This window comes from Numida meleagris, chromosome 1 (assembly GCF_002078875.1).
Source record: "Numida meleagris isolate 19003 breed g44 Domestic line chromosome 1, NumMel1.0, whole genome shotgun sequence".
Lineage (NCBI taxonomy): Eukaryota > Metazoa > Chordata > Aves > Galliformes > Numididae > Numida > Numida meleagris.
Genome location: NC_034409.1, coordinates 83584438 through 83656526, shown reverse-complemented (window position 1 = coordinate 83656526; position 72089 = coordinate 83584438). Strand labels below are relative to the sequence as shown.

The 72089-nt window shown below is 42.0% G+C and overlaps 2 long non-coding RNA genes across 4 annotated transcripts; both read right to left on the bottom strand.

Annotated features, from left to right (window-relative positions):
- LOC110392502 lies at positions 19165 to 28027 on the bottom strand. The gene is made up of 3 exons (XR_002434432.1): positions 27847 to 28027; positions 24000 to 24225; positions 19165 to 20512 (listed from the first exon to the last, which is right to left on the bottom strand). It is a non-coding gene; the product is annotated as an uncharacterized LOC110392502 (long non-coding RNA).
- On the bottom strand, positions 29149 to 47186 carry LOC110400534. 3 transcript variants are annotated; one of them, XR_002439924.1, is made up of 8 exons: positions 45537 to 47186; positions 45156 to 45275; positions 42138 to 42197; positions 33868 to 34020; positions 31768 to 31956; positions 30946 to 31208; positions 30038 to 30149; positions 29149 to 29632 (listed from the first exon to the last, which is right to left on the bottom strand). It is a non-coding gene; the product is annotated as an uncharacterized LOC110400534 (long non-coding RNA). The 3 variants fall into 3 exon arrangements; XR_002439922.1 differs by having other exon boundaries at positions 45156 to 47186; XR_002439926.1 differs by having other exon boundaries at positions 31768 to 31953; positions 45156 to 47186.

The following is a 72089-nucleotide window of genomic DNA, read 5'->3' as shown; positions in this document are numbered from 1 at the left end:
GACAGAAACGCTGTGAAATTGTTTCACTTCCAGATACGACTCAAGAAAACCCAGACATCATCTCTGCACAGCAAATCTGTACGAGGCTTCAAGAATTACAAGAATCCCAGACAAGTCCCGTGTTAAAAGGTAATGTTTCCTCCTGGGCAGAAGGATGGCATCAGGTCAATAAATCACTTAAATTTTCAAAACACAGCCTACAAAGACTTAAGTGCCGAGGAAACTTACTTCTGTCTTCCTGCATAGGGGCAATAGCTGCTCTAAGAACTTGCACAACACACCTCACATGCTGCTGGGCGGGCCCTCCGTATTGGCATTTTTGCTTGGTTTCAGACAGAAGTCAGCACAAAGCTCACAGCTGTCCACTGAAATTATCTGAGGTGTTTCTGAAACCTCCTTCTGGCCTGATAGAAGATCCAAAGTATAAACTCACCTGAATTTATAGCTCGTGATTAAATTTTAATCCACAGCTGATTAAAGTCCAAATATTTATTATTTATTTATTGCTACTGAGACAACAAAACAAGCACATCTCAACAGGCCAGTGGCAGGACTCTGTATTTAAGGGAGTTTTAATGCTATAGCACTTGTCGACAACATGTTTCCTTTAAATACTATCATAAAAAAAAAAAAGAAATGCAAATTAAGTCATAAAGCAATCACTCTCCAGTGTGTTACAGACAACGCGCAAGGAAGGGAAACCTTTTATTTAAAGGGCTGAAGTGGGAATGTGGATATCTTAGAATGCCTATAAGAGAAGGGACTACTCCTGGCCTTACTAATCAGAAGAGAGAGAGACCTTCAGTCTCTAAACCAGAGCAATTAGTATCATGGCAGGCCTGCCCTTTAACAGCCCTGGGTTGTAAATTATCTCTATTTTGAAGATAATAGTTAGGAATTCTATCTGTTATTATTCTGTTTGAGGGTACTCAGTACTGGGCAACCAGTCTTAAAGCAAGTCTTTAATTGTTTATGGCACTTCAAATGTTCACTTGTGCCTCAGTACTAAAACTTATACCTAATCCTCAGGACTGATACTGCCTACAAGTGTTCAAAAAATCAGCATTTCTGAGAAATTCCTCAGCTCTGATCTTAACTTGGATCCTGATTTCCCATGTAACCTTGACAAAATCAAGTAAGCTCTTCAAAGTCTCCAAAAATCCTCTCCAACACAACAGAACACAAAAAAACCTTTGAAATCCAGAACTCAGACCAAAATAATCCAACTCAGTTCAGAACATTACTATCTGTCCATAATTCACTTTAGTGTCCTTCTGTAAAGCTCTGCCACTGACAAAGCCATAAAAAGATGTGTAAATGAAGTGTGGCATAATGGACTTTGAGAAATTAAACCATTTAAAATAAAAGAAACCCCAGACAAGTACTTCTATATTATGCATTTGTGACTTAGCTTGCTAATTAAAACAGATAATAAATATGTTCACATGAAAGGCATCCCATATGATTTTCTGTTTCAACTCAGTGACTTCTATTTGTTCAGTGCTCTAAAGCAAAATCATATTTATCATAACTAATTATCCAGATAGTTTCTTGAAATGGTCCTTTCGTTTAATTATCCTCTAACTTGGGGTCTTCCGTAACTAATAAGAAGCAGCTAGCTTGAGAAACAGATAATAACTTGCAATCCATACATATCAAAGACGATCAGTTATAAGGCTTTGGTAAGGGAACATTTTATTTTGAACTGAGTGCCTCAAAAAGAGGCCCACTGTGCAATCATTTCAAAACTGTCATTTCCAGTAGTCTACAAGTGTTTGTTTCAATACTTCTTAATCACCGATTTTATACTGGCAGTTGCTTTCTTTCATTTGATGCTGCACTCTCTACTAGTACTGACCCACAAATTTTCCATGCAGACAGGACAGATTCACAGACCTTACACTCCCTGTAGGATGCAGAACATTACACAAACAGCATTTTAGCCTGATTAATGGATCTGTGCATCACATTAAAACATCTTGCTTGGCTCTTGCTTCTATTACCTTAGTCAGTTCCTTTACATAAGTTAATCTTGCCCATCATACCACATTTGTCTCAGGGTGAGTGTTTTCTTCATTCATCCTCTTTTTCCTGCTTCAATTCTCTCAAAACATACCAGCAGGTCTGCACTGCAGGTGGCCTAATCTGCCACACTCTCACCACTGCCAGATGTCCATGCAGATACAAATACAACCTGCTCAGAGCACAGAGAGAAGACATGTCTCCAGCCAAAGCTCTGGACACAGATGTGAAGTTGCACTTATTAGCAGCAGGAACCTCATGGGGCTCCTCAGCTGCACCCCAGCTCAGGGCAGAGCAGAGTAGGCAGGATGGAGATCACAGTGGATAATGTGGGCCACACAGTGCAAGCATAGAGACACAAAAACACTCAAGGCACTGCTAGAGCAGGGCTAGCTAGGTCACTGCCAAACTGCTACGGGCTGATCACACGGCATGTAGAACTTGGAACAAGCAAGTCCCAGATCTCACAGTACCTTATAAAAAAAAAATAATCATTTGTTTGGGAATATTATATGAGTCTATTATATGATTCTATTATTCTATGATTCTATGAATATCTTTAGACACTGATTCTGTCGCTTTGTACTCCTCTCAGTACTCCAAAAATAGCTTTTTTTTTTTTCCCTATTCTTCTATTTCTTCCCTAAATTCAATATGCTCATATTGACTTTCAATCTGAACTGTAACACAAAGGTAAACCCATCACAGCCACAGGAGATATTCCAGATTATGTGAGGTCAAGTAGAAACTTTTACCTTTATTACTGAAATTTTGTGTCAAGTGATTTTATCAGCTAAAACTTCTTAACTGGAAAGCAAAACCTGTATATTTATTGGAAAGTCTCCTGGTATTCTACTGCCTCAAATACTTTAAAGTCCTCCAACAAGTATTTTAGATATCCCTTCCCATGCTCATCCATGGCCTCATGATGCCTTTGCCCTTTGGCTGCAAGAGATCAAGAACAACCAGTGTGTAAATTAACACTGTCAATGCTGTTCCAATATCACACATGATGAGTCAGCATTCTACACTTAAAATCAATGGCACAAAAGGCTGCCATCAGGAGCAGAGCTGATGTGCCCCAAGCGCTCTTCCATGAAAATCTAGCACCAGTCAATTAAACTGTTAGTTCACTGCTTAGGTTTGCAGCAGGAGTGCTGCTGATACAAAAACAAAAGCAGCCACATTGTTTTGTGTTCTGCAATACAGGACAGCAATGGCATGGGGTTAGGGCTGATACCCTGATGGAAAGAGGACGAAGTTGTACAGAACAGAAAAGCTACAATCAAGCTCATACGAGAAGGGACAGTGTTACAGGACTTTTTGCCCTCTTTCCAGAATGAGTGCTTTGATTGCTCTCTTCTTCTTAAAAGTTCTTTTAATTTTCCTCAGGGTGCTATGGAATAGAAATATTTGCATAGGAAGCAAGCATGATACTTCAGTCAGAGAGCACAGTGACTTATTAGGGCTATTTTTTTTTTCCCTGTTGAATCAGTCTGCTAGTGAATGTTTTCAGTTACAGAGTTATTGTGCCAAGTACAATACTGTCGTGCTGTTAGGTTATGCTCCTGCTCAACTCAAGATCATTTGTGGGCCATCCCCTCCCTCCTTCCTGCAAGGACTTCTGCTGGTTTCTGGAAAGGGGAGTAAAACCTGTGGTGAGATGCGTTGTCCTTCCTGGAAGGATGACCATTTTGTCCAACTATGCCCTCCAGTAAATATTCTTAGACTGTTTTTCACTTTTTCAGTATAGAATCATTAAGGCTGGAAATTACTTCAAAGATTATCTAGTCCAACCACCAGCCCATCCCCACCATGCCCACTAACCCCGTCCCTCAGTGCCATATCCACACGGCACCTGAACACCTCCAGAGACGGTGACTCAATCAGCTCCCTGGTCAGCCTGTGCCAGTGCCTCATCACTGTTTCTGAGAAGACATTTTTCCTATTATACAACCTGAACCTCTCCTGGTGCAACTTAAGGCCATTACCTCTTGTCCTATCACTAGTTACCTTTTCTTAATGGAGAAAAAAAGAAGGCCCACAATCAGCTTAATAAAAGATCTCGATCAACACCATGCCAGGCTCTTGCTAGCTCCAAGATGGACAGAGACCACCTGTATCTTAGGCTAACAAAGACAGCTGGGTCTCCATCCTTTCCCACATACATTCAAGAACATCAGAGGAGTGCTAACAACTGTCAGTGCTGAACTGCTATCCTCTTCTCTTTACAACCACAAAAGTAAGAGAAGTAGGTTGTTAACAAGACAGCCCATGTAAAGCAAAGGTCCTACAGAGCCAAGAACTACAAGATTGTACAGAGCCAAGAACATGGACTACAACAGTGTTTCAAGGGACAGTACCGTGCTTCACAGGCAGCTCTAAAAAGGTAATTCATGACCTATAGCATGTTACAGTAACTCCTTGCTCCAAGAAACTCTTCATCTAGAATCAAGAAAACGTATCTACAGTTGTTCCATAATACAAGTGGTTGTTGCTTTCCTGTGCTTAAAACACATTTGCTCCTAAAACTGACTACATATTAGTCTCTAACTGACCTGAGTAGCAAATCCTAAATTTTTTTGTGCAAGGCTTGATTACACATGTAAAACAACCCAGTGAAGTCATCGCTTTGTCCCGTCATAAAACTTAACAACAAATACAGCCATAAGGTGCATCCATATGTTTCTGCGGTCATCGGTATTACTCATTCTCATCAGGGAATATTTTTTTCCTCCCTAAATGAAGAAAGCACAAACTAACTGCAAGAATCTTCTAGATAAAGCAAGATCACTTTTACTGTTTAGAAACAGCTAGTATTTCACCAAGGTTCTGCAAAGAGGAACAGGGAAACTGCAAAAAAGAAATCTTGTATCAAGGCCATACATTGCCCACTTGCATCATCACACTTCCTCAGCTTAGCATTAGCATGGCAGGCCAGAGGAGACCTTTTTATGTTTAGTGGAGCTTGCACACCAGTGGGTAGTTACTCATGCAATCACCACCAGGAGCTGTGCTGTCATACAGCTCACGTTCAGCAGCGCTTACAGACAGCCCCAGGGTTCAGGCAGTTGCTGCACACGTTTCCCTCCTGGAAGGAAGAAGCTGTGCAGAACACACTACATTGGTCCTCCAGAAACTCCATTAGCTCTCTATTCATCTCAGGAGTCGTCTCAGGATGTAGACACTGCTCTGTAAAGCTCTCAACCATTTGCTTATGAGCTCTCCATCAGACATGAGAGCCTGGAAGTTGCCTTTGGGGGCTTACTTGAAAAGCTCAGCTTGGAGCTTTCTCTGACAAAACTTTCAGCGGTTGAGCAGGTTCTCTGGGTCAGGAGGCATACTGAGAACCCTATCATGCATTCTTTGTCTAGAAGAATGAACCTCTCAGCGATGCTGGATGACCAGCCGCTTTGCAAGCTGCTGACGTGTTTTTCTCTATCATCTGCAGGCATTCTATAAACCCAAATATAAATACACAAAAATACAGCATGTATAAAGGAAAAACATCATGCTCGTTTTAATTTTTCTTTGCACAAGGAAGATTACTTCATCAAAATGAATTAATTTGCTAATATGTTTTTCCTTAGGGCCTGCACATCTCCTTGATTGAATTAGTTATTGAAATTGATTATATTTTAAGCCACACTCCCCAACATGTGCAAGGCCTTGATTCATTATTATACGGTTTGGTACATCTCTGAATTTTGAGCATTTGTAAAATGGACATAGTGTGGATTTAACTTAGATATTTTGTTAGCTCACTGGCAATGAAGCTCTGGATGTCACATATAGTTTACATAATTTTGGTTGATGCAACACTTGCTGTGCCTATAAAACTAATGAATACAGAAACTACCCATTTCAGCGTGAATACAGTTGAGGAACTTTTCCTACTAGATTGTGAAGACAAAAGATGTTTTCCACTTGAAAAGTGAAAAGGAAAGAGGGAAGATGCATGGAGCTCTGCACACGGTAGAAAGGAAAAAATGCTGTTAATTCTGTGCTTATTTCCTTTTTTTTTCCTGTAGGCGTGGTTCTGGGCTAGTCCTTTTCTCTCCATTTAATTTGATTTCTGACTTTGTGAAATGGTAAATCTAGTGCTGAATCATAAATTTAAAAAAGTCTTCCCTCCTTACCACAGAGGGCTGAGGGGCAGATGACCCCAATAATGCGTATTCAGAACAGCACACAGAGTACCAAGCTGTGAGCAAATGAGTTCAGGTAACAAGAAGAGAAAAATTGCTTTAGTGCAGTCTGGTCCAGATGCATGCTGGCTTAATCCAGCTGACCTAGCAAGACACACTTTCTGGTACAGTAAGAAAAGCGAGAGGAACCCTCAGCTTTGGTGGGAATAAAGAGAAAAATCGGCATTAAACACTTACAAAATTGCACCGCTCTGCAGTTATTTGCTATTCTAAGCATAGCAAGGTGCTTAGCCACACATTATAGATACAAATGGAAGCAGAGCTAGAAAACACTCGTGCTCACTTACAAAGTTCACATTTCTATCAACAGACAATTATGTAAGAAGTCAAGAAACAGTCACTTTCCATTAGGGAGCATCTTCAGATCAAGTATCTCCTGACAAGGCCCTCCACTACCATCATCTCACTATGCATTGTGCACACACCTCAGCACATGCAGCAGCTGAGAGATAGCACACCAAGGCTGATTCTGGTTCTCAGAGCAGCAAAAACACACAGCAGATTGAGTCTGACCTGCTAAAATTCAGCACATCTGCAGACCTCAGCAGGAAGCAGAGGAGAACTTGGAACTCTGTAGCTCTCCTTCATAGCAGTTTTGAAACAAATAGTTTCTTCCTACCATTCAGTGAGTGTCTTTTGAAATTTTGGAACAAAGAGGTGTCCTACCATGGACAATTTTACACCTGTAAACTCCGCAGCTTGCAGTGTACTGCTGCACAATGGATAAAATGCCCATTCCAAACCATGTTCCAGCAGTGTGTTTGGATACAAGTTCAAACGCAAAGTCACTTTTTATTCCCCTGCCATGCTAACTGCACATTCTTCCATGATTTGTAGGGCACTAAATTTTATCAGAAAACCAAACACTGACTTTCTCACGTTGCATTCAAAATAAATTCATTACTTTTCACAGCAGAAACAGCATGCATCTCCTTTTCCAGATTGCTTAAGCTACATTCCCCTAATTTCTGCGGATGTAAAAAGCTTTGGGAAAATAACTTAAGATTAAAAATTCAGAATTAGCCCCAATACAGTAAATCCATACTGGTTTCACAAAACATTACCACTTACCTATAATGGAAGCAATTTAACCACAAACTCTTCAAGCAACTGCTGCAGTTCCCAAGGTATTTATCTTTCTACACCCCACCTGTGCTTCATTACTACCTCAAATACTTCAGGTGTACCTGTTTTCTGCATGCCAAATGTTCAACTTTGTTGACAATTTGCTTTCCATGAATATGCCATCTGTAAACTACAACCTCACATTAAAAAAAATAATCTTATGTCCTGCGAGTTTATCTGTGAGAATGATTAAATAAAAACATCCCTTCTTATAACTACTGAGCAAAACCATAAAGAAAAGCTTCACCATCTTCTGATTCATCCCCTATGTCTTAAAAGTTTAAGGTAATTAGTTTCAAGTGTTTCTTGATGTTTCTTCTACTTCCTATTGGACTTTTATTCTAGCTGTAGTTTGACCTAATGTACTCAATTTTTCTCCCAGCTCCTTGCAATCTCAAGCAGAAGTGTTCTGACATATTGTCCATTATAGTCAATCAGACATGAACTGTGTCCAAGACTTGCTTATTGTTTTGCTGTTAAATCCAGCAAATCCTGGACCTCCTGCTGTCGTGAAAGCTGACAAGCTATCTTCCACCATCTGGAAGATGTGAAATGCACTTAAAACTAATAATAATAATAATCTTTAATGAATCCAGATTCATTTTATTTACTCCTCCTCCAGCTCCAGTTGTCTTTGAGATCACCTCCCTCAGAAAAGCTTTAACATAACCTAGCTAAAAGGCTGAGTTGTCATTCCTGGAGCTGCTGCCCCCTCTCAAGGTGTATCTGCAGCTGCTCTGTCTGCACTGCTGATGCAGGAGCCCAGGAATGCTCCCAAAGCCAGCACTAAAGGCTGCATCTCACTGATGGAGCCATCAGCAGCAAGGGACAATGGCAGTAGTCCTGCCAGACTTCATGAGCTCCACAATCACACACACAAAACACAACTGTCTCTGTTGGAAGAAAGGCAATTCTCAGTATTTGTATTCTTTTGGAATGATTTCAAAACTCTTTTAGGAGACATTTCATTGTTGCCCAGAGCAGCTGTGGATGCCCAATCCCTAGAGGTGTCAAGGCCAGGTTGGATGGGGCTCTGGGCAGCCTGATCTGGTGAGTGGCAGCCCTGCCCACGGCAGGTGGGTTGGAACTAGGTGGGCTTTGAGGACCCTTCCAACCCAAGCCATTCAATGATTCTATGAGAGGCAAATTCAAGGGGGCTTGCAGTGATTTTTTTTTCTTTTTATTACTGTTTACTGTCAGAGATATCAGGTCACATTTTTATCATGGGTCTCTTATTTGTTTTCTTTGCTTGATTAAGAGACAAAAACCTGCTTCTGTCAATTTAACAACAAAACAAAACACAACACAGTTTTGGACCACAATGTTATAAGGAAAAGGTGGAAAACTGGTGCTCAGGTGCACTGTAAGCACCCAGAAAAACAGAAGGCAGTTTATCTAGTAGGCACTGTGAGTGGCCAAATTAAAAAAGCTCGGTTCATTATCATAGAAGCTCCAGTTGAAGTTTTTCCCACAGCTGTGACATTTGCAGTCTTTCTCCCTGCTTCCTCCCCTGGTCCATACACTCTCTGGAGCCTAATTAGGGTTGAGCTGAGACTGAGCCTTTCCAACCACTTATTCCCTTGCAAGTTGCAGGAAGTTAAATACGCCAATATCACTGTAAAACCTCAACAGTAGCTTATTATGAAGGAAGGGACATACAGCCGCACAAATTCCTACTGTAGTAGCATGGCCATACTACCTTCATCTCCTTTGAAAAGCAAGCTTAAAAAGGGAGCTGCTCCATTTGTTTCAAGCTGTACGATTGTCTGCACCTAACTTATGTTTCCAGAGTGGATGAAGTCAGCATTCAAATGTGGCATTTTGAAAAAGGCAAGGAAATATTCAAAGGCTGTCCCATTATCTCCCAGTAAGAAAGGATATTGGGGGCAAGGGGATGCACGCCTGTTCAGCTGGGTAAGTGAAACAATTAACTCTAGTCTTCAGCTATCTTTTTAATTGCTCATTAGACAGCTCATCTGTGTATACTTGCAATGGAAAAAAAAACACCCAAAGTATGTCACAAGCAGATGTGCGTGCTCTGCGGTGGTAACTCCTCATGGAGCTTTAAGAAATGATCTCAGGAGCAAGGCAGGGGAGGGAGGGGGGTGTATTGACTTACCAGGGAGGCCAATATACTGAAACAGATCCTTTTATGTTTTCCATAGCTATAGATGAGCCATTTAGATTACAAAAACCAAGTAAGAGTAAACAGTGCTAGTAACTCCTTTGCATGCACGGCAGCAGTTCTGAAATGGCTACTGCCTTTGGACGCTGAGAAATACAAAAGGACAAATGCATTCACAAGCTAAGGTGCACAAATTTCACAGCTGCACGCACAACCTCCTGGCTCACCCCCTTCCCCAGAGCTGTACATCTCCTTCTGAGCACACCTGAAAAGATAATGTCATGCCATAATGCATTCATGATAAGCAGCTGTTGGGTGAGCTCGTCTCTGCCACTCTCCTGCTAGCTCCTTGCCCTAAGCACAAACACACGTGTTACTTCGCCTTCCACTCCAGGAGCTATTTTATAAATTCTTCACTGTGCATTAGCCTATTGGTTTATTTATTAGGAGTCAAGAATGCATTTACAACATCCCTCTGTATGAACCATTCTTTTAAGAGAGCTTCCATACTAATTAAGTTAAATGTGATAATGACACCCTGTTGATGGAACTGAAGCTAATGATAATGATGCCATATATTTAGTTGCAAGCACCTACTCAGTTAAATGAATGGGTCTATTGTTTGAACAGCACCGTGTCCCCCTGCCTGGGAGAGAGAAGAGAGGAAAAAAAAAAACAGTTATAATGCAGTTGCTTCACAGGCCAATAAATAGGTTTGAAATGAAGTACTCTGGCTTAGATGAGCATGTGTCCGATCAATTATACTGTCCTGGCATACAGAGATACTTACTAGTGGAAATATGGTGATTTCCAAAGGTGGAATAATGAAAAATGAATGTCTTTTTAATCAAATGAACACACGCTTGCTCTGTCCAGAACATTCTTATTTGAACTACTGCTGGTATTTGGAAAAAGGTATTTCTTCTGAAAATGTTTGAAAATCAATATTACTCCCCAGCCTTTGTTGATCAGATGTCAGACCTTTTTCCACACCGGAACCATGCGCTTAGGACTGAGTGCACAACAATCTGAGCAAAATCACATTTCTTCATTGGTTTTAAACTTTGAGGTTTGCCTGTCTATCTCCCCAAACATGCTCCCGCCAACAGAGCTTTTTCATTGCTGTTATATACCAAAATTCAGCTTTCAGCAAGCATAATTATCTCCAGTTTAAAACAAGGGGGGGTGGGGGGGGATAAAGAATAGTTTTCTTCGATATTGTTGGCATGATTAAAGAAATATTTAAAAAATATTAGCCTGCTCTTCTGGTCACACACCTGATCCACAAGTCTGCCTAACTAAGAGCAGTTAGCAAGCAACTCATGGTTGCTCATGCATATTTGCCTCTCATTTCTGCCCCCAAAGTAAACTATTCCTTATCATGCAGTCCTGCAAATTCTTGTGTACATCCTTAGCATGACATCCATGAACACCTCCATTAAAATCAACTACGCTATTCAGATGCATACATTTAAAGTGCATCCATATGTGCCTGCAAGATTTTGGCCTGTTTATGCTGCCATTTCATCTCTATTGAGCCCCTATGACTTGGCATATTTAGAAAACATCTGCTGTAGTTAACAGAGTCCATACTCCTATTTTTTCCCTTTCTTTTTTATGTTCTCCCTCAAAGACATGACAGCATCGAGTGTAAATGGAAGCAATATGCTGTGTATATGCAGAGCCTAATAGATTCCGTCTCAGACTTATATGTGAAACTGAACCAATACATCTTCAAACCCATAAGATCTGCAGATGTCATTTATAGCCTTGTAAATTACAAACTTTTACTGTCTTATTTTTACAGTTGATGATTGTAAAATATAAAATTGTGCATTATCACTGTGTAATAGCACAAGCTTTAGAAACACTGTGCTAAAGAAGGGAGGGTATACTGAAAGCCAGAGCATACAAGTGAGCCTTATAATGCAATTTTAAGCTCTGTAGCTGGCGGTATAATGAAACTGTAAAGCCAGATATGAAATGATATTTGCTAATAACAGAAAAGCAAAAACTGTACTGAGTTCCTGGGGCTTCAGAAACCAGCAAGAACAAAGGGATGTGTAGAGGACATTTAATTAAGAATAAAGACAGTTGGAGTCACGCTGGGACATTTGGTCACCCTACATTAAACTGAACACTACTGCTACCAATAAAATATGCAAAAATGACATAAAAATAACTTAAATTTGGAGTTGCGAGCTGACAAAAGCAAAGGAGTCTTGAGTTAAGGTTCCTGCTCCCCCTCCCCTCCAAATCCCTTAAGTACCCTTCTGTGACTGAAACGCTTTGCAGCCACCCTCTGTGACGTTATTTCTATCTAATGGCTGGGGACAGCGCAGAGATGAAAATGGTCAGAAAAGGCTTCCAAAACAAATAATTCTGCAGACTGGATGGGACTGCACTGCCTGCTTGAGCAGCACCAGCCCAGCACACCTCTGATCTTGCACCTCCTGGTAAACTACAGCCCACTGGCACCCTAAGGATCTCCCACACCATCACAGGCTACGTGATACAGACACAAATAGTTGGAGCATATGACATGAGTGTCACCATCTCCATGGTGTGCCCAAGTGCTAGATACTTCAATGCAGAGGTTGAATCTTTTCTTACTACCACTGGTTAGCAAGATTCCAGAGTGATGAGAGAGAATCACAGGGCACCCAAGGAAACATATGAAAAATCCATGAAATAATCCTGTCTTTTGGGCAACTTCTAGTGTCCCATTATGGAGATTTTTCAACCCAGAGGTTAATGGATACCAAACTCAATGTGGGTCAATGTCTCGTAGATATTTAGTTGCTTAATTCCTTAATATGCTGTGGAAATAGAACAAAACCACAGTTCATGTCTCCCAAGGGGCAGGATGAAGTGGGACCTGGGTCCTACATTTCACAGCACAGAGAGAACTACTGCAAATGTCTCACCTCTGCAAACAGCTTCAGCTTATGCCTTACCGGGCACCAAAACGCCCTCTGTGCCATCCCAGTGAAATGCTCCCAAATAGGCATTTACCTGAACATCTCTCAGCGCGGTCCTCTCCCGTGTATACTCTGGTGTCCGAAAAGGGTGACCTCATACTGCTGCTTTAGGATGAAATTCAATTAAAAAGTCTGTCAGCCGTGAGAGGTGCATCCATAGGGAGCCAGGCTTCATTAGTTCCCATGCTCACAACCCTGCTGCTCTGTACAGTGCCAAAGCAGAAGTGCTTTTATAAAGCTTTTGGCAATTTCGCCTCACTTCTATCAAGTTTACCACCTTTACCTTACGAAGGGAATCGCTGCCACACTGCATTATACAACAGTTCATTTATAACAAAATATCAAGAAGAGCCAATAGCAGTTGCTTATTATTTAATAGCTTTGGTGAATATCCTATTTTTTTCACTCTACAATAAAAACAGCGCAAACATGTCAGTCCCCTTCCCTCAAGATCATCAAAACAGATTCTCCCAAAATTTGCAAATTATGCTGGACATAGGGGACACCCACAGCTTTGCGGCCTGCATAAGTTGCAGGACTAAGGGCAAATATGGGAAACTAATCAGAGCAAATACAGGAACGAGAGCTCTACAAAATCACTTCAGAGGTGTCAGTCCTGCCAAGCACACTGCCCCCCCCCCCCCCCCCGGCAGGTTTCTATGTCTGCCTGGAAACACATTTAAGATGAAGATACCATTTTATTGCTGAGCCAGGAACGAACTCCAACTCTTACTAACCTCACATTCACGGAACAATTAAAAACAAAGTAGAAAGCAAAAAGAGAAAAATTAACAGGTGGAAGCAGGTGGTGGCCTGTGAGATCACATGTTTGGTATTGCCCTATTTTCTAAGCAATACATATGGGAATCTCTTATTTTAATTTGCCTTCTGTTTTCAGAGTGTAGCTTAGCCATACTTCCTCTACAACAACACTGAGAGTCTTACATTTGCTCTTGTCTCCAACATCTGGAGCGGTGGGTGAAAAATTGGGTATTACACAACCTTCATATTGCCTCATACATGTACATGTGCCTTTTGCTGCAGCTTCTTCCTCCACTGCTCTCTCCCCATAGTTGATACATTCTGGAGCACTGGTTCTCAAATCTTTTTTATTTTATATTTTATTTTAATATGCCATACACGTGGCAGGTGAATGAAAAAATAGAAGAATTTAGGTGAAGAGACAGAGGCAATGGCAAGAAGTGTTCTGAAGAGATAGGAGATCAAAAAAGGTTTCATTCGCACATCCCTTGAAGGTCTATTCACATATATAATAGGCTCATCATATCTGGGAATTACTTTGCATCGGAGCTCAGCGTGTGCTCTTTTTATCAGCCAGCTTCCAAAAATGCACGCCTTTAGGAGGGGTTGCCACCACCACAGCCTAGAAAGCAGTGGCAGGAGAGCTGGGCACATGGAGCAGAGGCTGCTAGGGGCAGAAAGTCCAGCCTTGTCCACAGCCATCTGCAGAGACACACCAGAAAGTGTAGAAAACAAGCATACTTGAGAAAGAATACACACAAAGAAATATACACATACATAACATATATATAATATATATATATATATGTATCTACAAATTCTGAAATCTAAAATGCCCTCCTTATCCATCATGCATGAGTTTCTCAGTCCTCACCCCTCTAGGTGAGTCACATAGAATTTCAGCACTGAAGGACAAAGCCCAGGACCATGGGATGGTCACAGCAGAGATTTGTGTCCTGAGTCCTGTGCTACTGTTATCCTGACCAGGATGTTGTCCCTTCTCTGATGGGAGACCTCTTCAGTATGGAGGTTCCCCGACACAATCAGGAAAAAGGAGGTGGAGGTCCCCAGGTGGAAGATAGGAACCATCTTGTGAGAGGGGCAGAGGGCTTCTCCTCCTCTTCCAGCAGTGCTGTTCCAGCTCAGTTTAAAAGGAGACTGAGAAAGCTGTCTCAGCATTTTTTCTAGGTGTTTTGTGAATGAGGTGAAATAAGAAAGAAAAAAAAAAAAAAGCACAAGAAGGATTTTAAATATCTGTCCCCTTCCCTTAAAATCCTCTGCCTTGCCTGCTGGCCAGCCCAGGCTCTTGCCATTCCCCACTTAAGGAAAAGCCATACCTCATGAGATTCTGCAATCGAGGCAGCCATAAATTCATTTAGCTAATGCACAGCCACTGAATACTGACTGGAAGGCAAATGTCCAAACACCACAAGTGAACTGGATTACTGAAGGCAGCAGACAAATTTCACTGACAATTGCCAATGCGCTCGCCAGTGCTAAGCCATGTCCCTCCACCCCGAGTGCAGCCACCAGCCCAAACACCCACGTGTATCCGTTCACCATGGACAGCTGCTGAATTTTTCCCTCTTTGTTAACTTGAAACTTCAAGCTAAATGTGGTGATTTGTGATGAAACCAGTATCAATTAAAAAACCTTACTATTTCACTGATAGAGAAAAGGCTTGAAAACTTGAGATAAATATGTCTAAAAAGATCAGGAATCACAATAAATAAAAAGAAAATTACAATTTTTAAGCAAATGTCAGCAGGTTTGCGGAGGTCTGTCACACGATTTTTGAGTATCTCAGTTTGACGATATTGCTCAAAACCAGAATGCCGATGTCAACGTTTCACAAATATTCATGAGAGAAATAAAAGCAAGAAATGATATATATCCTTTAGCATCAAAATTGGAAACGCTACCAGAATACTGGAGTTTAAGCAGGCATTGCAGGCATCAAAATCTACCCTAACAGTAGGCTTCTTAAATAGTTCAGTGCAAAGAATCACCTGCATTAACATCACTTAACATTGACTCTGCCACCATATAGCATGCCCACAGTGTTCAAATAAAAGGGAAAAAACTACTGTTATTGAACATCAAGAAACAAATGGTCTCATTCCGGATGAAAACAAAGCCTTTTTTCCCCCCTCTATAAACCTTTTTTTTTTTTTTTTTTAATCGTAGTCTGGAACCTCAGACTTGAAGTGGTGGCTTTAATCTCCCCTCCTCTGCCAACTATCCTCTCTGCAGCCCAGGTCTGCTCTCGGCTGCTGCTTGTCAGTTCAACTCCTCTGTCTTTGGTGAGTTTGCATCAGAGCAGCTGCAGGTGCCGTTTAATTTGGCTGCTGGTCCCCCAGAGCCCATCTGCAATCCCACGGCTATGTCGGCTCTGCAGGACTGATGGGAATAAAAAGTAGTTAAGAACTTGTTTTGTGACTGAAGTCAGCAGATACTGCGCTGTACCGAAGTAGCAGATCTGTCGAGTAAGAACATTTTTAAATAGTGACTTTTCAAAGTGGGATTTTACTGTAAGTTATAACATACCAGTTTTGTGATCTCTCAGCCCTGAGACTGTCCCCGTAATATTAATTATGCTTTCCAAAGTGCTACCCTTCACATTTTTCTCGGTGCTAGCAGAAGTACTAAGAAAGGGCCAGTACCTTCCAATAAATATAAATTTCCTCTTACTTCCGAGGTAATCTGATCCATACAGATGCATTTCAAGGTCTGTCAAAGTTACTCAGGCTCATTCCACGGCAGCCAGGACACCCTCTGCCAGGGAGCTTTACAAAGATGTTTTAGGGAAGCAAGTCCAAAAACAGGTGAATTTTGTTACCTGCAGAATGGCTAATATGACACACAACAGAGTGATATGTATCAGGCACATACACCAACAAATGAAAAACAATGAACAACAATGGAAAAGTAGAATCCGGACACAAAAAATACCCTAAGTAAAAGTCATTGTAGCAATCCTCTAGCATTCAAACATCTGAGCTGTGATCAACATTATTTTAGCACACATCAGTCCTTGCATCTGCCTGTGTCAACAGCACAGCTGTCAGCAGACGCTGCCCCAAATACAGCATTAATCATGTAGTACAGGAAACCCAAGCACAGGACGAGTGGATCAGAAATGCGTATGAGCTAATCCCAGCTCAAACCAGGCCCCCTTTGGAGCTCAAAGAATGGTGCTTAATCTTTTCCAAGCAGGTTTCCTTCCCTAAGCATGTACCAGCTCTCCTCAGGGGGCCACCAGGTTCAGGCTAATGGGAGCATTATGCAAAGCTCAAACATCACCTCCCCTAAAATACAAGTCTCTGCCAACTTTGGTGCTATGAAGCATTTGGGAATGCCTCCTAAAACCAAGGTGATGGTCATTGTGTTGTATTGCAGAGCAAGTGTTCCTGTGTGCTGCCACAGGAACTGGAAACACATTCTTGCCAGCATGCCAGGGAAGGAATCAGCCAAAGGAAGAATGCGCTTAACAGCCTTGGTAATGAGGAAGCAGCATCCTGCCCTGTCTCTGGCCAGAAAGCTGCCCCACATCCATGGATGGAAAAACCACCCCAGCCCATGCATGGAACCTGAAACAAAACAGCAACTGAAAGAAGAGTAGGTCTAGCAAATACCAAGACAGAATTGAAAATGCTGGCCACCCTGCAACTAGACCATAGACCTACACTGTGAGTAGCTTTTCTTTCCCTGTTAAATATTTCCCACTATAAGAGGAGCATCAAGCTGACATTTGAAATACACCATTTGACTGGAACTACACCAAGAGTGAATGCTGCAAAGTGACTGCCTCACTGCGCACAGCTGACAGTAATTATTTATTGGGCTGCTCCTCCTTTGATAGGCACAAATTATAGATGGCTGAATAACAGAAACATTTGTGAACAATTGTTTGGTAGCAGAAAAAAATGCTGCCAAAATTTCAGCACTTAACACAATACAATTAACCAGCTCCAAAGCCAAGCTCGTGCGAAATTGTGATTGGTTTTGTAACACCCACTGAGCTCTGTGGGAGCACAGACATGAGCAGTGTTTACAGGGTCAAGAGTGGATGGCACTGCGAAGGTTAAACTCACAAATCACCCTCCCAGCAGGTATGCCACCCAAGTTACAGGGAATAATTTCATCCTCATTCATTCAGCACCGGCTATTGCTATAGCAATATGCAGAGAGGGGTGAATGGAGGCCTGATCCAGTGGGTGGTTGAGCAGCCATACAGACACAGCACAGAGTGCTGGGAGGATACAGGCATAATAGCACAGGCATTTGCAGGCTGAATCACAAATTTTTTTACCTCCAGAAATTGAGAGAAGAAAAAAGCAAAAAAACATCTTGTCATCAAAAAAAGCAAACATTAATGTCAACATTTCCATCCTGAAAATGAAAAACAAAAACCAAAAACAAACCAAAGCAAACAAACAAACAAAAAACCACCCAGACTTTGGTTTGCAGAGGGCAGGAGACAGAGAAATTACCATTCATTATGAAGAATTTTCTTCACAAGGGGACCTTAGGAGGGAAGGAGGAAAAACCCTACTTCATGGAAAGTAGCACTACAATAATGTTACAATGACAATATAATGACCCAAAGTCCCAAGTTGTTATCCTCAGTGAATCAGGGACATCCACACGTAGCCCATGCTTGGCTCAAAGTGCAATATCTAACATGCAAGCATTTCTCCTGCCAGTGCTCATTTAACCTTGGGCTCCATGTCTGAGCCATGCCACAGCTGTGCCCATGCCCAGCCATGCACCACGCTGATCAGTTCTCAACCTGGGCAACTGCAATCCCAGCATGACCTCGAACCTACCTCCTCACCATGCACTTGCCTGGTAGTCTGAACTCTTGGCTGCTGTCACCAGACTGTCCTTGTTCTATATGTTTGGATACCATAGGATGCACCTCTGGCTCCTATTTTGCTACTGTCTGTGTCTCTCACAAGGCAGACCCCAGCCAGGTATGGAGCTGCTGCCTCCACCCTTCTCATCACCTCTCCATGTAAAGCATCTCCCTGGGAATCCATCATCCCTGAATCTGGCAGTTACTATCACTCCCACACAAACGCTCAACAAGGGCTGACAGCAAACAACATGAAAGAGCAACAGGTTTGACATATCCCCAGATATCCTCACTGCAAATTTCTCAAGAAGCTATGGCTGCTACTAGTCTGAGCCACAAATAGGGTAAGGGCTAACAATGTTAAACTAAAAGAGGTGAAATTTAGATTAGACATTAGAAAGATATACTTTACTATGAGGCACCAGAACAGGCTGTCCAAAGAAGCTGTGGACGCCCCATCCTTGAAAGGACACGTTGGAAGGGGTTTTGGGCAACAGGTCTAGTGGGAGGTAGTGGGCTAACAGAGCAGACTGGAATCAGATGGTTCTTAACGTCTCTTCCAACTCAAGCCATTCTGTGAACATTCTATGAATGTTACACAGTGGCCAGATAGCTGGGACTACTTCACCAAACCCTGCTGTTTTCCCTTTCCACTAATGATCATCCTCTTCTTGCTCTCCTCATCTGTTTTAAAGCCACATAATTTTCAGACAGTAGAAATTAAAAAATACAAAAATTGTGCAAAACTAAATAAATAAACTGAAAAATAAATTCAGCAGAGTGACTGAAACAGTCAAAAATAGTAGTCACTGGCTCTCAATATTTCCACTGAGTGGCCCTAGCAGTATACATTAAAGAAATGCAAATTTAAAAAAGAGAATCAAATACTCTTGCAAATACATTCATTCTCAGAAAATTAATGGCAACAGTTTTCAGAAAAAAAAGTCTCTAACCATTTCTACTTCATGTTTTGAATAGGGGGAAATGGGTAAACACAGCTGTCTGTCTATAGGGAGAAATAAGGAAAGAGTCTGAACCATAAATTGCCCAAAATCAGGACAGAACTTTCAGCTGGGCTTGTAATCGATTCCAGTTATTTGGAGCAGCAGCTTTAAAAGATACTTCCTTCCCACATGAAGTTTTTGGTGTTTCCAATCTTTATTGGCACAATGATCTTTAAGTGTAAGTGCTTTCTGATACTGCCTGATATGACAACACTTATCCCAGGGTTTTGCTCTCATGCTGCTTACACAAGAAAGAAAAATGACAAGTACAACCTGTAATGTGAGTCCCATCAATTCAGCCAAGCAAAGTTCATGCAGCAGTGTCCCTGCTGAGGACATTTACGCTGTCACCCTCTGGGGAGTTATTGCAGGCCCAGACATGCTCCTGTTGACCTCAAGAGGGAAAGCTCCAGCTGTCCCCAGCACATTAAAGCAGTCAGACCTAAGAAAACGTTCCATACAAATAACCTCAGCCACCTCAACTCCAGCTTCAATTCGGTATTGACTAAGGCTAATAAGAATAAACCACCAAGTTTCTTTCCACCTTCTTGAGCCTTGACTTGGAAGGTTCCTGCTAGGTTTTCAACAAAAACACATAACCATCAGCCCAGTACAATTAATGAGCTTATGGTATTAACACTGAAATTCCAGAAACACCAGCATCAACAACTTTCTCTACCGCTGACTGAAGATGGGTGTGAGATCTTCATCACCATGGAGAGACATTCGCAGCTGACTCACACCAATGTGATCGGCCTCAGAGTGAGATGAGCACCATGGGTTGGACCAAGTCTTCACCTACGCATCGGTGTAGAGGGCTGCTGGCAAACAAAGCCATAAGTACACACTTCCATACTGACTGATGAGGCAGTGTGTCCCTAATGCTCAGGTGCTTTCCAAGATACAGCCCAACATGGTCTTCATCTTCCCAAAAAGGACCTCCATCTTTCCACTTCCATCAAATGAAGGAGACATGCTGGACAGGGAGAGAACCAAATAAACAGCCATGTAACAGCGTGAAGATGCAGAAGGCCAAGTTTGAGAGAGAAAATGCATTACTTATTGGTGGCAGGTGGACAGTTGGACAAGGTGATCTTAAAGGTCTTTTCCAGCCTTCACGATTATATGATTCTATGATCATTGCCTGTCCCACCACTGACCCCAGGCCACAGAGCAGTTGGTGCTCACATTCAGCAGCATCATCTGCCCAATACATCATGGAGGATGCAATCAGCACAGACACAGGGAGAGCTCTGGGGGATGCTATGGGGTGATATGGAACACCGGAGTCACTGTGGGTCCCTTCAATGGACAGCAATGCTGTGGAAGTTGTAGTCATAGGCTGAGCATAGTCAGGTGTCCATAAATCCTGGAGTGCCAATGGATGTTCAGAAATCCCCAGGCATTCAGGCTGGCCCTTAGCTGACCTAAGGAGAAAATAGGCAAAAGCTATTGCAGTTCTGAGCTGTTGCTAAAGGCTTCCACAAATGCAGAAATGTACAGATAAGGACATCATCAGTGATTGTTGCAGGATCCCCGAGTGTTGCCATGCCAAATGCCAAATCTTTCATTACAGAAAAAAATCCAGCTGCCTCACTTGAAAATGAATTGTTTCCTGCCACTAAGGCAAAGCTGTCGCCTGCCAAAAAAAAAAGCCAAATAAAATCCGCTGCCTCTCATTAGATCAAAGGTTGCCAGTAGAGATAAACCACCGCACAAGCACACAGCAGAGCAATTGACTACAGAGTCATTTGTCACTTTTAATAATACTACAGTTGTAAAATGATGATAATGGAAATCAAGTTGCCCTAATGGTAATAAAATATTTGTAAACTAAACTTGTTCATTTTGACTATAAAAGAGACATTGAAATAATTTAACTGCAGAGAATAAAATTGAAATGGGTCTGTAATTACATAGATTTTCAGCATCTTCTTCTTTATGAAAAGAACTAATGGCTGATGACTCCCACATTTCCAGCACCTTACTCTGAAAACAAAAGATTAGAAATATGTACCAGATGTACAGAAAAGGGGCCTGCAGCAACAATTCAGAAGTGATGCATACATTTCTTCCAATTTCTCTTTCTTATTAGTAGCGTGGCAAGTGTCACATCTCATTAACAGAGTGAGCCTGCATGCAGGTGAAACTTCTCAGAGCCAAGAGAAGGGAAAGAAGTATTAATGAAGTCACTGGATTCCAAGATCTTCCTCATCACTGACAAGTCAAATATCCCTGGAGGATTTCTGGTGACTGGTAAATCAGCATAATGGCAAAGTGCATGTTGAAGTGGTCTCACATGGCTTGCTTATCCCACCTGACCATCCTTCACAAGTCAGTTGAGTTCAAGGTAACGACTGCAGGAAGTTTAGTATCTTTCTCTAATTGCCCAGATTTCTTCGAATTCTGTTGTGACCCATTTTCTAATGATTTTCCTGGAAGACTTCACATTAAACAAGTTCTAGAGCTGTCAGCTGAAAAGCATGGCAATCCCAAAGGAAAAACTGCAGGGAGCTGAAAAGTGCCTTGGTAGCCTGACTCATCCTTGGATTCTTCCTGCTGCTGTTTAAGATTTCATTTTAATTTGAGTCACGTGAGCTTTTCTACACTATCTAGATTCTAGGAAAGTCAAATTGCTGAGACTATATCTCTCTGATTTCAGAGTAAACCACTTCATCTCACAATTTTGTCCATGCCTTTTACCCTGGTTGGATCTAAATTGAGCCAAATCAATCAGGGCTCGTAATTCAGCTCAGGCACATTGCTCCTTCACACCTATGTGTGATGTGTTTTGAAACTGGATGACCTGGCCTTCTGCACATGAGATTTCTCAAAATGTATTGTATTTCTGTGAATTTGTCTGCAGGGAGTTGCTTGTCACGTATCAGAAACTCATAGAGAAAATCTAGACCTTGGGGAAAATGGCTAGAAGCTGGCCCATAAGGGGCTGCCAAAAATCTTGCCAGCAAGTTTTTTGTAGCTGCACTTTCAAACATTTACCCTATTGCTAGTATTATTAACACTAGTATTATTATTATTACTACTACTACTAAAAGGACTGTGATTAGCACTATACTGTCAATGCTCCTGACGTTGAGGAGGGAACCCAGAAGAGCAGATCCCGAGGACTCTAGGGGACTCCACAATACCTGGTGGCCCAATGTACTCTTTGAAGGAAAACTAAAACCAAACTACCAATTACTGTCCTAAATTGCTGATGTTAGTACTGAGGGAGCCAACAAGATGGGTTCATGCATGGCTGAGACTGAATGCCGGGCTTTGTGGCTGCCAGCACTGGAGCAGGTTGCTGGAGCTGGGCCATGTGATTGCTCTGCTTCTTCTCTCACTGAACATCCGGAGGCAAGGATGCTCACAACGCAGGAAGGAGTCTGCTTCAGAATGAATGGGTTTGTGGGCTTCGGTTGAATTCAACGGCTCCACACAAAACGCATTTCCTGACCTCTCTGGCAAAAGCCTCCTAAATGCATTGCCATCCATACCTCTCCATTCAGTGTTGACCTGCCTTCTCTCTACCTCTACTTCAACTCTCCTCTTGTAAAGAGAAATTATAACAACACAGTCCTCCCTTTTACCTCTGTTTGAGGATGGACCATGCTATACATGCAGAGAGTAACTTGCACAAGCCAGAGTGAGCCCAGCAGGTCTCATTAGCTTGTACCTAATAACATACTTATGAAAACAAGTTCCAGCAGTGGAAGCTGCCTGCCCAATCTCAGAAAGCATGGAAAAGCTTTCAGGAAGCCTTGCCCGACTGGAGCCACTCCAGGAAACGCCAGCCCAAGTGTCAATTTCCTAAGTACTGAAGAGGAATGGGAAACAATGGGAGCAAAGCTCTGTTGCATCTCTGGCTTCTCTTGATGCCAGCTAATGACCAGCCAGGCCTATTGCATCTGGCTCCAGATGGCTGCCACAGACCATCCTGGGTGACTTCACAGTGGTTCACAGCACTTTGGGGAACCTTCTTTGCTGTGGCACGGCATGAACCTAACAGAGACATCTGGGGTTCAGCCAGGGCCAGCTTAGATGTCTCTTGCCCCAGGGGTAGACAAACCCATGAAAGAAGCACTTGGATGCTTCGGTGGTACAGTGCTGGAAATGCAGTTCTCTGCAGACACAAACACCCCACCAAGACACAGGGCACAGGAAACAACCATGTTACCTGATTCAGATAAACATTATTTTTTCAGTTACAACCGGCTGGCTGTATCCCCTCTTAAAATATCACCATGCAGCAACAAAATGAAATGCAACTGTAGGTATCTGGGAGTTTGGGTGTGGGGGAAGGTGTTATTTATTTTTCCTCTGAAAGTGAAGAAAATCATAATCTCTGGAGTGAAAACTGTAATATGCCATCTCAAACAACTCATAATCCAAATTCACCTCATTAAATGAAATCCTTTGTTCAATTTTGTTTTGTTTTTCATTCTAGCAAAACAAAACAAAAACCATCATGTTCTGGAATAAAATCTAAGTGAATTTTCAGGATAATCACAGATGCATAATCCATGCAATCAATCATATCCAAATCTAACACGCAATTAATCGCTCACAACTACCAATGAAATTTCATACCTTGTTTCATTTCCTTGTGCAAAACCTGTTATTTATTCATGCCCTTGAAGCTTCTAAATGAAATAGTAACACTAATTTGTCCCAAGTCGTGTCAGAGAAAATTTGGTCAACAATATGCTAAACATCAATTTCAGCCTCTGAGAAACAATACATGAACACAAGTCTCTGAGACTCATTAAATATACCTGGGTGCCAACACAAGTAGTCAGTTCTGACCACTCACTGTAACTTGAGGAACATGTTCACTTACAGTCCAAGAGTCATGACTCTGGCACAAGATAAAAAGAAATTGCTGTCACTAGTTGTAGGAGAACATAATACCTGGTTTTGTCACGGGACTGGCTGAAGCAATGAAGCTCAGATGCGTAAATGTGGGCTACAGCTCAGTGCTTCTCAGTCTGCAGGTCTGCACAAGGCACACGGTGCAGCCAGGGCCACCCTCGGTCAGTGGAACAAGACCCATTAATTTCAGAGGCATTGGCTCAGTTTGAAGTTTCCCAGTGCTGATGCTGGAAGCCCACTGAATCAGCACATGCCAGAGAAGTGGCTGGAATACATCCAGAAAGAAAACATAGGTGAACCAAAACTAAAATATAGGCCGATTAATTTTGAAGAATATATTTTTTAAAAAGATATGTATGATCTTATATATACGTATATATCAAAATCAGAACTCTATAAACACACCTCAAGCCTGCTGTCGGTATCTTAGGATGAAGCACAGCTATGATGAATGGTTTGTTTCCCTCTTTAAAAGAATGAAGAGAGCCTATATTCACTGTTTATCAGATTGCCTCTTTCCCATCCCTAAAATAACGTACATGTAAAAGAGGAGACTGAACGAGTGCTTCACAGGGCTTTGTTTCCAGCTATAACCTAAATGAATTTTGCACATGAGTAGAATCATTTACTGCTTATTTAACTTTGCAAGTGCTTTGGAAGACATCCTGTAACACTGACTTTGCTTTTCTCTGCTTGGTTGCTGCTTGGACTGCCTCGAGCTGTTTGCATCTGCACAGTTACAAAAAGAGATGCGGTCTTCTGGGTTTGTGGCCATCAAACAATACACGACCACAGGACAGACTTCTCAGGTTGCAAAGCCTCTCCCCCAGCACAGCACTACCAGCACTGAGTGAGGCCTGCTCAGAGGTGGCGCACAGCACTCAGAGCCCAGCAGTGCTGTGAGGTGCTGGAGCACTCTCATCATTACATTTAAATCATCAAGAAGCACTGTTTGACAAGCAGAAAGCTAAACGTGAACCTGGACTCAGAGATTTTGCACTTTCCTTCTCTGCAGACTGGACGCTCAGACTTATCACACCTCTGCCTGTGGTGCCTCGGGGCTGCATGCGTTTAAATTACACTCCTTGTAACCATGGTGAAGTGTGTGGTTCCATTCCTTATGAATAAAGCCCTTCCTGAGCATTTTATAATGTGACTGCCCATGAGCAAAAACTTATTTTTTGACCTCCTTTTCCTGCCTCTGCTCCCAGCTCTGATGCATCACAGCCACGTGGGGGGGAAAAAAGCAACCAACAAAATTGCTCACAGGATCACAAGGAGTGAAAATGCAGTTGGTGCTAGGAAGTCCATCTGCATAAAGCATGCACAAATTCTTGGCTAACAGGGCTTTTCTTTTACAAGTATTTTCGCTCTCAGAATCTAGATCTTCTGAACATCTTCACGTTCAATACCACAACTCTCAAGTTTAGAATTTGCTCTTGATTTACTGTTTCAATTCACAGGTCAAATATTCAGCTGTAACAGCTTCACCACCAATCTCTTAGACACTCTGTTCTTCCCTTTTAATTCTCCCTCATTTACCCAATTAGCATTCTGCTAATTAAATACTGAAAGTGCCTTCACTTTCTTCCAAAAAACCACATTTCTGCTTAACCTCTGATTTATACATGTACCTCTGCAGGCTGTTTCAGTGAGATTAGAGTTTGCGCACCGTTTCCGTTCTTGGTTTGCAGACATTATTCCGAGAAAGTGCCGCAATATAACACCGGCCTTGCTGCCTGCCATTTAGAATGGAGTTTTGCCTAGCGTGGTTTGACTGCTGAGATAATTAATAGTCTTTAGGAACCTTGATTCCCAGGCTGCGAACTTCAAAGACAGCAGTAGTTTTATATTCCTTCAGTGAGCTAGCAGACAGTTATTATAACATTACATGATTTGGAAGTGAGGGACTGACCAGGAGCCATTAATCTAAGCTGGCTGCAGGGTCTCCACCACATCTACCCTGATTCAAGCTTTGTATGAGGAAAGGATTCTATGATTTTTCTAATTTTCCCTCTGCAGGATGTGCTTGCACCTCCTGCCCAGGCTGGGCAATGTCAAGTTCTGTGCCTGTCTAGAGCACACAGTGCAGTATTTCACGTCCATTCATAGGTCTCCAGCCCCCTGAGAAACACCTCTGTGTAGAAGTGCTCACTCTCTACTCTCCTACCTCTTCATTATGGTCCTTTGTGCTTAAAGAAACAAATCAGTTTCTCTGTGGCAAAGTGAGACAAAGCAATTAGACAGACAAAGCAATCTCTCTCTGGCTTCAGACATGTGGATAAGAATTTCTGCTCTGCTCTAGGACCAAAATTTGTTGTATACAGCTTCCTCCTCCTTTGGTGCTAGCTGTCAAATGAACAAGACACATATCTCACCCAGGTTCTGTTACAGTGTGACAGGTGAGGCTGTGCAGCGCCAGAGCACACAGCTTCCTCAGAAACTACCACTTGGTTAGTGAGTTCAGTGCTCATTGCATCATTAGCTACAAAAGCCTGGTATTTCTATTACCACAGTACCCATCAGGAGTTGAAGGGTCTTCTACAGGTAAGTATAAAGAGGCATGCTGTTTGTATCTAAGTAAATACTGCTGAATTGGAAAGGTAGAAACTATTATACCACTTTCTGCTAAACCAAAGATGTCATTTCACCCTTTCTGTCAAGGCATATGATCTGAACCTGAGACTGGCATGAACCCTAGGGCACAACAAGCAGAAGTTATTCCTGACGTTTTGAAGACCAACTTTCCCATAAGTATGAAACAACTCAGAATTAAAGTCCTTATTTTCTCCTACATCCCACTGCTGCTCCTTGGCTGCAGGCTTTACCATCTCCACGTTCTCAGTATTCCAGAGCCTTGGTTTTTGATGAATCTCTTATTTGCAACAGTTATACAAAGACCACAAATGCTAATACACCCAATAAGCATGTAGAGAGATTGGACAACATTATGTTTGCTTGACTAACTCACTTTTGAGTCACTGCCACAGTCAAACTCAGGACACAGATAAGCTGAAAGCACAGAGTCTTGAACAGACATATTGCTCAATGCGATTTGGATCGCTGGCAACAGCATTGGTCTGCTGAGCTCTGAGAAACAAAGTCTGGGCTTCCTCCAGCCTACTTTTCTGAGGACTACTACTTGTAGAAAAGGGAAAAGCCCCTTTGGGGGGCATTTTTTAACAAGAGAACATGGTTAAAGAGGTAAACGGTTAATTAATAAGTACAGGGTTATTTTCCAGCTCATACTGTGTAGAACCCTCCATGTGCACATTTGATGAAACTTATTAAAGACCAGGAAAGGCTTCTTGTTGCACGAAGCTCTTAATATAGGTAAGTGAGCCTTAACAGAAAGCCATGTCTATAGAAATGCATTAGTTGACTCTTGCTCCCATTTTCCTTAGCAGACACAATGAATGCTGCACTTTAAAAGCTTTCCCAGGATCTGTTCTTCTGAGCTGTGTACATTCGTACCCCAAACATGAGGATTTACCTGAAATTAAAGTTAGTCACTGCTTTTCTTTTCTTAAATTTTATCCAACTGAAGAAGAAAAATAGTACCACATAACTCAGCTAACCAGGCATAAAAAAATATAAACAAAACAAAAACAACACAGACACTGTGCTTGATTCATAGCAAATCCAGCAGCTGCAGTTTAGACAAATGATTTCCAGCACAATTACAAGTAATGAAAGAAAGCACAAATATCACAATTTGTGAAGCATTTAGAAGAGGAGGAGGGGGGAAAAAGGAAAAAAAAAAAAGCTAAATTCATTAAAACTAGTGCAGCCAGCCTTGGACTTAAAGTGTAAGCATCCATATTGTCACCAAATAATTTCTTTTTCTTGCACCTTTCAAGAGACTCAACACTCAAGTTTATCTTACCATTTAACATATCCCACATAGATTTCTTCATCTGGAAAACAGCTTCTATTTGTTCTGTCAGTGCATGTGCAATAATCCAGAAGTTGCTTTACTTTGAAGTTAGAAGTTGCTTTAAGACAAAGAAAAGGAAAAGAAAAGGACAAGGAAAGGAAAAAAAAAAGGAAAATGAAAGGAAAAAAATGAAAAAGGAAAAAAAAAAGGAAAAAGAAAAAAAAGGAAATGGGAAAAGGAAAAAAGGAAAACAGGAAAAGGAAAAAAGGAAAAGGGATAGGCTAAAAAAAAGAAGGAAAAAAACACTAAATCATTACTTCATCTATTTACTGTGAACCCAAAGGAAATATTTCTAACGTATCATTTATTGAAGCAAAATGAAATAAAAAAGTATATTATGCTTTTGGAAATCAATTTTCAGCTCTTTTCTCAGATGGATTCATCAAAGACATATTAAGGCGCTTTTGGGAAGTTAAAGGACTTTCTGCTTTTATAATATTAAAAGTCAGTTTTCTGTTTGTTTGCGGTTGATTTAATATAGTATTTAGGACTTCTGATGCACAATTTTAACTCTCTGGAGAAAGCATGGCTACTTAAATAATCTAGATATGACTAATATGTTTCTTTAGTCCTAGCTGATTGTTTACTGTTCATAAGAATTCAAATAAAATGTAAAAAGTGTGCAAAAATATTTTCTCAGTCTTTATGGCACTGGATGTTACCTGTAATTTATGGCAGAAAAAAAAAAAAAAAAAAAAAGCTAGACAAACTGCAAACACTAGTCTAGTGATGATTGGACAGCATCAGAAGTTTCCAGTTTGAAAGAACCATACAGTGAACTCCAGAACAAAAAGCTCTCTCCTGAACTCTAAGGTTGGCTGAGGGCTCAGATCTTTTCCTTCTTGTTTGTCTCCAATATTCACAGTCAAATCTGCGAACAGCGTCTTTGCCTGCACCTAAGCCCTTTTAACATTCTGTTCAACTTCCAGAAGGAGTAGTGCTGCCTGGCAATGATGCCCATACTGCAGGTGTATATGGACTTTAAAGGGGCAGGTAGTGAACCAAACAACCTTCCCATCTCACTGTGTGCCCTTGTTTTTTAGTGGGAAAAAAAAGAAGGCATCTAAATAGGAGCTGAAGATTTCACCCCAAAAATGTACTACTTTGACATAAAGGTAATATGTAATATTGTTTCAGGTGAAAGTATTCTGAAAGAATGGCAAAATCATTAAGATTTCAGTGCATCTCCTTTTTTGCCTAGCTGAAGAATCCAGATACTTCAAGCTCTTTAAGAAAAGAGACAGTAAAAGGTGACCGACAAAAGCTCGAGCAAAGGGTCAGTGGCAGGTCTCTGGGAATGATTACCTCTTCGAAATCTAGGCAGCAGGGGATGCGAGGTGTCAAAGGCTCCACAATCACCTCTGCTGAGCATCTAATCACCAGTGGCTCTGATCAGCGGAGAACAGGAGTGAGGAACCAGGAGAGGTCACTAAGCAGGAGCTACAAAGCCTTTTCCCGTGAATCATGCTGCTTTACACAGAAAGAACAAATATATATATGTATATATAAATGCAGCCTACAGAAGCTGCTGGTAGAAGAGATGGGGAAAGGAAAGAATTAGTAAAACACTTAGGAGGGAGGGTAAAGAAATAAACTATAGTGAAGAAGATACAAAAACTTCTGCCTAGTCTCTGGGATCTTAGTGGCTCTCCTTCTTGCAGAAGTTGTTTTCCTCCCCATGCCAAAGAGTCACCAGATAGGCAGGAGGGGATACTTCATGGTTCACCATCTGGCCCTGAAAAGGAAGAAAACAGCAGAGAAAATTAGTCGATTACAAAATAAGCAAAAGCTTTTTAAAGAATTTGAGAGGGCATGTGGGAGATATCTCACTAAAACACAGGGTCTGTGATTACACTGGGGCAGGTGTGGTTTAACCCAGTTGAAGACCCCCCGGAGTGATGGAGAATGCTGTAAGAAAGCATCACTGCTGCCAGCTGCCTGGTACTTGCCCAAGACATACTGGTGAGGAGGGAAAGTGTCCCATGCTTCAGCAACCCCCACAGAAATCCATCCAGCCTCACTCCTTAGCTCAAGTTTCACTGATTTATGGACCCACATCAGTCTGTGCACAGAAGGTACGGAAGCACACTTTCCATCCTGCCTACACAGCTACCTCAAACCATCAAACAAGCATCCTTACCCAGCAGGTGTTGAGGGTGGTGTTAGGTCCATCAATGCACCAGGAACAGATTTCACAGACAGCAGATGTGATGCTGTCATACAGTGAAGACAAGAATAAGTGGGTTGAGGCTCTGAAAGGACATAGCCAACAGCATGTTTCAGGATGTGCCCACAGTGTGATGGACACAGCTCTCTGGAAGAGAGGCTGCAGGTCCCCTCCCTGCCCTGTAGCGAGACCCACAATCCCTCACATTTTGCTTTTTTTCATGATGAAGCAGCATCAGGCAGCAATGATTTAAAACCCATGCATAAAAATAATTGTTTTTGTTTGTTTGTTTGTTTCCCAGTAGATTGGTGTACCTAAAGGGAGCCTACAATATGAGGGGAGTTAACTCTTTACAAGGAGGGAAGATTTAGGTTGGATATCAGGGGGAAGATCTTTACAAAGAGAGCGGTGAGGTGCTGGAACAGGCTGTCTAGAGAGGTTGTGGATGCCCCATCCCTGGAGGTGTTCAAGGCCAGATTGGATGGGGCACTGGGCAGCCTGGTCTAGTATTAGATATGGAGGTTGGCAGCCCTGAGTGCGGCAGGGGGTTGGAGCTTGATGATCCTTGAGGTCCTTTCCAACCCAAGCCATTCTATGATTCTATGATTATGGCAAGGGGGATTTGGGAAAACAGTGTAGGCACATGTGCATGAGTACACGTGCACTCTAGTCTCGTGTGGACTGCGAATTACATTTCCAGATTTAAAATGGAAAAATACAGCACGCGACTCCATTTAATGATGGCCACCAGTTTTGCTCTATATTCTTACATAATCTCAGATAAATGCAAGGAGATTTCACTTGTATTGTTAAAGGCTGTATTTATCATGATATGTGGTATATTCAAAAGAAAATTCGCACACCACAAGATGGAAACTTACCTCTGAATTGCTTTTGCCTTACCAAGTTTCAGCAAATGCACTGATGTGCCAAGGTACCTAGTGGCTAATTGGATGTTTATCAGCATAGTGTTTAGTCGGTACCATTGGTTTTGCCCAGTTACAAGTCGCACATTTGTTTCACTGCTTTTTCACTGCTTGTATGACTGCTAAAACTGTATATTCAGGATAATGAGGTTTCTAGTGGTTTTGAAATGTTATTTAAATGCTGATTTCAGAAGTACTGTTCGTAACCTCTGTTAGGTCTGCAAAGAAAGCACAATTTCCATAAGGTTTTTATCAGAGTAAATCTATGGAGCTTTGTTGAAGCACTGCATTCAGAACAAAAAATTTACCACTCATTGGACCAGATACCCACAAACCACTGACCTATCTAAAAAGTAACCCACAGAGCAATAAACTGACGGGCACAGAAAAATAATCTCAGTGAAATGCAAACCCTGTCTCTTTACAGTTATTTCTGTTCTTTTTCTCTCAGTCCCCAACAATGCCCAGGGAGTTGGAGGGAAATTTTCAACATCCATTCTGATTTCAACCCAACTCAAAAGTATTTCTGCAAATGGAGTTTGCTCTTCAGCAAAGCTTCTCCCTGCATGTGTGGGAAAGGATGGATGAACCTCGGCTTTTCTTTTTATAAAAGCCTGTTTCTCTTCTTGAGGTAGTCTTGAAAGACATCACTAATAAGAACGGATAGGCATATCGGACAGAAATATTTTTCCTTTACTTTTTCTAAGAGTAGTGCATGGACACTACAACCATCAACCACAGCTGAGCTTTGAATTTCTGCAATGAAAAGCCACTTACATTTCACCTTTCAGGAAGGTAATAAATCAATCTGCCCTGGCACTGGGCACCACTGAAAAGACTCTGTATGCATCCCCTTCACACCTTCCCTTCAGGTATTTGTACACACTGATGAGATCTCCCTGAGTTCATAACAGACAAAATAAGCTACCTTGGGGCAGTGTCGTCCAGATTCTGCTGTTTAGCCTGCTAAAGAAAAGGTAAAGGGGAAGCTTAATCACTGTTTTTAGGTACCAAGATAGGCAACACAACATTATTAAAGTGTTTGTCAATTCATCAGACAAAAGTCTAATAAGACTGAAGGACTCAATTAGAAAGGGAACAGGAGAGAAATGAAGTGCAGTGCAATTATTTGTTTAAAAATGGCAGCAATTAGCTACTGGAAAATCTACCAAGTGTTCTGGTTGATTCTCTGTAGCTGGCGATTAAATCAAGATTGGATTTTTCATCTTCTTTGAAGTCCTGTTCCAGTTCATATAAAAAGTCCTACGGCCAGTGCCATGCAGTAAGTCAGACAAACGGATCACAACGGTCCCTTCTGGCTATATCAACTGTTGTTTTATATGAGATGACATTCACTGCTGCAATGATTAGTCAATTAACATTTGCAAAATACCAGAAAATTCCTAATGTTCAGTAGTGCTGAACGCCCTGGGTTAGTCTTTGCCTCAAGCTCAGAACAAAACTCTCAACAGAAAATCACTCCCATACCTGTCTCTAAAACAAGTCAAAAACAAGATGAAGCTGAATTTTGGTAGCTTTAAATGGCAGGGTTTTTTTTATCCAGCCTATTTCACTTCTCTGCTAGTCAGCAGCAGTACACGTATGCCAAGTCACGGGTTGCTAGAACCTCTCTACTGCTGAATATCAAGAGTAGCAGCTAGGCTTCATTATAAGAATCTGAAGCAGCTCCAGAGGAAAACTGTTAGGGAGTTCTTTATCTTAGCAAAGTGCTCAGAGTTATGAGGTTTGCATTTACTCTGGAGAGGATTCCTTTAAAAAAATTCTTTGAATATAGCTGAGAGCTGGAACAATTTGACTAGTGAAGGTCAAGATGTGTTTGGCTTCCAGAGACCATCTGCAAGATGTACCATGCAATAACAACTTTTCTGAAATAGCCTTTATAATAGGCTTCTGAAGGAGACATCCCCTTGAAAGCAAAGTGTTCTGATGCCACTTACCAACGTGTGCCACAAAAGGACAGCATATGTTAATTGTCTGCAGTTCAATCACATTTCTGTTTAATTAGTAAATGAATAATTTTGTGTAATGCTAGGCACAAGGGTATGTCTCTTTGTATACAGTCCTTGAACTGAAACAATAAAGAAAGCATCGTGTTGTTCATCATTTTATTTCAGTCCTTGTGAGAGTGAAAATAAGCTTCAGGAAAGTTCATGTCATATTTTCAGACTTTGCTGCTATCAGGAGATTGAAGATTCAGAAGAATTGCCCTAAGGATGGTGCATTCATAGTGTCTTCATGCTATTTACCAGCCAGGAGAGGGTGAAAGTCCAGCTCGGGTCCAGAACCATAGCACTGGGGGCAGGTCTGGATGGCCCATGCCCAAGGATGGCTACCTACTCATAAAGAATGTGGCACTTCCTAAGCTAACTGCTAAATAAGCAGCTTCAGAGAGTACAGGTGTATTTAACATGCATGCAGTATAAATAATGTTCCCAAAGCTGTGGGCAATCCCATGGATAAAGCCTGTGTCTGTTTCGCTTTAGAAAATCTCTCTAGGTTGATCGAAGCAGGTAGAATGCAAACAACTCTACTTTTGCTTGCAGTGCATCTCTGCTTATACTCACAGCTGACATTGCAATGCTTCCTTGGCTTCTCAGAACTGTGGCCCCTGGAGGTGTCACAAGATAAGTTTACAATGTAAATCCACGAACATACCTTTTTTTTGTTTCACTTAGTGGATATCACCTTTCACTAGGGGTAGTGGCAGTAGTATAAACAACTTCCAAAGACAGCTCCCACCTCACTTAAAAATGGTTTCTCTTTTCCTCCTGGTATTCCGGTTTAGAAGCCCTTCACTTACATCGCTTCCAGTTACACACCCTGGAGATGCAGGACTGCAGTAAGCTCATTACTCACTCTAGCCAGCTTCTTTAGCTCCTGTTCTTCACTGCTGCAGTGAAAGTCCAGATCCAGACCGAAGCTTTTGGAAGATTACACAGTTCCTTAAACACACCAAGATAACAAGTGCAATGCTTCAGAAGAATGAGTTCATCCCCACCTTAGCCTAGGCTGGAACAAAGGGATGACAAGTATCATTTTAGTACATTTGCTGCAGATGAAAGACTTAAAAAAAATCATACAACAGAGTGAGAAAATAACCTGAAATTAAAATGTAAACAGTGTTTGTTTATAAGCTGAGCAAATAGCAGTATCACTCATCATGTCCCCAGAACTCTGCTAATCGGCTACATCCAACTCCTTTCTCCTCACACACACTATCAGCTCCTCTCTCCCCTCCTCTTGGCATCCCTTGTTTTACCTGCTCCATCAGACCTGCTGGAAAGCACATCATTAACAAATACAGAGCAACTGGTCACCAGGCAGGAGAGCACTCTGGTGGCCCAGAAATCACCTCCTCTGATGGCAGGCTGCCAACTGATGGAACTGGGTCTGCTTTCCCAGGGGAAGAAGACACTTGGTGGTAGAGAAAGGTAAGGTGACAGCAGTCTTCGAGTTCCTAAAGGCAGTCAAGAGAAAGAGAACAACCTACTACCTACGTACACAGGAGATCAGAAAAGAGGAAACTGATTTAAATTGTGCAAATGAAATTGGTAGGTGTCTGGAAAACTTTAGAAGGAAGATTTTAGGACAAACAGCCCTAAGGTACATCCTATCTGGCTACAGTACACTTCAGCAATGACAGCTCTCAGAAAGCATAATGTAAAACGTACATACATACATATACAAATAGACAGGTATATATGCATATGCACATAAAGCATCAGCTGATGTCAGAAAAAAGCACTGAACTCGAAGTCTCAATTGCAGCATTATCTTAGTGAGGATCAAAGGTCAAATTTACAAGATGCAAAGGGTATGCTGTACTCAATTGATTTTCAGCATGAATTGGATGCCAAACTCTTTTCACTTTTAAAATCTCCTACCCTTTCCCCTCTCAATGCCCTTTTAGCCTCTACTAGGTTTTTTCTGTGAATGCTGGAAGTGTGCAGACACTACCTAAAATAAAGCGAGGTGCACACACTCCCACTTGATATAGGCAAATGAGGGTGCCCAATCCATTTGCAGAAAGCCTGTCACACAAGGGAACAGTCATATCAAATCAAGACCTTGCTCCATCTCTGTGTGGAGCGCTGGCTCCCATCCAGTTCAGACAGAGTTGCTGAAAGTCATTTCTCTCTGATGCTGTTTAAAAGCCTAAATGCAATGAAATACTAGTCTAAGTCCATTTCCCAGTGAGCAGAAGTGTCAAAAAGCCACCATCAGAGCACGATGTAATTGGCAGCCCCAGCAGGGAGGCGAGGAAATAGAGGTGGGGAGACGCAGTACTCTGCCTCCTGTGGTACTTGTTACCAAACTTTCTGCAGTAGTGGCTCCAACTTCTGGGGCACTGAATCTCATTTGCTTCCCATCCACACTGAGCCCCTCACACCTCAGGACAGCTAACCAGACACTTCACTGAGATGTTCTGCCTCTTTTTCTCCTCCCTTTTACAGCCAGAGAAGCATTGCTGCTGGATGAAAAGTCACACCGCGAAGGTGCATTCTGGGCTGATTATATGCAACTTCAAATGCTTGACCTCATGCCAGCCTCACGGCTGTTCTGGCCACAAGCCTGCCATGGCTGCATTTCAATATATTTATCCTTTTCACTATACACCAAAGCACGTGTTTCAATAGAGCACAGGCTTATAAGAACAAGCATCGTCTATTCTGCAGCTGAAGCCTCACCTCGTTGAATCATAGAATCATTTGAGTTGGAAGGGACTTTTAAAGGTCTTCTAGTCCAACTCCTCTGCAATGAACAGGGATACTAACAGCTAGATCAGGTGCTCAGAGCCTCATCCAGCCTGAACTTGAATGTTACCATGGATGGGGTATCCACCACATCTCTGGGCAACCTGTTCCAGAGCCTCACCACCCTCACTGTAAAAAAACTTCTTCCTTATATCCAGTCTAAATCTCCCCTCTTTTAGTTTGAAACCGTGTCCCCTTGTCCTATCACGACAGACCCTATTAAAGAGTCTGCCCTCTTTTTTCTCATGGCCTCTCTTTAGATACTGAAAAGCCACTACCAGGTCTCTCCAGAGCCTGTTCTTCTCCAGGCTGAACAGCTCCCCTCTCTCAGCCAGAAACCTCCATGCCACTCACTCCCTATCACAGTGAAACCAACACAGAATCAGTCTCAAAGCCCTAGAAGACTGACAGTGTAACACAGCAGTGTAAACCAGACTGTTTGGCCTGGTTAGGTTCATTCAGGATCCTCCTGTGTACAAAAGCCAACGCTGAAGAACTCGTGTCAAGCTAGCCCCAAAGACCTAAGTATTGCTGTAGCTAGTCCTATAGTCAAGTTGCTAGCCTAGAAAATCCAGGTTTAGATAACTGCTATATCATTCGCCTCCTGGGAAAATGTACAAGTCTCAGCGACTGCAGAAAGGCAAGCATCTGCATTTTCTCCTCTTCTTTCCAGGATTCACTTGCAGGATAGCTGCAATCCAGGCACTTGAGAGGGCAAACCTTTCTAAAAGGTATTTTGCTCAGAAACTACTGCAATGAAGGAGGATGATTAGGTACCAGCAGCAGCTAGATAAAACTACTTTATTTCCAGTGGTTATCTACAGCTCTCCATGAATGTATACTGCCCCCTAAAAAGTATATCTGTGCTAAAACAAGTAGTGCATATTTCCCTCCAAGAGCTTACAGGAAGGAAGAGTTTCTATTATAGCATCCATCATTAGAAGGTTTCTGGAGTCTTCCCAGAAGGAGTAACAAAAAGTCACAAAAGGCTCATTTTCCTCACCAATTACCCCCCCAAGGCACTCAGAAATAATCTTCGGCTGACCTGGTGTTTGAGATTTTTTCCTCATCCCCCTTTCCTCTTCCTTCTCTTTCCCTGTCTTCTATTTAGTTTTCCTCATCTATTTTATATTTTTGTCCTCTTTTTCACCTCCTGCTCTATGCCCTGCACATGAAAAGAACAATAACACAGAACAGTAGCAGGAGTTCAAGAGAGAGCAAACAACTGAGGTTCCCTGACAGAATGGGCTCTCACACCACCCAGAGCTGGGAGAGGACAACACTTGTGGTATAAACAAAGGCTCTTCAGCAGTGTTTGCCCAAACACAAAACTGAACCTTCTGCACCAACACAACCTTTTACATGCTTTTCCTGTGTACAAAGAGATGCACTGCGCTCACATGACTGTCCCTGGCAAGTGAAAGAGTGGCAAATCCATCCCAAGAACGTGCCACAGGAGGTTTGCCCAGGAAGGGTCTGGGTGGCCATTTTATACTCTTTTCTCATTGAAGAAAATGCCAAACTTTCCATCAGGAAACAGAGGCAGATGATTTCATCCTCAAGGACCAGACCAAAAGCAAGAAGGTGCCTGGACAGAAAAAAGTCTGCACAAATTGTTCCTCAGTAGCCCATCAGCAGAACTGCATCCTCAAAATCTGTTCAGACAATCTCAAATAAACTCATTTGCAAGAAGGAGCCTTCATACAAATAATGCAGAAACTACACACAAGTCAAACGCTTCCTTTCTATAAGTTCAGTTTTATCCCTAACATACATAACAACATCAGCAATAAGCACCATACATTAATTTCTGTACAAAAAGGGGCAAACAACACAGGCTGCCTCCAACTTCCTCTCTGATTCCTCCTCACTGTTCATACTACACTATTAGGAAACAATGTCTGTTTTTGCTGTGAAGAGGACCTCCTATTTTCTACTTTCTTGTCATTCCTGCAGACAGGACGGCTTTGCATGAGAGCAGTGACTGGAGAAGTGCAATACAGCGACCGCTTCCAAAAATGTGATTACTCTGTTTACATCCCTGGCTTTAAAGTCTCACAGCAACTGGAAAAAATAATAAAAAAGTAACAATGAAATTACCATGCTGAAAGCTTCCACATAATCCTATTTATGCAGAAAGGCTTTTCTTACAGCACTTTGCAAAGTTCCTTCCCAGTTATTAATATTTTAATAAAATACCTTTATTATCAGGTAGTGCATTGGGAACCAGACACAGAATTTCTCTAACCGCAGGTTAGCACAGCGCAATAAGCACACTGGCAAGAATCTCTGCAGCTCTTTACTATTTCTTTCCCTTTCAAACTCTTTGGTTAGCTTCAAGTCATGCCCTTCCTTTGATTAACCCTCCCCATTTTACTGATTACATTTTTTTCAGCCTGGCCAGAGCCAGGGCCTGCTTTCCTTTGCCCCTCAGTGACAGCACTTCCATCAAGAATACTTTGGGAGATGAGCACTTTCTTTGGCAGCAACCAGACAAAGCACAATGCCTCTTAGGCAGAGCCCTGCCTCGAAAAGAAATAAATATATAAGGGAACTTGCCTCGTATTTTATCCAGCATCTTCTGAGGCTCATCAGAGGAAATTAAAAAAGAAATTGGCTTCTCGAGAGGAGAGATCAGACACCTTAAGGAACAGCTGCAATTTGTGTTTCTGAGAAATGAAAATTGAAAAGCAGGCTAAAATGGATATTGGGTGATTTACAAACAGTCTTTCTCCATTCTTTTTGAGTGTCAGCACCTTCGGTAGACCGTCAATAGCACCATTTTTAACATCTGATGTTCCAAAAAGAGAAAAATTAAGCCAGCAGCTCTGTGTCCCGCTCCCTCCCAACCTCATACAAGGGTGTTTGAAGGACCCCTCAGTCTAACTGTGCTGTAAAAGGCACAGCTCCTACAGGTGCTTCTGGATATCTGTAGCTCTGACAGTGCCAGCTATGGTGCCTCCTCTCTGGAGGCTGGCAGCCCTGCCTGTGGCAGGGGGGTTGGAACTTGATGACCCTTGGGGTCTCTTCCAACCCAAGCCATTCTATGACTCTATGATACAGTAGCTGTTAGCACTGGTTGTGCCCAACACCCAAGAGCCAGCTGTTCATAAGCTTGCACAAATGCACAATGCTTGCTCCCAAGCAAAAGTATTGAACGTTACTCCTTGACATTTTGTTGTTTTAGTAATCTGAGCCCTTGGAAACCATATCAAGATCTATAAAGCCATCCAGCTCTTAATCGTAGCAGATATGAATCACTGTGTCAGTTAATGCGAGGCGCATAAATCTCTGGCAATGTGGATTTATGACACTGGGACGTAATTCACCAGTATCAGCTCTTAAATTTGATTAGAAACATGGGATTTGAGGGAACGAACTTAGATAGCTGGCTGCGGCTGGAGTTATGACCTTAACAAAAAAGACAGGGACTGAGGCTGCCGAGCTGTCAGTGTGCTTAAGTAACAGCTTCACGTTCACCCTGCCCACGTTAATTGCTGCTTAGTCTGCGCTGCTGACACACACGCAGCCACGCACGCTAATGACGAGGACAGCAGATGAGGCCCTATCAAGCCTCGTTGTATCCTGCACACTTAACTGTCTTCATCACTGGAAGCCATCATTTTATTTAATGCTTTAAATTAGGCAGAAATGCCATAATTACATTTAAATATTAAAGACATTTATAAGCAAACGGAAATTGTTTGAAGAACACACAGAGTGCTGCAGCGGGGATTTGGTTGCCTGGTGCAGGTGGGAGATTTTTCATCTCATCTCCTGCCTCTGCAACCAAAGCAGGGGCAAACTCCCTGATAAAAAGTTTTTTGATTCATTCTGCTTAGCCTGGTGACACTCACATGCTGGGTCAAGTGCATTGTGGCTGACTGTAATTACAGATATTAATGAAACTTTCAAAGGGATTCAAAAATGACTGAAAATGTCCACGCTGGCTAAAAAGTCATTTTGTTCTCATATAGACAAGCCAAATCATACAAAAAATAATTCAACTATTTGGATCAAAAATGAACAGATAACACTTGATTCATTTTATTAATTATATCCCTGCCAGGCCGCCCAGCTCATTTGACAGATGAGCCTACGGGTACCAAGAGAGCCACCCACAATCTGGTGCCACCAGGCTTCCTTTTACAAAGCTCAATTTGTAGAAGTGTATTGCGGCCTTGCAAGTGGGACAGTAGGTCCCAACCTCAGAACCAACATCCCATTTGGATTCTTTTTACTCTGGCATAATTTTTTCTAGTGGGTGGAATTTGTCTGTGGGAGACCTGCAGTGATTTAAAGCACGGGTGCCCCTCGCCTTCCCACTGACATGCTCCTGCCCATGCCTTCAGTCTGGTCACTGTCCTCTCTCGCTTGAGTCTCCATTTCAGATGCTCCTTTTAGGGAGAAAACAGGCAAACCCAGAACAGGCAGACCACAAAATAACTGCGCTCAGGCCCTCACCCTGAAGGACAGCTGTGTTGTGCAGCATTTGGGATGATGAGCTGGATCCTTCCATTGCCAGTCCACAATCAACAACATCCCAGGCCACCCCTTCACAAATGCATAGCAGAGGGTGAGCCTTCTCCTGCCCCCCATGCCTCCAAATACTCCAGAAACTGAACTGTTTTCATGGAGAAGGTCCCCAGATCTCCAGGTTGGGCTAAGTGGTGCATGACATCAGCACCGCCCAGTGGATGCCGGGATGAAACAGGTAGCCAGGTCTTTGGGGAAGGCATAGAGCACCTGGTCTGGGTACCCACATCCCCTGAGCAGTCTAGGGAAGTGTGACAATATGGGAAACCCTTCCAGCCAAGATACATCTTCCTATGATAGACAGTACAGACTGCAGTTCAACCTGCTAGCTACCCATCTGTAAGCCAAATGACCACAGAGCCAAACTTTGACTGTTATTCTCTTCTCACTTGCCTTAGTTTTCAAGAGGTGCTCATATATATCCATGTCACTTTCAGTCATTTTGGAGCATGAAGCAGAGCAAGCTGACTTTTGCTCTTGGCACAATATGCAGGCAATATATGATGTGTCCTTTGTTTCCACAGAAAAATGCCACTTCCCAAAAAGAATTCAGATAACCAGCAGAAAAGTGCACTTTTCTGCCTATATATCTGCATCTAAGCTAGGGCTATATGTCTGTATGAAAGCATTATTAAAATAGCACATCCAGCCAACATGATTTTACTCTCAGAAACTCCAAATGTAGGTCTGAGACACTGGGAAAAAAACATCTACATAACTATACACTGAAGAGTTGGTACTGTAAAAACCTTCTTAAAGAAGAGAAACTGAGGCAGAGAGCAACTGAAAGACTTCCACAAGGTGAGTCGACACATTTATGCAAAACTTGACATCGCTTGCGTTTTAGTCCATGGCACAGATGCCACGGAGGTAGCAATTTAATAAGCTACAAGCCCCATCTGTTCATTATTGTCTCAACTGGAGATCGCCATCCCTGAAGCTGAGCCACATTAATTGATTATATGAGTGCTCCTGGTTTGCCCTAATACAAAGGAAGTCCATTTAATTTAAATCCTTGTTGGAGGAGATTTCAGTTTTCTGGCTGGCTTTATGCTGAAGCACAAACAGCACTCACAGTGGTTTCATAACCCACACCCGCTACATTTGACAGAGCGCATCTGTCCACCTCCTACCTCTCTGGCAATTTTTAAATCAAAACTGATAAAGCAGGAAAGGAGCGAAAAGGAGACTTTTCTTCTGGTGCTTACCAGAGCTTCGAGCTTAACAGAATTTAGGCTAGCAGAAACTCCCAAATGTAATAGCATTTCTTCATTCTACCTTCTTTTTCTTTTTAATTCTCTCTAATTTGCTTTCCAGTATAGTATATTTTCACTTTCTCTCCATATTTTAATCTGGTTAGAGCAAACAGAGCACAGTTTGTATTTTCATTATAACCACTAGCACTGAGCAGCATTCTCAGGGTCACAGAATCTACAAGAGGAAAAAAAAAAAAGCTTATAAAAAATCCCCCTTAAAAAAATTCCCTAAATGCTTCATCCCCTATTTCTGACACTTTAAATAATCGAAAATTTCAAGTGATATGAGAAGCTGCTACATTTTACTCTCTTCCCTATTTATACATTTTCATTAGCAGCTGAATTTTGATTCCATTCTGCCTGATGAAGACCAGCTGCTGCCACAAGTAAAGTGAGTGCCCAGTCAGCAGCAGCCACAGGTAAAAGCACAGTGAATGTAAAGGGATGGCAACACCTACTGCTTTCCTATAAGCTGCACGGGAAAGAAATTCACCTGCAGCCTTCTGGTGTGAAAATAGCTGCCCCGCCAGCAAGCTTTGCTCCCAGTAGAAAACCCACACCCATCAAATCATCCACTTACCCTTGAAAAACTGTTTCCCTCTTCTGTCCATAAAAAAGAGATCCCTTTTGCACGTTCGCCCTGTTTAATAAAGCAAGAGTATTTCTGCAGTTAAAGACCAGCATCAATTTTTAGCTCTTTACCCTAGCAGTTACAGTACCACTCTGATAGCAGCCCTGCTTTGTTTACAGTGCAGATATTTTTCTTTTCTCCTTGGGAAAGTCAGAAAAACAGTAGAAATTCCATCTCCCAAACAAAAAGCCACGAGCACGTAAATGTAAGATGCTTAACTCAACTGCAGTGACATTACCAAGAACTGCAACAGTAAATAAAGCAAGCAATGTTCACAGACAACTGAACAAGGCAGTGTGAAGGTACCCAAATTACTGCAAACAGCCCATTTCTCTTTCCCTTCCACCTTCTACCTTATCACTTGACCATAATGGCACTTTTGCTGTTCATCACTCTCTTTCCCCATCAATTTTCATTGCCCTCCACAGCTTCTTTATCACTTTTGTTGTCAAGCCTACAACTACCTTTAGATCAGATGTTTGCCATAAATCCCAGCAATAGACATCTAACCCATGAAGAATATAAATAAATTGGCCGCTTTTAAGAGGCTCCAGGCAATAATGTATTTCATATCCACACACAGAGCTAATATCTTCACATCTCTACTGGAAAACTGACATTGCACAAATGCCCTTACTCTGACTGTTTGTCCATCCCCTCTGCACTATGTCCAGAAGCGGTCACGTCCTAACACAGTAAATAAGAACTAGAAAACTGTGTGTGGCATGCAGCGGGCACCAGTAAGGAAATGCTTTCAGCTATTCCTTTTCCACACACCCTGTAAGTTGTTTTACTACAAACAGCCACTTAAAAAAAAAAAAAAAAGAGCTGATTTTAAATCTAAGCTTTGCTAAAAGGCACTGAAAGCACTGAACGCCTTTAATGCTCATGAGCACAACTATTGTCCAATATATTAAAAGTTGGAGTTCTAGCTCCCAGAACAAGAAAGACTAAGACTGTTGCCTTTTTTTTCTTACTTTTTCTTTTTTCTGTTTTCACACTTATATAAGAACATTCACTTTATTGGAATGTGAGGTTTACTCCAATAGAAACAATAGAGAAAAATCAATTGCTTTCTGCAGATAAGTCTATATTTCGAGCCAAAATGTGTAAGCAGGATGGATGCACCCTTTCACTACATTCCTGCAGCACAGAGCCAAGTGGGCAACTCATCCCCAACCGTGCTTAAGCTATTTGGACTGAAAAAAAAAATAAAATCTCAGTCCACACCACATGTGTGGGGCGAGATTTAACAACAAAGAGCCCAACAGACTCTGGTAGATCTTATCTCTATGAGGCCTCCGGAGTCTGGAGACAGGGCTAAGGTGTAAACAGAATAGTCTTTAGTACGCACAGCTAATGTGGTCACTTCTGGGACAGTTAAGCAACCCTTTGTTTGTTATCTACGTTGTTGTGAAGAACTTAAGGATAATTAACCGTGAGTGGATTTACTACTTACGAGTGAAGGATATATAAGGTGTGTGTAAAACACAGTAAGAAATCTTGCTATTCAGAGAACTTGCTATTATGAGAACTTGCTATTCTGATGCCACACTGACTGGGGGAATTCAGTAACGGGACCAAGCGCCGACACACATGGAAAACAATACAGGATGAGCAAGCCTGACCTTATGAAAGACCACTGGATCTGTGCTTACCTGACATACCCAGGAAATTTTAACTTTCCAGATGTTAAATAGATGTTTCGGGGTCAAACCTTGGATTTCATTAGTGGATCCACAACCCTGGCACTACCATTCTCACCAGCAGCAGGACATAGTGCCAGTCCCAATAGCCTGGACCATATAGTCACAAACTGGAAACGTAGCCTCAGTTCACAATTTAGAAGATAAATTGCCAGCTGCAGGCAAACTTGACAAAAGATGCCTTACTGAGAGTCTCAGAGACCAAATACAAAGACTTATATATATATAAATGTATTTTTTTTTTAAGTTTCAACCCCAATTTACTTTTTTGGATGAATGAGCAGATGAAAAGGAGGTTCTCCCATAACGTGGAACAGCAAAGTCCTCCAGAAGCACCAGCTGAAGGATGAGGTAGAGGCACACCTTCCTGGAGGTCTCTCTCCCATCTCTTTGCATTCACCCTGATCAAAGTGAAAGCAGAGAGACCCTTCTGCAACACTCCATGCTCAGTACAGCATCAGGGGCACAAATGCCGGGTTCCAGGATCACTTTTTGGGTAGGAAACAAGGCTGGCAAATGCCTGGCTGCTAGAGGGAGGCAAAAGACTCTGCTTTCTACTCCCAAATCAGGTGTCCGCTGTCGCCTGCTTTAACACCCATCTGCTTTAATAGTGGCAACACCATCACTAGTGATGAAGAGCTATGTCCTGGGTACTGGACTGCAGCATTACCAAAGGAATGAGGATGATAAAGGGAAAAGAACCCCTGTGTTTATACATAAATGTCTTCAAAATCAGCAGGGCCTGCAGAAGCAATGCATGGGACTGGAAGTAGGCTGTTATTTGGGGTGCTAACTGGAAGAAACATGATGCTTTTAAATGCTGAGTGAGCATGGTATTTCCTGGAAAGGATTCTGGAGATGGGCTAGGCAGGACTAGGAAAGGGACAGCTTACAAGTGGCTTGGGCTCCAGAGTGGAAAATGGGAAGCATCTCAACAGACTGAAGGCTTTTTTATTCCAGAGAATAAAACCTGAACGGCTCAAACTTGAGGTCTGATAGACCAGGTCTGCAAGAGTGTCCTCTGCCCCTATGCGCTCTCCCCTACGGCCTCGTGGAAGGGACCCCAGCCTGGGGAGATGTGCCTAAACCTTGTTTTTGTATACTTCCCATTTCCCCTGCCACCTCTTTCTCTCATCCACTAAAGCAGGATGCCCATGGGACTGTGGAGACAACTTTACACTGTCAGGCATGTGCCTGACTTCTCCTACTCCTGTTACACACGCACCGCTAAAAGGCATTCTCAACCATATTTCTTACATACCATCATTCACAGCTCTGTGCCCTTCCTCTTATTCTCCCCTCAGCTTTCAGTGCACTGCCTCTGCTGATGGCAGGATCTCCCCTTCTGAAGGTAGTCAGGGCTGAATTTCTTCTTTTGGCTCTCCAAGAATACAAAATAATGACATGTTTTACCTTTGTGAATGGGAGCTCTTCAGAAAATGTGGTCCTGACAGCTCCTGGAGCAATGATGCCCTAGTGGCAGGCTTTTTTACAGAACCCAGGCCCCTCCTGATGCCCACCTGTGAGCCCCAGCATCACCAGGAAATGTGCACAGCCATTCTGGGGACAGCAGGCTCCAGGCTTTTAGTCTACAGAAAACAGACAACTTTGCATTCAGCGCTGTCCTCTATTCTGGACTTACTATTTGATCCGGGAGCATCAAGGTGCTCTGGAACAGCAGCTTCACGATCCCTAGCTGCAGGGGTATCAGAGTCTAGCTGGAAGCAATAACCTGCTGAAGACCACCTGGCATTAGACCCCAGGCAAAAGATCTTGACATGGCTGTCAGTGGCATGCAGGATTTGGAGGTTCTGCCCCCTTCTCCCTTTTCTGCTCTCACTTCCCAGTGTTACTTGAGAAGTACAAATACAAATGTATTTGTATGTAGCTCATTTACTTTTATGCTGGAGTTGAGAACTGTACTTTTCTGCCTCAGACATCAATGCAGTCGCTGTGAAGTTGCTGGGTGAAAAGTGCTGTAGAAATAATAAACTGCCCTTGCCAGATTCACAGGCTCTCTAGGAACTCTTATCTACAACCTCCCAGCCTAATTTTGCCTTTTGATATACACAATTGATTTCTGAACTGTCTGACTGGAAACAACCTACAGGGAGCTGGCGCTCACAAAGTGCTTCCCATCCCTCCCTCTGCTGAAACCAACGGTGTGGGGCTGAAGCTGCCACAAGCACTCAGCTCTGCCAGAGGGCAGTGGCCTGGCCCCACTGCCCCAGTTCCAGGGTGCCTGGACAGCTTGAATCCTTTCCTCGGCACCTATGTCACTCCTTCTAAGCAAAGCACTGGCTTCCATCACTTCCAGCACCAGGAACTTTGCAGTGTGGGGCAGCAGGACTGATGCCTGCCTTCCCTCGCGGGCCCAGCACACACAGCGTGGCATCAGCACTGGCTGTACCCCACTATTCCTAGGTCACAGCCACAGTGAAGAGCCCCGTTCAGAGGCTGCCAAACCGTTCAGAAGAGGAAGCTGAGGCTCAGAATCCTCTCGATTTGCTCTGCCTTGTCCTCGCTGTAACCTAAGCACCCACAGGCCCTGTTGCACGGCCTGCAGCCTCCACCACAAAGCTTGGGCAGGGAGCTGCAGGGCCAGCCCAGGAGCAGCGCCTTCCCCGGTATTTAAATAGGAAAGGGGAGGGAGGAAAGGGTGAGGAGACGGAAAGCAGCGCGGAGAAAGGGGAAAAGGCGACTTGGGAGAAGCTGCCGAGAGCGGGAAGAAGGAGCGGGCAGCGTACGCCGGGGCTGCACTGTCACCAAGCGGTGGTAGGCCGAACGCCAGCCGCCACCGCGCCCGGGTCGCCGCAGCTGCAGGGGAAAACCTGCACGTATACAGACATGTACCTACACACACTGCCTTACTCCGCAGAGCCCTCAGGCACGCTCGTGCCAGTAACAAAATCGGAAATCTCCGGGAGGAAAGGATGCGTGCATTTCCCTCTCTCTGTCGCAGAGGACTCCATATGTACAGCTGCTAAAAGAAATGCTTCCAGGCTCTCCTACCTGTTTTTCAAGAGGCTGAGAATAAATCTGTCTTTTTGCAAGATAAGAAACATTTCACTTTTCGTTTCAAAGAGACAGAGTTAAATAGTTCTGCACAACAAGGGCAATGTTTCAATCAGAGCCGCAGTAATAGATGCTCCGTGCTGAATAATCTTATGTAGCAATGACAATACAATCAATTGATGGATGAGTTAAAGCCTTTCAGGACTCACTCAAAATACGCTCTGTGTAGTAGTGTAAGTGTGTCCATTTTCCAGATAGGCTGCAGTCATCAGTAATACCAGCGATAGAGATAGGAAAGGCTTCTGAAATCATGATATTTTGAATGTATCAAGCTTTTCTTTGCCTTCCTGCTGTGCTTAATCTTTCATAGCCAATCCAGCGCAGCTATTTGCCTTACAGAAGCATGATACTGAGAAACTAGGAAGGATCAAGCAGGAATAAGGGAATTAGATTATACCCATAGCCCAGATCTGTCTGGAACTAGCTATTCTATGAAACCAGCACAGATCATACAATTTCCTCTCTCATTTTTCCAACTGATCTTAAGACATTCCTTTGTCCCACTTGAAACCTACCCAGGAGTGGAAATGAAAACACTTCTAACATAGAGACCATCTATTCTGACTAAAAACTCCTTCTAGCAGTACCCTGATACATTTGGCAGGCTTGTAAATTTGGGAATGAGACAATACAAGTTCTGAACCTCATTTATTCCACAACAAATTAAACATCTGAATTTTACCCACCACTGCCCAGTGTTGCCATCGGCTACTTAACTGCCTCTTCTTAATGAGCTGCAGCTCCGCTCATCTTGTTATTTATATGGTTTTGTGCTATGGATACAAGGATTAGCAAGGATTTAGGATTTATATCTCCTGTGATAGATGAATAACTTACTACTTTACATCTTCCATCAGTGGGAAGGACAACCAACGTGTCCTGTAAACTCCCACCATCAGAGAGAGGGCTGGAGAACAAGTGGTTTTACTGCTGGATTCCCAAGATCACTCTGTCTATACCTGGTGAAGAAAGGACTGACGTGAATCTCAGGGTTTAGAAGGCTACACTGAGAACAGCCTCTACCACTACGTACCGTGGGAGGAGTACACGTGCCCCTGGAAGCAGCAGGAAAACTGTGTCCTGTGTGAGCAGCACCTCTCACACTGCCTCTCCTCAGACACTGGGGCACAAGCAAGCAAGACTCCCTCTTCCATTTCTGTTGGCTTCGTTCAGCATGAAAGTTAGCTGCAGCACCTCCACAAAAGCTCAGGCTGAGATGTTAATACAAGAGCCTATTTCTCAAGCTAGTTGAAATTTCAGCCACTACCGTTCTCCCACACATTTGAACTCCCTTCTCCTCTTTTTTTTTTTTTTTTATTCCTCTCTCAAGAGCCGTGACAAGCAAGCTCTTTGTTTTTAGTACCTCAGTCACTCCCTCACAGCACTTGAACTGCTGAGCCCTCCCACAAAATCAGGATAATGAATAATGTTCATCGTCGGTGTATGTTTCCCCCCCTCGGGCTTGCAGCATGACTGGAGAGGCACAAGCACTGACAGCTGAACAAATCCCACGCTGCCGCAGAGGACAAGCACAGCAGTGTGCCCTGGCAGCCTTCTCAAAGGCTGCAGCCTGCTTTTCCACGCTTGGGGGCCTTTCTTTTTCTGGAGGACTCAGCTCCACTTCAGCAGCAAGGCTGCAAAGGAGCCATGAGGTGCAGGGATGCCCAACAGTGCGAAGGAGATGCTGCCCTCTTTGATCCTCCCTATGTGTCACTCCTCACACTATCCACATAAACAGCCATTTCCAGATGCAGTGATCAAGGCACAGAAAGGGGAAGGCCACACATACCCAGTTTAGGCTGCCTTTAGCAACATAAGCAAAATCAACAGCTAGCGAGTTCTACATTAGTTCTGCTGCTTCTGTTTTGCCTAGGTTTGAACTGGTCTATTTCCTTTTAAAATTAAGGAGCACAGGGAGCTATAGGTAATATTACATATAATACGGGATACATTGCTGTCCACAAAAGCCAATTTTTCTAGCAGAAGTCCTTGCCACTACTGAATCCCCTTTGGCCAGCCTGACTCCAGCACCGGGAATCACATTTACCTGCAGCCTGGGAGGCATCACTCACTTTGTAATCAATACGCTCACAACAGAGTCTCGCAATGGTTCAAATTGTTGCTCAATTAATCGCCAGCTAGTTCCTGCCAAAATGCCTGCAATAGCTCTTCCTTGGGCTTGGGAGAAAAGAGTATGGCCCTTTACAGTGCCCTGAGGTCACATTAGCCTCATACAGACTCCATTACCCGTGACCTTACCTCTTAGGCTGGAGGTGGATGCACGTAGCAGCTACTTGCCTTGGTCTAGAAGCACCAGGATTGAGACAAATGAGGGTCCTGTCAGGAGATGTGGGGCAGCCAAAGGACTCCAGAATGATCGGAGGCACTGGAAATGCTGAGCTCACTGAAGCATACGGGAATGCCTTCAGGAGACCATGGTGGAGCTGCCTAGAGGGAACAGAGCATCCAAACAGAGGACGGCACCCAGTGCTAGAAGGAGCACCCTCACCTTGCCACCAGAACAATCAGGAAATACAGCCTCTTATATACTGGAAACCAAAAAGTGTGTTTTCTTGTCCAAGTACAAAACCACATGATCTGGGTTTACTGTGTGGTTTATGCAGGAATCCCTTGCTGAACAAAACCTCCCAAGATAAGCAAGAATCTCCTGCACAAAAAATAGGAGCTGCATTGATTGAATAGTATCACAAAGTGACTGTCATCGTGGGCTACAGAGGAAGTTAGGTAGGAAGCTGCTCTATTAAACATGTTGTTTTCTCCATTAACTTGCCTAGTAGGAAAATGAAGAACTGAACACAGCAAAACATTCTTTGAAGCCATAAGCATTCTAAAGTTTTGTTTAAAATGTTTAAAAACAATGACATTTCCCATGGAACATTCACTTTTCCATTTGGAATGGTTTTGAGCTTTGAAATGATATTTCCCTTTTAAAAATGAGAAAGCTCAACACTGAAACTTGATAACTTTTGATATTTTTACAACAAATTGTGACAAATGAGGAACTTTTGTTGTTGCCAATTTGCTGAAAAATATTTTAACGGGTCATTCCAAACAGATTTTTTTTTCCAAAATATTGGCACTTTAATCAACTTTAATTGTTTGTATTTTTTAAATTATTACTGCTTTATGAAGGACTACAGATTTTGTAACTTCTCTTTTTGGATGAACAACTTGCCACAGATTCTAGTCATCCAGTTACTCATCATTTTTAATTAATTGCTTTACCACTCCTGACTGTAAAAAAACATGTTACAAATAAAAATGAAATGTCAACTGATATTGCACATCCTACTTGCATGCCAAAAAATAAAAGAGCTTCGTGTTGTAAACTGCACTTTCTTATTGGTAGATTCTTGGTAGGTCTGATAAACTACAAAGATAAATTCTCATTTCATATAAAAGTTATTTCACCATTCAGCATTTAGGAGGAATACCTGAATACTGTGTCGTCACACCATTCCAGAATGCTATTTCTGCTCCTTTTCAGACACAAAACTTGCTTTATTATTTCAGATACCCAAGTTTCCATCTTGCTATACCGCCTACAGCAATTTCCACAGGTGAGCTCCAAGGGGAAAAAAAAAAAGAATATAAAATGGGGTGGAGATGGTATAGAATAAATTAAATTCAGTATAAAAACATAAAATGCAAAGAGGTTCTAATTTGAGTAATTTGTAAGTGAATAAAATTCTCAATTTTTTTAAATATAAGTGCTACTTTACTTAGTGTGTTATTTTAGTGCTATTTCTAGCGTGGCCCACCAATATGAGCTCAGGGATCACCAGACAGATTCATTTAAATATAGCACCTTCTAGCTAACAGCGACAGGCACCAGGTATCTATTATTAAACTGCAAGAAGACGGCAAATGAAGAAACCTCAAATCCTTCTTGAATTTGCTTCTGCTGCAAGGGTGAAGGCTTGAGTGGAGCCACGTTGCTTTGGGGTGGGACATGCAGAGGTTCAGATCCCCCTGTGTCCTACCACTCCAAGCAGAAAGCAATGCATAGGACCCATGGTGCAGTCTGCTTCAGCCTCTGGGGAGCCTGTGTCAATGGCTCCAAGAATGGCAAGAAACTGACTTTACTATCCCAAAATACTGACTCTTTTGGCTATTTACAACTTAGAAAGTCAGCACAACATTCAATTATTTCCCTACTCCTTTAGAAAGTTAAAGAGGTAAGACAGAAGGTGAGAAACACATAAAGACAACACATTACAGGGATCTGCACAATCTGCTGGGAGCAAAACAACACTATATGGCCCCATTCACAGTAGCATTATCTATCTTTCCCTCCCAGCTCACTCACTGACTTGAAGCAATTTTAGTTCTAATGAATGCTTAAATTCAAATATCATCACAGAACTACCCAAGACTTTGCATACAAATATTTCATTTATGCCTTTTGTGCAAGGTGGCATCCTTTGCAGCTGCACTGGAAGGAAATCCAGCCTGAACCTCAATGGTGGGTATCTGCTGAGTTGCATTACTTTATTTTAAACACGCATACAACACACAGCAGCATCACAGGGAGTTTTGGTGCCTCAGGTAAGCAGAGCTCTGCTGGAGATGCAGCTTCAGAGACAGCTGCTCCTTTTCTTGTTGAGGGTGGGTGAGACGTCCAGTGAGCACCACATACCAACTGGCAGCTTGGAATCATTTCCCTTGTTGCCCTTGTTTACTTTTCTCCTATTAGCACAAAAATAGCAGACAGTTTTCCTTCTCTTTTCCCTTGCATCTATTATTTTACCCTGTCTCCCAGCAAGTCCTAAGGATTTCTAAAAGATTATACATCCTCAAGCCTGGAAGTTTTCATGTGACTTTGAATGTTTCTCCCCCCCACAGAAACCCAGGGTACATGCTGTGGAAAACCAGCACAGCTCAGCACGGAGCAGAGGCATAACTCATGCTGTTTGAAGACAAGGAGAAAGAGCACCAGAATTACATTGATGGATTTACTCTCTAATTGTTCATTAAGATAATGAGAACAAGCTATCAGAAGGCTTTCTGAAAGAAACATATTTGAAGGAAGGGCCCCGGTGAGGAGTCCCGAAAGCAAGAAATGGGGCAATTAAGGGGAGAGGCAGAGCGAGAGACACATCCCATGGGTCAGGCACAGGTTGAACATGCACAAAACCCCAGGTGTACATGGGCAGAGGAAGGAGGGAGTGAGAGGGGCACCACAGAGAGGGGACATGGGTGTCCTCTGAGTGGGCTGCAGAGAGGCAGCTGGGAAGGGAAAGCAAAGGGGCCTCCAGAGCACAAGAGCAGAGGCAGCAGCTACAGGCCCTGAGCTGAGCTCAGCTGCTGCTGTGGTGTAGCAGAGGTGGCACAGAGCTGTGCACTTCCACTCATGCTCACACCAGCTACAGGCTTCACCCCAGCCAGGCTCCCTGTGCCTTTCCAAAGCACCAGGCCTCTCAGCAAGATGCATCCTCACAGTGGGACCGGGCAGAATACCGCTTCAGCCTCCAGCATGTACTTAATGGAACACTATGCTGCATAGCGGGCTCTCAGCCCTCATCTCATCACCTCATAAGCTCCCTACAGGCAGAGCACTGCTCACGCAAAGCCTGTTTGTTCACCGTTACACCAGGCCCTGGCTCTGCAGCTGAGACTGCACGTGGGAGTGCAGGTTATGGGCTGCTCACACAAGTGAGAAGAAACAGGCAGCTCCCTCGCCCCCTTCAGAGAACAAAATAAGCTGGAGGATTGGATGCTTTGGCTACAGCTCAGTAATGTGGGCTCTTTGAAAGTATCCTGACCTGAAGTAAATCTTAAGGAATTACAACACACTTAAATTCTCCTGAAAATGAAATATTGAAGGAGGCTCTGGGATTTTCATGTGAACTTGCCAGTAAAAGCAACTGGGAAAAAAAGAGCTGTAGGTGGGAACATGGAAGGACCTGGGGAGACTAACAGGAATGAAAGTATAAAAAGCATGTCAGGAGGATAGAGTGAAAGTTGCTGAGAAGTAAGTGAAAAAAAGGCATGAGAGAAAGGAGTAGATGGGAGTTAAGCCAAGGAAAGCCCCAGAACAAGTCAGAAGTAACACACAAAAGAGAAGGGCATCAACCAACAAATACGTATTGTAACGCACATAGTAAAGAACATGGACAAGAAAAGACACAATTTAAAAGTGAGGGAAGGAAAGACAGTAAGGGAAATGAGGCAGATGTGAGCAAAAATGCATGAGGCAAAAGACAGTGGAAACGGCAGCATAAAAGAAAGTTGGAATGGCAAGACGTTAAATGAAATGGAATAAGAGTGTTTCACCATAAAGTCATGCATAAATAGCACAGACATCTACTTTGGGATTTGCTGTTTCATTTAAGAGCTCTGGTGAGCTGGGTGAATCCAGGAAGGAGGTGCTTTCCCTGTGCACTTGCTGAAGAGCGTGGCCATGTGGTTTGCAGGCATGATACAAGTGCCAGTGCAGTGCCACACTTGATCTGTCTCTTTTTGCCTCAGCCACACAAGCCCACTGCTGTTCCTGAACTAGCTGCCACAGAAGCCAATAAAGCAAAGTGCAAAACTGTTCTCCCTCTTTCCTGAAACTTCCATTTCCAATGCTGAGGCTACAAACTCTGTTATTACTAAAGACCCATACCTCCCCCAATAAAGCCAGATTATTACCAGTACCTATGTGACAGCCATTTCAGCTGTAATCTTACCTTATGTTTAGGGTCATTGTATTTGCATTATGGTAGGTCTGAAACATTTCCACGGTTCTTCTTCAATATCCCTGAGAGAAAAGAAAATTAAGAATTTTCTGACAAAACCATTTGCTGCCAACAGTGATTCTCTTACAGTTTTTTTGTTTTTTGGTTTTTTTTTGAGGAACTTAACGGCAAAACTCACCTACAGCTTATCCCAACACTTGTCTGACATTTCTTGGCTGTCCTTTCACCAGCTGGAAGAAACATCCAAGACTGGCATGAGAAGTTTCTTGACTCAAACCCACCAGCTGAGGATGAGATATCTCCTTCCTTTCTGCTGATCATTTGTACAGTTTTGATGTTTAAATGAAGGCACAACACCATCTCATCCCTGACATCCTGGCCACACCATCAGGAAATTAACTCTGGTTCTGCTGCTGTCAGCAAGGGGCACATCTGCATAGCCCCTCACATAAAGGTCAACTGGAAACTGCAGTTGTGAGGGGAGATAATCATTTATTTCATGACCCAATCAAAAAGGAAAACTCTGCTCAACCAAGGAATCCTTTCAGAAATAAGTTTGTTATATGTTGCAAAAGAAAGGACTGAAAAAAGGCAATTGTCACTTGTGAAAGAGATACACTGTCAAGGTGGAGATGCCAGAAGGCAGAGAGGTGGTTTGAAGAACCTAAGGAAATTATTGAAAGGGAAGAGGCATGCACACACCTGGCAGAGGAAGCGCCAGAGCAGAGGTTGTCAGATCCAAAGAACATCCACATCCAAAGCTATGATTAACTGTGAGAGTAATGGGTTATTTGCCCACCCAGAATGCCTGATACTGCAGAAGAAGTGAAGTGTTGTGTAGAAATGACATTAATCTCCCTTGATGGGTACATTATTTCCACTGAATTCTACCTGACGTTTCAAGTTGCTTTAAGTATGTTTTATTGTATATTTTTTCACATTTCCAGTACTCTATTGCCAAAGATTCTGAATCATCAGAATTAATCAGGAGCCTGGAAAAGAGCCAGATACAACAAATAAGGAACAAGGCGCTTTTGATATTCTCCCAATCCTAGATGGATATATAACTCATATTTATTGGTATCAGAACATCGAGGACTGCTAAGAGAAGAAAAAAAAAGAAAAATTAAAATCCATACATATTGTTGCAAGAAACTGATAGGCACCATCAATGAGAAACTGGTTACAATTTCTGTTCTGAAGCATTTGGCTCGTGGTTTGGAGACCAGTTGAGAGAGAGGAGAGCCCAGGACAGACTTCTCTCATGCTGCGTTAATCACCAGGAACTTCATCAAATGTGTGTTACACCAGTGTGACTGAGGGAGGTCTGTAAAATATCTGGGCTCCCACCCTGAAGGCCTGACTACAAATTCAAAGCTACTCCTTTAACTGAGGGAGAAGAAATATATTTGTTTAATTACCCCTGAAGGACAGCCTGAAGTGATGGAAAAAACCTTCCATGTAATAAAAATAAATGAGAATCTCTACCCCTGCTGCCTATTGTAGGGCACTGTTACTTTGCACAACAGACAACAGCCACTCAGAGGGCTCCCTGTGGAAGGACACTGCTAGTGCCAGTCCCTCACCAACACCATCAAGCACAACACAGGAAGCTAACACTGATGGGAAGGAGAGAAATCCAAAAGCAGAGGCCCAGCCAGTGAACATTTCTTGATAAGTCTTTGGGGGCAGCCACTGAACTGGCCTGGAGTTTGAGCTATGCCTCTTTCCCACACTGGTGCCAGGGTGTCTCCTTGTCTGCATACCTCCACGTTGAATTGAAATTAAAAATTCTGTTCAGAGAAGAAATCTCCTGCCAACCAACATCCCTGAGCTCAAAGAAATTTTGCAACAACAAACACTGTGACAGGAATTTCATGCTGAGCATCAGCACCATGAGGACACTATCATTTTCCATGCTATTTTGAAGACATGCAAAGATGCCAGCATCTGGGGGACTTTAAGGACCCATTACTGCAAAGCTCACTGACAAATGAATAAAACATGAAAGTGGTTCCCTTTGCAAGAAAAGCAGTAGAGAAGGATAAGGGGAGGGCTAGGAGCATGAACACCATTTTTGTTCTGGGTTTTGTACATTTAAAAACCTGCCTCTGAAGGCAGTTCTGTAATTAGCAGCAGCTTACACTTACAAGGATATTTTTGCACAGCTCCACTGCACTGGCTAATTGATGGGCTTTCTTCTCTGCCAGTGGGGAAATCTGGAATGAGCTTTCTTGCTGATGTACCTCAATGCCCTGGCTACTGCTTAAGAGCCCTCTCCATTCACAGGCACGCACCACCACGTACATATATACACTTACAGAGCAAGCATATTTACAAACACTGCAAATATTTGGCATCTTAAAAAAAAAAACTTGGATAGAAGAGTCTTTGTTTTCTTAGAGTATTTATTATAAATGTACTAGCTAGGAAGCAGAACTGCATAAAATTCTCTGCTGTAAAAATAATTGAAACCATGACCCTATAAAGTTACTCTAAGAGATGCACTTGCTTCCCACAATCCTAGACTATTACCTACACTATCTATTGCGGGGTTGGAAAAATTAGAAGATTGTGAGACCTTGCTATTTATGCTGCATTTACCCCTATGGGCCCATTTAAATAAGGGATTTCTGAAGGTGATTTCTCCTGAAACCAGAATCAAAAACAGGAAAGCTGCCGTTTATTAGCTATGAGAAGCCATGCGCTGGTGCATACCATATTCCTGATCTTGAAAACCTCTCACGCTGACTTCTGAGAAAGAGCAGACAATGGACTGCTGCTCTTTGTTTCAAAAGGGAAGCCAGAAGGAGTCAATACAATTATTTCTGGCTTCTGCACACATGGTGGGCTGCCAGATAAGAACACAGTAGTTCGTGTTCTTTCAAAAAATATTTTTTTAAAACCTGCTCTGAAGAATTTATCAGAATGCATGATCTTTATCAGTACCTCTCACAAGTTGAATGCTTAAAATACGGGAGGAAATCTAGGGTTTACCTTTTTTTCCCACTGGGAGGAACGTTTTCAGCATTATGAGTGAGGATGCAGCCAGAAACCCTGTGTGCTCAGAAAACAGTAACCATGAAGACTACTAATCTCCTCTCTGTCTTCATACTGCTGAGTTGAGACCTTTCTGTTGACTAAATGGACCTTGGATCTGTCCTTCTACTGATGCTATGCAGAAAAGCTCTTAAACATAGGTATTTGAAACCTGAGGTTAAATTCCACCAGGACAAAGATAGAGGTGTACTTCGATGCTGATCTGATCAGGAAATCAGGAAGACAACTAGCAAGCAAAAGCAATTATGGAATTAGGGATGGGACAGCACGGTTTCTTTTGTGAGGGCTGACTGCTCCAAAAAGCCTTCCACTGCTGAAGAGCTCCTCCTCATTCCCCTCTTGCTGTGCCATTCAGTAAGCCTGCTGGTTTTGTCCTTTCTTTCCTGCCACTAGATTGTGGGGATCCCCAGTCTGCTGCAGAAGAAGCTAAAAGGTTCTTCTATTTTTGTTTTTCTTAGAGTAAATATACTCTCCCGTATAGCATTGCTTACACTGCATTTTAGCAAATTCATCAACAGAGCCTCAACAGAAGATTGTGTAGGCAGACTTCTACATTTGAGTAGCCCTGGGGATAGAAAACACCTATGCATAAATACTGAAGCGGAAGTTGACTTGTCCAGCACTTTTCCTGAATTCTTCTCTCTAACAGATACATTCTCTCCCTCTCTCCTGCCACCAAAGTCGGATCCCATGACTGAGTACGAAGGCCACTTCCTGTTTATTTTACTCACACAAGCAAGCAATGACCTCTAAAAGGAGACTACGGTGAAACATTTCCCATGGTGCCACATTTATACCACTTGCCTTCTTCTCATATTTTCTGCAGGCCTGAACCCCACCCCGCCAGTCCCACTGTAAGACTTCCAGCCAGCTGAGAAGCTCCCTCAAAAGGCAATGATGGTCACTTCAGCCAAGGCCACATTTCTGGAGTGATGCACATGTGGCATGGTGGCATCCAAGCCATTCACAGTTATGCACACGGGATGAACTCAAAAGTGGGAGAAACCACAAACACAGCTGAGCAGGCAGGATTAGACTTCTTCATTCTTCTCCTTAAATCTGTATGTGTCTACATCTAGCCATCATCTGAGCACACCTTTATGACAGCCAGGCCTGTGACCAGAGAGGCTGAAGAGATAGCCTTAGATCCAATTTTCACACACGTGCAGAGTAATTTCTGCAGAGTATTCAGTTGCCTCAGTTGGCAAAGGCTGTTGCTGAAGCACGTTTTTCTAGCAATGAATTTTAGCAAGAAGCTTTCTCTCAAAAACTACATTCAAGCAGGACTGCAAGTTTTCCTTAGCATGAAAAACCTCCCTTTGAAAAAAGCTGTGATAACCTACGAAGCTTGGACTTCAGTAACCTACTTCAATAACCAGAAAACTTATATTCACTGTTTTCAGCCTTCATGCAAGTTTCAGTCTGGTCTGAGGACCAGTGCAAGAACAATTTTCCCTTTGCACCAACAACTATGAACTAAATAAGACATCAGCTTGACTTTGCATTTGGTATTGATCCGTCAGTGTCCCCACAATGACCTGGCTTTGACGCTCGCTCTCCTTGAAGCCAGAGGTTGGACTGGGTGACTCCTGGAGTTCACTCCCAACCTAAATTGTTCTGTGAGTTCAAGATGCAGATGGAGAGGAATCTCTACAGCCATAGAACTAGTGAGTAAGCCTTTCTCACTCAGCAGCTGACGTAAGGAAAGGGGACCAGACTGTCTTCAAACTACTTTAAAGGGTACTGAATGGCAGAGAATCTACAGCTTCCAAAATCCCAACAGTTTGCCTGAAAACCATCATACTGCCAGAATATTTTATTCTCTCAGTTTTGTTCTGCAGGAAGTAGCACAGGTTCTTTATGCATCACGACCCTCCCTCCTGAAAGTCAATAGGAAATGAGCAATCTGTGAATCGCATTCAAGCTCAGCAGGATGACTGGCACTCTGGTACAAGCACATGCTTAAAAGCTTTGCTGAGTAAAACTCCAGGCACCGTCCCATCCTATCTGTAGATATGAGCCATCCTCCCACAAGTATTCATTCTTTGCTACATCATATAGAGAGGTTCAAAAGCATGTAAAAAGGTTACCATTTTCTATTAAACTCTGTAGTGCTTTTCTATAAGACTAGTAAATTCAGTTTATTGAGCAAGATGATGGTCTGAGCATTTTTGGTGTGCTATAATGCATGAAAGATATTGTATTATCCAGTACATTTCAATCTTCGAAAAGTTTTTTAAAGACTGAAATGCTTGCAATTTAATTTTAGGAATGTATTAGCACATATACTATAGAGAAAATGCATTCATATTCAGCCAGCATAATAATAATTTCTATTATCACAAAGAAATCTACTCTACTGGCATTAAAAATGTACATGAAGATGGACTGTATTCACCACAATTATCATTACTGCTAAGCATTTTAAAAGCCTGAGCCCATTACAATTTGATGATGGCTAACGAGATAAGAAATTTTGTGATTAAAATCCTAAACATTAGAAGAAAAACACCAGTATGACATTATTTGCAGAAAAACACCAGATTCAGAGGTTTAAAATTGGATTTTAAAGAATTTTAAATGTTATATTTCTCTAATGAATTAACAGTGCATGCCTGAATAGACTTTTCTGCATTCAGTGGAGGATTGCCTCAGGAAGGTCAAGTTACAAGAGTTTATGTACAGCAAGGTTGTTCACTAGTATTGGAGCTGACATCTAACTGCTCTGATGTAATATTTGAATGGATACCAACGTATAATCGGTCTGAAGGAAAATGCTGATAGTTTAGTAGAGGAAACTATTAGGTAGCCAAATGTTGAAATCAATAATGATGCAGTAGGCTGTTGCACAGAGAAGGTGAATTAGACTGTATGCTGCAAGACTAACAGCATATGGAGCAGCTGCAATAAACTCAGAGTTTAAGAACAGCAAAGCTGACAGCATGTTCAAACAATGTTATAATATTATGCAAGAACAGATGTGGGGTTCTGTCACAGTTACAATACTACAGAGTGACTGTTGTGTTTGGACTTGAGTTGAGGAAAGTATGAATGAGTCCTCAAAATGGAAAACATCAGCCATATCTTGTTATACTGCAGCAGATTTGTTTGCAATAGCATGACAAATAGCAGGACTCAGGAAATACATACAAAAACTATCAGCAATGAAAGAACAGGAAGATTTGTGCAGTCATTTCAATACAGTGAAGAGTATCCTCCAGAATTGAGGAAAGTCTCTGACATATGAGGTTGGACGCACCAAAGCAATTTTATCAAAGCTCAGAAAGCTACACCACAGGCCTAAACTGCCCAGGCTCCCAGCAGTGCTGAGCAAACCTGTGGACACTGAACCACAGCAAGACAAAAGGAAAGAAGGGTAACTGAGCAGTCTGGTTACAGATCCAGAAAAAAAAGACCTTTTGTTATCACATACACTTGCATCTTGTAGAGCTGTCACCAGTTTTGGAAGATTCATCTTTGCATCCCTGCCACAAGTGGCATTTCAGGAGCATTTTCATGATGTCTCAAAGAGGCACACAGTGTAGCATTATACCTCCAGACATGCACTAATGCTTGAATAAAATACAGCATCCATGGGAACTTATCAGCCAAGAATTCTACTAAAAATAAGGCAAACAATGTCTTTTATACATAGAAGTCTCTTTTTTGAGGAATAAATTAAAATCCTGAGGAACAGTGCAATTGTATCAGAGCTGGGAAAATGCTGCCAGTATTTCCTTTGACCCGTGTGCTTTTTCTTCCCCTGTGTTTTGCCATCTCTGCACTGCATCTTCCCTCCACTGCAGGATAAACATGGCAGCGACTGCTCACAAAGCACAACTTTGGTCTAGGGGGTTTGGCTCTTCATAACCGCTGTAAGTATGGAAAAAACAGGGTCCTCCTAAGGGTGATTTGGAGAAGAAACCCAACACAAATAATCAGTCACCTCTGAAACAGTTAAAATACTTCACTGGTACAAAATAGACAGGGAATCCTAGCCCTCTTCCTAAAATTAACCCTTATCAGTCTCCAACATGCGCTTTAAATCACAACTCCCCAACTCTGGAATGGCACAGTACCTTGGGCTAGGAGAAGTGTTTTAACTTACAGTTGTCCATGGTCACTCTTAGTCTCCTTCACTTCTGCTCTCTAGTGCTAGGAAATTCCTGCTGAGGAAGGAAGCAAAATGCAAAAACTAAAGGTGTTAGTTTGAAAAAAACATCACTCAAAATGTACATGATGTAAAACAATATGTAACATTACCATGAATTCCACTAAAGGAAAGTCTTCATAAGAAGTTCCTCCATGGTATCAGGTAACCCTCACAACATGTATTAGGAGTTTCTTGCACACAGCAATTGCAGATAAGCAGTCCGGAGTAGTGGGACCGTTGCCATTTCTCTTGGTTTCATTTTCTGTGTATTTTGATTTTATTTTCTGTATGCATGGGGATATAGACAACATGAATAAAGTCAGGGCAGAGGTGATCCATTTTTATGACATTTTTTCAGGAATGGCATGTGAGATATGAGCAACACTGTGTCTGTTGCTTTGGCTCACATTTGCATCCACTCATCAATGAGTAAAACGAAATCTCACAGCTGCCAGCATTCAATTTCTGAGGTTCTCAGGATTTTCATCACACAGCCACAACAGACAGAAAGTAACCCCCCAGATGACTTTTGATGTAAAGTTACAATATTATTTCTATTTCTAAGGACAAAAAATTAGATCTAGGATTACTTCCAGTAAGTCATGGATACTGCCTGCTATATGACATTTTACAATTATATTGACTGCACTTATTAAAAAGTTTATATTTGTGCCAAAAATGCCAGATAAACACATTTATTTGCTGTGTATTGGTCTAAATCAATTGCTGTTAATATGGCAGCCTCTTCTCTGGAAGTATCTCATGATGGACTGCCCAAGTTATACTGGCAAAGACACACATTAGAGATCTTCTAACACTCACACCCCAAAGAACAACAGCTCATCTGTCAGGAGGAAGTTTCATGTGTGTATGTGATTTAAGAGTTCTCATTCAATGGCAGACCATTTCAGCTGACGGTTGATCTTCAGATAAAGAGATCTTTCAAAATGTTTGTGGATCTAGCCTGTCCAGCTTCAGCAATTCTGTCCTCTTCTTTTGAACCCACTGTATGTATTTCAAGCTTCCTAGCCAGCACACTTAGAGAAAGTGGGGCAAAACGTTTCTGATTCAGTCCTCAGTGAAGAATTTGTACTAACTTGAATGCAGTTGGACCCAGAGCCATGGATGTGCTATATAGGTTATGTCTGTATTAGTATGTTGAGTGGAGAGCAGATCTATATAGAGAAAGTTGTGCTAACATTAGACAACTTTAGGGGGTTTAAGAGTTTACTGCAAACTTTTTGCAGTCTGGTCCCATGGATAGAATCGCTCATAGGTTCTGCAGTGCTGCAGGAGTGCCCCTTCTAGTTCTGATTCACCTGAAACGTGCTTTCTTTGTGCACCCCAAGACCGCCCTGTGGATCAAAGCATAGTGAGGACAGACAGCTTCACTTCAGAAATGAACTCCTCATCAAGCCTCAAATCCTACCATAGGCATGTTCATGCTTTCCAGCATACTGATGTTTCTTGACAGTTTGTGAAGCATAGAAAGGGCACCTGGAGTCCCACATTCTTGATCTTGAACAGTTTAGCCATGACACCACGAAGCATCTATGGCATTTTCATTACTTTGCTTGTTAAATAGTAGGCATTTTCAAATTAAAGATGCTGAATAATATTGAGACTGATAGAATGGGTCAAAAATCTATTTAATACAGACTTCTACCTGTGTAGCTGCTGACATCAGGAGCCTCTGAATCTTTCTAAAAATTATCCTACGTGCAAAGCAGTGATTTATCACAGTTAGACTTTTATGTTCAGATGACAGTAGCTATGGAGTTCAAGCCTCTTCCCAGTGCCTCCTTCAGAGCAGAAAACTAAACAATCAAAAGAGTTAATAAAGCATGGCTTTGTTGCCAGAAAAAGCAGATGCAAACCTTCCTAAGTGTGAAAAGACTTGCAGTCTTTAGGACTCTTTCTTTCACCACTATGGTATGAAAACCGAATTGCTGAACAGTATATTTGGGATCCTATTTCCCATGGATACTGCCATGGGTACAGACTCTAAAACACAAGGGAAAGCTATTACTATTATTTCCCAGAATCAAGAAGATAAAGTTAATCTTCTTTATAACACCCTTTCCGTTACCAGTGCTCAGGGTAAACCAGCACATGACAGACTGCCATGCCACCAATTATACACATACGTATATATATAAGAAACAAAGATTTTTGTCAATCTCAATTCTTAAAAAGAAAATAAAGGACTGCTGGCACTCTTTTCCTCAAAGTTTAACTTATCACATCACATAAAAAATTCTCCCCATCAGCAATGTGTCTTCAAAGGATTTTGAAGGTTTTACAAGCATGTCTCCCAGGGGGTTTTGTTAAAGCCTCACTGACAACATCCCATGGTTTTAAAACACAGCGTCTACACAACAGAGCTCTGAACTCCGAGCTCATTCACAGGGAGCCTGCCAACCTACCTAAGGAGCATCATATCTGTTGCTTAGTTGGCATCAAGTCAGTCCACATTACTACAGCTCTGTACCAATTGTCAGCTGAGAGGAGAAAAATCTAAAATACTTGTAGCTTCCTAGAGTACAACCCTGCCACAAACTACCGTGCAAATGTTTCCTCCCAGTCAAACAGTAGCACAAGCCACCACTTGCACCATGCTACTTACCCTTGATCACCACTGAGGAGAGTAGAGAGGAAGATAAACCTTGACCTCTTTGCATTGCAAGAGACCAAGGGCATTCTCAGAGGCACTTCTGAACAGGGAGCAGAATGGAAAGCCACTGCTTCTCATCTGTTCATCTGTTAGCTACTCCTTGCCAAGGGAAAATGCAGGTTTCAGAGTCATCTAACATATCCTTGCTCATTCAGAGAACTTATGTCTCATGTAAAGCTTTTCCAAAGGTCTCCATTCCTTTCTGTAAGGATCGTACTCCACTGAAATTATTTTTGCTTTTTATTTTACAGAGAAAAAGTATCATACAGTTTTGCTTTACTGGAGAGAGACCGATACAGATTCTATCAGCCTGAAACTCTGTGCCTTAAAAAGACCGAGTACTTTCAGGTATAAGTTTGTCCCCTGCCAGTATTTTCAGTTTTACAATCACCTTCTACTTTGTTCCCTTTTTGTTTTGCAGTGAATTATTTTCCCCACTGCTGAGCTGCCGGTCTGCACAAACATTGAGGGAAACTGCCTTTACATAAATTGTTGTCAAGCAAACAAAGGACAAGCAATGTTTGCCTCTACTCCAAGGCAGTACAAGACACAAGAACAGGCAAATAAAATTGCAGCTTTGAACACAAGGCTTTGCACTAACTGTATCTCTCCTGTCTCTGCCATGAAGGAAGGTGCCTGTCACCCAGAATATCAGGGACTGCTGACTGAGTGCTGGGTTCCCATTCACCTTCAAATACAAGGGCTCAGGGTTCACCCTGGGTAGGCAGGTGAGGGTAGCAGCTGCATTGCTTGCAATACAGTGCCACCTGGCTTTCAGTGGCCATGGCCTTTTCTGGACCTGTTCCATTTTTCCTAAATATGATCTAGGATGAACACATTAATGGAGGCCTTGCCTACTTAAGGGAACTGTGCAAAAACGTGCTGGGTCTGAGTTCAGGATTGCTGCATTAGACCCTGACTGTCCACTTGGGCTCAAAGGAAAAGAGAGTAAAAGGTTTTGGGTGTTCTTTTGTCTCCTCAATGTTTTAACCATTCTCACAACCTTGCCCTTTGCCTCTCTGAATAGAAATGAGAGCTCATCAGACCGTAATTGTCATAAATGTGAGCTGGTGGCCTTATAATCTATTGAAATATTAGGAAATATTTAGACTTTGTTACTGTGCATACTGTAGAGTGTCAAAGGTGACATCTACAGTGGAGGGGGTCTAACGTAAGTGCTAATTGGCATTTATTAAGTAATATTTATGACTTCAATCTATAGAGTCTGATCTCTGACTCACATTTCCAAAAACTTTGCTGTGTCAGTTAAAATATGTAAATATTCTCTCAACATTGACACATTTCAGATGCCCTTGTATTATTCAGCTATCCTTTTCATCAGTTTTGACCAAGTGTTTGGAAGCAATTATCTTCTTATCAAAGACTTTTTATAAGTTCATAGAAAAGTTCTACAGGAAGAAGAATAGCAGGAATGGTTTGTAAATCAAAGTTCATATACTTCTTAAAGGCTTAAATCCTTTAAACCTAGTATTTTGGAAAGGACAGAGATTGAGGAAAAGCTCACTACACTGAAAAACCTCCATCAAAGATGTAAAGACTCAAAATATTTGGTAATAAATCTTGTCCGTCTACATGCTTGTCTTTGTTAATCCATGTGCATCAGAGTATTCTAACAGAACTCAAATGATATACTGAATCCAAATTATAGCAGTGTTTAGACCAAGTAAGGATGTAATTTCACACTTGATTTTATGTCTCTGTGTAGCTTGCAGTTTTGTCATTAATTCATTGACCTTTTGTTCGCCTTGGACCCAAGATAGTCCACAGTAAGTACTGCATTCTGCCTAAGTTCTCTGGCAGCTGAACAAAGCCTGTGTTTTTTTTTTCCGTTGTTTTTTGTTCACTTTAGCTGAGTTCTGTATCTTCCTTACTTACCATTTCAGAAATAAGTAATATATTACCTGCATTGAGTTTCTCTCGATGGTATCACATTGAATCACAGAATGGCCTAGGCTGAAAAGGACCTCAAAGATCATCTAGTTTCAAACCCCTGCCTTGGTCAGGGTCACCAACCACTAGACCAGGCTGTCCAGAGCCACATCCAGCCTGGCCTTGAATGCCTCCAGGGATGAGGCATCCACAACCTCCTTGGGCAACCTGTTCCAGGGCGTCACTGCCCTCTGAGTGAAAAACTTCCTCCTAATATCTAACTTAACTCTCCCCTGTCATAATTTAAAACCATTCACCCTTGTCCTATCACTATCAGTCCATGTAATCAGTCGTTCCCCCTCCTGAGGATGTGGACAGACTTGCAGGCAGGCCGTACTGTGGAAAAGAAACAGATTTGCAATTTGGAGTATACGTGCTGAAGGAATGTTAAGCATATTGTGGAATTACACAGATTTGAAAAATAACCTAATGGAAGAGCCAGAATCTCACACACATTTGTGGTCGTGGGTAAGAGTCAAGCAGGAGAGCACAGTGAAGAAAAATACAGTGCCAGCTAGTTGCTTGTTTAGGTACAATAAGGAAGGAGAAAATCCAGCAGGTAGGCATGCACTTGTTAAGAGCCTACCAGCAACACAGGGTTTACAAATAGAAGAATGGTGGCTTTTGCTCATGTATCTTTGTGTGTCATGATGGGCTTATTCAACCCCACGCTGACAATGATGTATCACTAGGAATATGAATGTACAGATACTGCAAATGAATCAGGAAACGTAGTTGTCAAGACTTGCTAGACAGGATATCCCTAAAAAAGACAAATATTTATCCAGAAGAAAAGCATCATGAAAGTAACGGAAAAGAGGAACAAAGCCAAAAGAGAAGCAGACCTGCACACAAAAATCCTAGCTAAGGGACAAAGCACACCAAGAGAGCCCAGAAAAAGCAGAGTTCAACTAGTATTGCTCTAGTACTTATTCAAAAAGGAAGTCAGTTAGTGAGTGCTACATAGTGATGCCAAGGAAAAACTTCCATCTTACTGTTCCTAAAGGAGAGTGACACTGAAGAGAACATTCCTTGAGAGGAAAGTATAATACTGACAGCTGTTACTTGTAAAGGACACAATTTTTTTTTCAGGTATTCTTACTGCAAGGATTTAAGAATGAACATGCCCGAGCACAGAGCTGTTACTGGTGGGAAGTGCTAGAAGAAAAGATGCTGCTGTTCACAGCAAATAATACCAGGTAATGAACCATGCCAATAGCAGCAATGATAAATCTAAGGTCTCTCTATTTCACAGACTGTTTAGTTGTGGTATTTCAGAAACTGATTCTTGCTTTTTTCTATGGTCATTCAACCCCAGCAGAAGTTTGGAGTCCCCAGACTTCAGTGTTTCCTCTGTATCACTTCATGCATTAAAACAGCATTCCCTACAGGGTGGTCATCTGTACAATCTACACCAATAGCAATGAAAACTTCAAAACAATAATTAATATTATTTTCCTTGTATTTGATTCACCTAACTTCTTAGACTGCAAATGGCAGAATGCACCTTCCTAACAATGACTGAATGCTAAGTTTTGTACATTAATGTTGATAATGTTGAATTCTCGCAAATATTTCTGCCTACTTTGATACATCTATAATAAATTCATCATCAGAAAGCTATCAGAGTACTTTGAAAAATGAAGTTGTGTGATCCTAACAACTCTTTTTTTTTTTTTTTTTAAAGGTGGGTGGAGGCCAAAAAACAGGTAACAAATAGCTGTGCTATTTGAGGAACAAAGACAAAGCCCTGATAGTAGCTGGATAAATGACTGGATGAGATATAGAGGGAAAGATGGTGTTGGAGTGAGCCCTTGGTGTTGGAGTGAACCTTTGCCTTTAATCTTCTTGTCTGGAAAAAAGAGTTGATCTAAAACTACTTACAAAGTTGCTCCATGCTTTACTTAGAAGCTTCTACCTGCATTACAGTAGCAAGTTGTGTTCTTGCTTTAAAAAGTGTCACAATTCATATTTTTTGTATTAGTATTCCCTAAAAACTTTTCATCTGGATAGTGACAACCTCCACTAAACCTGTTTTTTAATACCTACAATCTAAGCCTTGAATTGGGCTTCAATAAAGATAAACAATGACCTCTCCCATCTCTGTCAGCTGGGTAGCTTAGAAACATACAGCTGAAGTGGATTTCGAGGAAACAAATCCATTGTCTGTTCTTGCAGTCAGCTAACACATAATCATTCTCATAAATGCAACAAATTCCACTTAAGAGATCAGCAGACATCTTGCCTTTACTACTTCTCTTGGAAGGCTTGCTTCAGGATCCCTCAAGTAATTTCCAGACAGGAGCAACTCATATTTCAGGTCACCCTTGGTATTACTGGGGCTTCATACAGAGGAATCAAGTCTTGTTGATATACCCAGGAAGTCCCCACACAACTGTGGGACTGTGTTAGTCTTTCCTGTTGCACCATGTGCCACAGGCATCCTCTACCTGTTTTTCTCCTTTGTCATTTCTCATCAAAAACCTTCTTACTTAGTCCCAAGTGCTAACTGTTTTATATGCTGCGCTACTAAATCTCATCCTGCCTTTGTTCCCTAGACCGTCAAAATCATTCAGTTTTTCCCATATTTCGTTTTTTCACTTCTTCATTTTATGGCACCGCACTTAATAGTATGGTCCAAACTTTTTTATTCATAAAAATATTAAAATGTATCTGTCCCAATGCAGATTCTACATTAAAAAGGAAGTGCTGAATCTAGAGAAAGTTTAATCCGAGCCACTGTGATTTTCCTTTCAGTTGTTAGCTCCTTACAAGATTAAGTTTCTTGAACTTCCTACAGTACTTGAGGGGAACTTACAACCAGGAGGGGGACCAAATTTTTACACAGTCTGATAGTGATAGGAGAAGGGGGAAAGGCTTTAAACTAAAAGACAGAAAAACTGGGTTAGGTGTTAGAAAGAAAATTTTCACTCAGAGGGTGGTGAGGCACTGGCACAGGCTGCCCAGAGAAGCTGTGGATGCCCCATCCCTGGAGGTGTCAAGATTGGGTTTGATGGAGCCCTGGGCAGCCTGAGCTGGCGGGTGGCAGCCTTGCTCACGGAAGGAGGTTGTAGCTGGATGATCTTTAGGTCTCTTCCAATCTAAGCCATTCTATGACTAACCCACATTTCTCCAAATGCAAGTAGAATTTTTCCTCAACAAGTGGACAATAGCAAACATTGTCTGATTTCCAAGAAATGAGATTTACTGCAATCTTTCTACTTTTCTGGAAATTTTACCAAAGAAGGCAGGTTCACCAGTGCTATTTACCAGTGACCCCAGGCTGACTTTTATTCTTCCCTTTTCCATTGAATTTCCTTCCAAACTCTGTGTAAAAGTTCTCCAAAACACAGTCTAAAAAGGTTTGGCCTTATTTGAGGTCACACTACAGGATGAATAGATGTTCAAATTCCTTTTAATCCTTTTTTAAATGGAGGTATTACACAGTCTGCAGAGTTACAACCTTGTTTTGTACTGCTCTTTCAGAGTCATTGAGACAAGTTTACCTGAGACCATGAATTGTTGCTTTTTGTCCCTATAACCTAACGCTACTCTTCTTAAAAAATGCAACAATAAATCTGAGAACAGAAGAAGAAAGGCCCTTCTGGTGGTTTACGTAATGTCTGTTTTATCCCCAGCATATTCCCCAGGTGGATATACAATACACCATGGGAATTAAAACTAACTAACTAAATAAATATAACATGAGATAAATAGTTAAGTGGTCAAAGAACGTTTCCTGTTTTTTACCTTGTGCAAGCTCCACTTGACTGTCGACAATTCTCAAAGCATTCCCACACTTCTCACAGATTAACACATTTTTCAATTCCTTCTAGACTTTCTTCATAGTACAGATATCTCCACTGGAGTGCTTATTCATATAGTTAGATCTGGAGCATTTTCCAACAAATGTTTTTCCTTTGCATAAGTAGGAAATTCTGTCCAACATGTTTCTCATACCTTTGACTTGAAATTCATAACCTCTTCCCATTCACATAATAGTGCCTTTATATTTTGAGAAAATTGATTAGCTCTAGTCTTTCCAGTAACTGTAAGCTGCAGTAACTTCAACTGCAGCTATTATCCACATGCAACTTGATTAATTATGCAAGTTAAATCTGAAATAGATGTTTTTATTTGGTATAGCGGCTACTTGTTGAAGATATTTGTAGACTGTTACCTGCCTTAGCCCTACTACTGGAGCTTTTATTTCTGTGTTTCATGTATGGGGAGGTAGGTACTCATAATAAGGTCTTCAATAGAAAATGCACTTTAACACATCACTATCTTCAGCCTGTCTAAAATCCTTCTATACTTCACAGACCCACTGCTCAACAATAAAACTTGCAATACAAGGAAGTACAGAGATGCCATGCACCTAAATTTCTTCCTTCAGAACAACTAGCCTGTCCTGTGTAGTATCTGTCCTTTCATCCCATTTCCATGATACGTATGCTATCTACATTCTTATTGAAAAAAATCTTTTTTCAGAATACTACCTCTATGAGCTGTGCCTTACAATGAAATTCTGGGCCAAGGAGAAAAGCATCCTCCAGCATTAACTACGATTGTTAAATTGGAAAATGCTTCTGAGGGCATATAGAAAAGGATCGCACTAGTTCATACAATCTCCAGTTAACTCTCGCAGTAGAAGTTCCTTGTAAGGACTTAGAAAGCCACAGATTAAAACTAGGAAATGAAAAATAAATGTCTGGAGATTAGGAAAAGTATGTCAAATGAGCAACAAGGTTGTTAAGGGTGCAAGAAACTCCTTCAGCTTTTGTCGTGGCCCTTTACAGATTTCTGATAGTCATTACTAATGCCCTGTGCAAAAGTTGCTTTTATGAGCCCTTCTTTGAGTTTTTCACCTCAAAATAAGAACTTCAAGATAAACACGATTGTAAAGATAATGCAATAAGCACCTATTAAGTTATTAGCTCAGTGCATCATCTTGAAATTTTGAGCAGTTGCATAACTGCCTGTATCCTTGCATTCTGTTCCTGGTTATAGCTTTTATTCATTTCTAACTGATATTTTAACCTGTTTAAAAAATAAAAAAGCTAAGAAGTGATAGTAAGTAATAATAACAGATGGTCCTATGTTTTATTAAAGATGAATAAGAGGCTTCTGCTTTTTTCTGTCTTTGGAGATGTGCTTTTAAGTATGAATACTACATTCTGGGATTTAAGAGACTGAATACACAGAACAGAAAAGAACAGTGATATCATGAGAGTTTATCTCTCTCCATATCTCAGTTGTTTAAGGAACATTCATTAAAAGTGCATAAAAGAAGAAGTGTCAATCACCATCCTTTCTAGACAGACTGGGGAGTAGCATCTGAGGAGAGCACAAAATGGCTCCTGATTCCTGGCATACATCAACACAGAACACAGAACTATAATAGTCCCAACAGCCATATAATCACAAGGCAAGTTTTAAGGCTTGATTTAAAGAGTTAAACAGGGAACTAAAACTTTTGATGGAAGACTAATTACTTCCTTAAGTCTCCATTATACCTGAGAGATGCATGCAATATGATGTGCTGTCCAATACATTATAAAAATGAAAAGAGTAAGCAAAAACAAATTATGGATGATTGGCTCCAAATGGTAAATTAAAGCAGCCCTGTAATAAATCAAAATGAACCAAGGTCATGCAATCTCTGTCACTGTCCCAACATCTTTTATAAAATGCTTTACAAATATACACATTCTACATACTTCAAGTATACAATATAGGCATTTAAAAATATTACTGAGCTCCATAAGATGGAAGGTTGGTGATATGGGCAAACACATATTACATCATAGAGGACAGACTCGGATAGACAGACATGATTAGCCAAGGAAGAAAAATGCCAATCTGCCTCTAAAATATGTCTCCACCATATCACATAGCAGAAAGAGGAGGGCTGGACATGATAATCTAAGAGGTTTCTTTCTGTCTTGTCACCTACAATTTTATGGCCCATTCTTTCTTTATTGGATAAACATCGCATATAAACATCAGAAAATGCAGAAGTCTGGAGAGGATATAAACCCTCAGGTGTCTGAGCATAAACAACATCCTAACCAGTGCAAGAAGGAACTCTTGTCACTAGCAAGCCATTTCACACGCACTCAGTTCTTGCCTTTCACAGGGAAACATCTGGCACCAAGAAGAGTGTAATTCCTTTTTCTTCTAGTTAAAGCTGCACACCTGAGGGAAAAAGCAAGCACTGAACAGAGATGACACCTCACATTTTCCTCTTGGGAAAGCGTGAAATTGTGAGGATTAGAGTCAAGCCCACCCACCTGTGCTGCTTTCTTTGGAGAAAAAACATCCAAGGTAACCCAGCAGTAGTAATACAAATCAGAAGATCATAGAATCATAGAATACTTTTTGTTCAAATGGAGGCCATTGGTCTTCCCTGCTGATGCAGGGCTGCCTTCCTGAGTTGGCTGCGAAGTTCTGCAGAGCACTGTATATGGGAAAAAATTTCCTGCTCAAGTATTGCAAAGCTTGCTTGCTGTTTCCTGAAGTAGCCCTTCATCGCTCCTCTACCCAGTTTCACCATCCTTTGTACCTGCATCCATTTGC